This window comes from Meleagris gallopavo, chromosome 6, assembly GCF_905368555.1.
Source record: "Meleagris gallopavo chromosome 6, MGAL_WU_HG_1.1, whole genome shotgun sequence".
Classification (NCBI taxonomy): domain Eukaryota; kingdom Metazoa; phylum Chordata; class Aves; order Galliformes; family Phasianidae; genus Meleagris; species Meleagris gallopavo.
In genome coordinates this window covers 46,495,707-46,566,310 of record NC_139409.1, presented here as the reverse complement: position 1 = coordinate 46,566,310, position 70,604 = coordinate 46,495,707, and the positions used below count along the sequence as shown (strand labels likewise).

Here is a 70,604-nt window from a genome sequence, read left to right as displayed (position 1 = left end):
GCAGTTGGAAAATATTATTATTACACACCTGACTTTCTCTATGCAGTCTGTCACAGAGGTACTTTGCAAGTGAAGAACATGATCTCAAACGAGAGTGGTAGCAGGGAAGAGAATGGGACAATAACTGGCTAAGTAGCACTGAGAATAGGAACCACCTATGTGAAACAAGACTGGAAAATGTCAGGCAGTAAATGAGAAAGAAAATGAAAACATCAGAGAACAAAGAAGGAAAGAGAAGAGAAGTCATCTTGGAAAGTAACCTTAAATGTGCAAATGCAACAGAGGCCTAATCAACAAAGATTTGACTGTTTGTGTATGTTTTTAAAGGACTCCTGTGGGAGGAGAAGAGACCTGGTTCTAGAACCTGGATCCCGTGATACGCTGCTGAGATCCTCACATTTCTGAAGTGGTGCATAAAATTTCAGTCAAAATTTTCATCTCATTCAGGGGATTGAGAAGGTATCCTTCATGTGTACGTTCCCTACCACAGGATACAACAAATGTTTCTTTCTCCCAGAGTGACATCCATTCTATTTCCCACATGCAAATGAAATCTTTCACACGATAGATTTTTGCTGCCTTCTCAATTAAGTCTGGAAATCTTTTCACCCTGAAGGCTTCCACTAATTGATCCCAAAGGACTCATGGAGACCATATTGTTGGCCTTTCTTCCCCACTGTCATTATTATCATATGAAAAAGGAGAACTGCTGTCCCTTGATGCGTCAAGAAGAGGAATGAACCTAAAGAAAGCAAAGGAGTCCACACCAACGGACACAAGAAGAAAGACTGCAACTACGTTTCAAGCTTTTCTTACATTTCTCCCACTGAAATTTCTATCTCATAAAACATGGACGGGTTTCTCCCCTTTCTCTTCTCTTCAAAGATGTCCTGTCCTAATCCCTATAATTTGATCACTGTCTTTCCTGCAGTTTAGTCCTCCTGTTTCTGATCAATCCTAAATACAGCTTGGAAGTGCAAAGAGGAATTCAGACTCCATGATCCACCAAGCACCTTCTCAGAGCCAGCAGGGCTATGGCAGACATACACTTAGGACTTCAACATTTCCTTCAGAAGGAGCTGCATTTCCTTTAACTAAGGAGGTTCAGCTGAATTAAAATCATAAAGATCAAGTATGAAGATACACCTTTAAGCTCATGATTTTTACTCAGTTAACTATGGAATTATGTACATACAGAGGCACAAACTATATTTGATACCGCACACAGAATCACAGAATGGCCAGGGTTGGAAGGGACCTCAAGGTCATGAATCTCCAACCCCCTGCCACATGCAGGGCCACCAGCCTCCCCATTTAATACCAGACCAGGCTGCTCAGGGCCCCATCCAACCTGGCTTGAACACCTCAGGGGCATCCACAACCTCTCTGGGCAGCCTGTTCCAGCACTGCCTGAATATAACAAATGATTCTTCACTATTTAGCTAATTTCAACCTAATCCAGCAGTCACGCTGCATGGTAGCAAGGTGTGTTCTTGCATCCAGATGGCTCTTGTATTAAAAACCATTTAGAGCTCTGCAAAAAAGTGGAACGAAAAAGAGGACAGAAGTTCAGACCGCTGTAGCAGAACAATTCACATTGTCTCTGAAGAGCTCGCTATCACCATGTTTACTGAGACTCAGAGCGAAGGCCTGCAAATGTATGAAAATGATTTCCACAAAAGAAAACATACATACGCATCTTTTATGCAATCTGTGGAGTTTTGCCAGGAGTAAGGCGTTAGATGTGGCACACTTACCCAGTTCAGCAGCAGCAAGTCCTGTATGGCCATCCAGCTCCACAGCTCTGGTGCAGAAAGCAAGCGTGAAGTGGGTGCAGACATCTGCCTTAAGCCTTGCATAGCTTCCTGAGCATTGTAAATTGCCTTATGTTTAAATGAAAATCAAGCTGTGTGTTGTCTGCTTGGCATGGTGTTGGGTACACGTTCCAAAGGGATTTAAAGATAGCTTTGTTAAGATATGGACTGGTATACTTGTTTTGTCTACTGGGAAGAAAGTGAAACTAGTGCATGACATGAGCCGACCATTTTCTCTTATTTGGATAGTGTTTATTACAGACAACACTAGTGTTTACTGAAAATACATATGAATAACAGTAAGTAAATAAACAAATACATCACCATATATAACTCACAAAGACATTACAGCTTGTAACTGGCTGTTTCCCAACCAACAGTGAGAAGAGAAAGAGAAGGAGAGGGAGAAAGAAAAACAAGGGGAAAAAAAAAAAAAAAGGAGAGACAAAAAAAAAAAGAAAAAAGAAAAAAATAGGGGAAAAAAAGGAGGAGAGAAAAAGGAGAAAAGCAAACCAGAGAAAAGCTCGCTCCGTAGCTGAAGAGAAAGGAAAAGCTGGCTGGTACAGATCAGCATTTTTTCACTCACTTCTGGATTTTACACCTGATGACCTGGTAGAAAATCCAAGAGGCAAAAAAAGAAAAAGACATTGCTGCCCTAGAACACCCTGAAGCAGTAAAATAAAACTTTGCGGCTGTGACAGCGTAGTTTCCAGGGGAAGGGCGGCAGCTTGGAGGCAGAGGCTGGAGGCCAGCAGGAAGGAGGCGTTTGGGGAATTCCAGTGATGGGGGCACGTGGAAAATTTAGAAAACCCAGTCTTCTTTTTCTTTTTCCCCTCCTTATTTCTCCCCTTTCCCGCCGACCCCCCGGTGCCACCAAGGACCAGGCCGGGCCACCAAGATGCACTGCCCACAAAGCTGCCGCCTGCAGCCGGCAGAGGGCACAGAAAGCCCGCCCAAAGTCTGGAATCCAGAAGCACGCAATATCCCGAGTGGGAAAGGACCCACAAGGATCGGCCCGTCCAACCCCTGGCTCCACGCAGGACCACCCAAAATTCAAACCCTACGTCTGAAAACATCGTCCAAACTCTTCTTAAACTCCGGCAGCCTGGGGCTGTGACCGCCCGTGATTGGGGAGCCTGTTCTATGTTCAACACAAAAAGTCTGAAAAGAAGTTGAAAAGCTGTGTTTTCCAAGTGGCCTTTTGCTTTCAGCTGTACCCAGGTCCAGGATGAGCATTTAGATGAGAAACAAAGGTGGGATTTGTTCTTGTGTCTATGTAGCTTTGGGTCAGGTTGATATCAGGGAGAAAAGAAACCCACCAGCACCCACCAGGAATGGTGAAGCTGATTGCACCCCTCCCGCAGCATACATACGTGCTATACTAATTAGTATACTAATATAAAGACGAGACATTTGAATGAAGAAGTGGGACTTTAGACCCTGCCTGGCCAGGAAGCTCACCGACAAGCAAGTTTCTTAAAAGAAGAAACTCATTTTCCAGGAACCAGATTTTCATTCAGAACAAATGATTTTCAGATTGAAATAAAAATAATAATAAAATAAAAAGAGAAGGGGGGGGGAAGGTGAATATCACAGGTACAACAAAAACTCTTTTAGTGGGTGATAACACGTTTTTATGCTTCCTTTTGAAATTCTTAAATTGAGTGACAACTAATCTGAGGATACAAACAAATATCCTTAGTGAATACAGGATACATTGCAGATTTATCAGATATGCATGGCTCCATGGCTCTTCTTGTTCTTTAAAATCAGCCTTTTGTACTCTTGCAAAGTCAATTTTTGCTTTTTCAATTCATTGTGAAGTTATTATTTTCCCCTAATTATTCAGTCCATCAGTCAAAAACCATCCTCAAACCCACTTCTTAAGACTCAAAAGTCGAGCTGTGCAAAGAGTGACACTGACAAAAAGTCATTTTGCCATTGTCATTTATTTTGGCTGTGTAGCTGGAATAAATTATATTAGAAATAAATGTATTTGCTGGCATAGCAACAACAGCAGAAGTTATTCTACAATTCCACTTCCAAATATTAAAAAGAAATTTAAAAAAAAAAAAAAATCATCAAGACCTAACAAGAATCATAATAGTGCTTAGGAGGCTATTATCCTGAATTTTGGAGCAGTTTTATTTCACATCTTCACACAGCACCCCATGAAATTCTGGATCTCCAGAGCACGTTTTTAAACAAGCAAAGAAAAAAGTGAAATATTACAATATTCAAGTTAAATTGCAGAAGAAAAGCACCGGTCTCTTGGAGGTTGAAAAAGACGTCCTAATGCTGAAGTGAAATGTTTTAGTTTTAAAGTTAGATTTAGGGGATTGCAGCCATCCCACGCTCAAATTTAAAATGAGTTTTGTGCCTACAGCTCTGCATCTGGGTGAGCAAAGCGAAAGAGCTTGTTTTAAACGTTTTGCAGATGAAAAATAAGGCAATTCAGCAAAAATAGCTGAAATCACATTTGCAGTCTATGAACAAGCTCCCTGCTCCAGTCCTTTCCATTGCAGATACAGAGCTCTGATAGAACGTTTTATGCCTCAACTTTATCATGTTTTGAAATCATTGCTTTCTTCACTAACGTAAGTGCAGACCGTCACGTAACATTTTTCTAACTGCTTGCATTTTTATTAGACTTGCAATTTCCTCACCAGCTCAGAATGCTTCTTTTAAGTGCTGCCTTTCACAGCAACTTCACACGGAGCGAACTATTTTAAGGCGTTTGTTAATGCAACATCAGTGAAGTGTGGAACAAAACAAAAGTGAAGCCATTATTCATTTTCAGATTATTTATGTCATATTCAATGGTGGGGGAAATTTTGCAGAGCTCCGCTTCTTTTCTCAGTTTTATTCCAACAGCCTGGTACACTTATTAATTCTTATGGCTTTCATTATTTAAATGAAGATGATATACAGTTCTCCGTTTCCTTTTCTGGGGTCCTTTTTGTCTTCTCTAATTTCTCCATCTGGATGCACGCTCAGCCACGGTCATGAATCACAGATAAAGCAGAAAAATCCTTTTGTTGTTGTTCTGCATCTGAATCACTGGTTTAGCTTCAGCCACGCAAATTATTTTATGTGGACCTGCTCCAGAACCAATGAGTAAAATAACGACTAGCAGGGCACCGTAACACGAAAACTAGGAGAAACACTCATTTTGCCTTGTTTGGATATACTTCTATGTGTGATATTTAGTGTGTTCTTGAATTGGCGTCTGGTACGGCTGAAATTTGGATGCCTGGTCTGTTTTTCCTTCAGGTTACACACTTCTGGAAACCTTCTTCTTGAGCTAGCGTTGTGTTCCTTAACCATATTGCAGTTTTGTTTACGATCATACTGCGTGTGTGATTTTGTTACATATTATTTGACGTGGCTTACAGTTTCTCGTGTGATTCTAGGTTCTAAAATGTCTCCATGGTCTCCTGTTATCATACCGTACAAATTGAGTGCAAAGTTTTACGCTTGGCACATAGAGCAATTCATCTCAAAATTACATGTTATTTGCTTAATTTGGTATTTCTATTTACACTAACTCTAAATACCCACTTGGATCTTATGATCAGCTTCCAATTTATTTCTGCTGTAACATCCAGACAGTTGCTATTTATGCCCTTCTAGTTTTTCCAGTGTGTTCATTCTGGCGAGCACATCCATCTCACCACAGCTGCATTGTGGATTCACATTTCCAGAATAATACAAGCGTTAAAAATATTTTAAGTCTCAACATTTTGAAGGTCAGGTTTATGGACATGTTACTATTTGGGAAAAAAAATGGCTTTACCAAGGTTTTTCTAAAGTTTGCATTTACGAATAGTTATCATCCCTCTCCCTCATAGCTTTCTGCTAGGATTTTAAACAGAGGTCCAAACGTACAGCTAGAAGACTAAACTAGGGGGAAAATTGAACATCAGAGATCTCAGCCTCTAGGCTCCTCCATCATTAAGGAACCTGGAGTGGCTCCAGGCAGACAAGACACCTGAACACCATCTGGTCTGTTTGTATGTTTATGAACGGGGGTGGGACCAACCGGTCCCAACCCTGCTACCTGTATGCTGCCTATGGAGAGAAAAATGTGTTGTTTTTGCTGTGGGAGAAAACTGAATGTACCAAGCAGCAGCAGCTGCTGAGGAACAGGGCTGGAGGCAGCCCAAGCTGGCTGCGCTAAGGGCTTGCTCATCCTGTTCTCCTCCATGTAATTCTGCATTCCGGCTTCTCCCAGCTTCTTTTGAGGAAAGACAACTCCAGCTTATCTACTTGGGACAGGAGATTTCAGTTTTGCCTACGCGGTTGGGATGGCAGCTGTACCTTTGAGACAAGTACATAGGCTCTTGCTTTGCATAAGGAGAACTAAGCTTCTGAGAGAAGGATCCACAAAGAAAACATGTTCTGATCCACATAAACAGAGAAGAGAAATTCATCATTGCAGCTTAGATAAGTGCTCTTATTATTGAGGTAGCAAATGAAAAAGAAGTATCCATGCGTTCTCTGACAGTTCGGCCAAGCTCGTTGAAACATCAGGAGAACAAAGACACAGAGCAAAAGAAGCTTTAGAATTCTGTTTCAGGAAAGGATGATAAAACTTTTAGGTCTCTGGAAAAAAAAAAAAAAAAAAAAAAAAAAAAACACTTCCAAAATAGCAAACCCCATAGGTAACACTTCCAAAAGAGGACAGAGGGATTTAGGAGCATGGTTCTTGCTAAAATGAGTGGGAGCTGCACACCTATTTTCCCTTAGGGCTTTGAAATCTCAGCCTACAATTCTCCTTATTAGTCTTTTCCCTCATCAGGCATGTAACATGGAAAATACTTCCCTGTGACTTAAAACACAAGTAGTTGTCTGTCCTGAACTACTGGAAAACATGCCAAGTTGTCTTAAGTGCTAGGTAAGCTATGTGGTACATGCTAACTCATTTAAGAACAACTGAAAAACGTGTAAAGCCTTGTAAAGAAAATCAGGGGGCACAAGTGTTAGAGTTTTATATGTGCATACAAAAGTGCAGGATGTTCCCAGTGCTTTGTAAAATGAAAGAGCAAAGAAGGCCAAAGTCTTTAACCATCTGAAACAATCTAATCATCCTCTGGCAATGGACTGTTTGGGGTGACTATGTTAACTGAAAATGGGAGCGATTAAATAAAGTCAGGCTGATAAATCTCCTGAGTACTGCTAACTTATTTGTAGTATCACCGAAGATGAGCAGCATGACTGGTGCCTCGGGTGTAAAAGCTATGACATTCAGAGGGAAGTAACTGGAAGCCTGCCATTCCAAAGCCGTGGGTACGCATGCAAATATATCAGTGCAAATTTTACAAGCATAAATTTGCATCAAGATAAAAATTAATTCTTCTTTTGGCTACCCTGGTATGGATCTATGAGGGAGCATAGGAGTAAACTGTAGTAAATTTGTAAGCGACTGTGTATCGTGACTTTAAGATAGGAAGTGAAAGTAAAAAACTGTTCTCTCCCACATGCAGCTTTCCCACCAGAGAACAACACTGAAGACAAACAGACTGCCTTACGGAAACAAACAAACGATGACAGAACAGAAGGAGGAACGGTTTTCAGTAGGAAGACCCCTAACAAAAGGTGGCCCAATTCCAGTAGCTACAGCTAAGCATAGGCTAACTGTTTAAGAATCACAGCTCATTCCAGTTCTGTAATAACTCAAAAAGATAAAGTGGATTCTGATGATAACATATCCCCAAGTTATTTAGTATTTCATAGTTAAAATTATGGTATGTGTTGTCCATAAAGTCTGACTGGAAGGCAGCATGGGGTGTAAGTAAGTAGGTCCTGAAATCCCACAGTTTCATATTATTGCTTTCAAGACATTTTAAGATGCCTTGAGGCAGAGACCCAGGTGAAAAGCACAAGAGCAATTCTCGTTAGAGCTGACACAGGAGAATGAATAAATTGCCTCTGAAAGAGTAGATAAAAGACTTTTGACACAGGTAGACAAGGGGATTCATAGCAAGGATGCACTGTGTAGAGGAAATTCTAGGAACAACTGACTAGAAGATAAGCATCTAAACAGAGAAAAGCTGCAGCTCTTCAAGAAACTGTCACCTCCATCTCTGGGGATAAACACCATAAATTATAGATTCAGTTGCAGTCATTTACCCTTCTTTAATGCATCTCACTGCTTGAAGTCCCCTCACAACACCTGGCTGAAATAAAGCAGACAAAGTGCTGAGTCCCCTACCTGTCTGAGGGACAGTGCTTCCTATCAGCACCGTTTTTGCTAACCATCTTTCTCCAGAAACAGGAGAACACGGAGTTTTGAAGACTGGTATCAAGCCATGGAAACCTTGACCTGAAATGAGGACACGGATGCCTCTCAAAAATAACTATGCTATTCCTGGTAGGCTTTGCAGTGACAACAAAAACAAGTTGAAGTCAACTAGTAGATCAGAATAATTTAACATGGCTACTCTATTTTTAATTCAATAATAGGAAATGATCAACTAAATTAGCATAGTCTCTGTAATCAAGCCTGTTTTTAAACCTAAAAGAAAAAAAAAATTACCAGGTTTTGCTAGGTCTGTTTGCAAAGACACTTTTTATTAACAGAGCTAAAAATGCTGCAGTGGAGAATTACCACTGTCTGCACTCGGGTGAGCGAGTTATCATGCTACTCTCAAAAATAAATAAATAAACAAACCCAGCAATGACAAAAAAAAAACCTCTCTGGCAAGCATCCCCCACAGAACAGTTTTTAGATCCTCTAGTCATTACTGTGGAGATCAAGGACCAGTTACTGCAGTTTTCTTAAAGGTCTCTAAAAGCCTCATTGACCAACGCTAATATCCATGCCTGGCTTTAATAAGGATCTTAGGCATTAGACAACTGCCAAGCTCAAGTTCTTCACTGTATTTAATCCTCTTTTTTTCTTCTTGACAATAGTAAATGAAGGCTCCACCAAGTTGTCACATGGACAAATTGACTCTACAAAACACAAGGAGTCTTCAGTTACAAAGCCAGTGAAATACTTAAGCATTCATTTAACTGTAATCAATTAAGCCTACTGATTTCAGCAAGATCTTTGGCATAACTATATCTTAAACAAGAACACCATCCCTTATTCTGACCCAGGAAAAGCACCAATGCACATGTTCAACATTACATGTAAGCAAAAAGCCCCCTAGCCCGAGGTTAAGCAAAAGGCTTTTATAGCACTGAATATCCATGAGAACAGATGCTTTTTAGCTACCAAGAAGTCATAAAAATATGACACAGACAAGACATCATACGCAGTTACCAACTCAACGAGCTGTTCTCATTTGCAAATATTCCAAAAGGAAAATGGATACATCTGGCTTACCTCAGGCTGTTCTCTCCTTGCTTACATTCAGGCAGAAACCAAATTAAGGCAGCACTACAGCTGTTCATTAGGACCTCACAGCTCCTCTACTATGTCAGGTTTCCCTGTAAGTCAACAACTCCTGTGAACTAGCAAAAAAAGGCTCTACAGCTGATCTCAATTTGAGGATAAAACTGAACTGCAGGTGTATAATGGAAACCTTCGGAGCAACACAAGCTTTTTGTTAGAGCCTCTTTAAGGTATGGCTCTTGCAAAAAGCTTGAAGGCACTTCAAGAGATCGTTTGGTTGTCCTAAGGCAAGATAGGCTCTACTCGCACCTTTCTCCAGTAACGTATGCTCAACCCGCTCCTGAAGGCTTCCAGTTCCTTATCTACTCTAGGCAGTATGGTGTTTCATTATCCCTCTTCTTTGAATATCTTAGATATCTCAAGTGGCTCTCCTGTGCTTTAGTAGGTTATTTAAATAGAAATAAAATCCTACTGAATAAAAGCCTATTTAAAACCTGCGGTAGATATGGAGAATTCCTTCCTTCTTTCTTTACGTTCTATGTACAGTTGAAAACTTTATTGCATGTTTCTGTTGTTCTAACTTTTCCAGGCTAAATAGACCAAATTCATTTCAATTTTCTTCTTAGAGTCTTTTCTAGGTCTCTGTCTATTATCTTGGGAATCCTGGGAACTCCATATTTCAACTATTTAGCTGTACTCCAGTGGCCAAAATAAGCAATTTCTCTGAATATAATCACAGGGCCCTTTGAAAGAACTATTTATATAACGATATGCAAACTACAGCTATAGTTAACTACTGTACAACTAACGCTCCACGTGTTGGATTTAGGATTTAGACAAACTTTTGCAACCTTCTGAATTTTGTGTGGAAAAATCTGTTGTTTGTTCCACTGCACTTAGTGTCACAGTTAGAGGGAAAAGAACAAAGGCAGAGAGCTTTGGCTAAATAAGAATGATATATCAAAACACCCAATATTTTAATGAAAGAAACTGAATATCCACACATTTGCACTTCTGTACAACTTTGTGATATATATATATATAATTTTAAGCTGTTTACAAATAACATTTAATGCTTCAAATATTACATAATGTTGATATTATATTTCTAGCAGAAATAAATATATTGCACTTAAAAAGAAACTTTTCATTAGATGTTGCTTCATAGTTTATGTTCATAACTTCTTTTTCCATAAAAAGATTTCCCCCTACCCCACCCCGTACACACAAACACACACTTCAGTACATGGTGAATGTGCTCACGCAATGCATTATAAACAACAAAGTCAACACAGCAAACAGCAGAACTGTGGTACATTCTGTTAAAGAGATTACATCCAGTTTTTACCTTCCTTCTTTTTAAAACAAATCTTTCCTCATGTTTCTGAAGGTACAATTGGAAAAAAAAGAAAAAGAAAAAGAAAAAAAAAAAAAAGTTGTTTAAATGTGCTAAAGGTAAAATACAGCAAACTGTATTTTTTGTCCTTAAAGTATTATAAGAAGTTAATTCAAAGTTTACTTAAATCACTGCTTAGTTTCTTTTAGAAAGATAAAGGAAAAGAAGTTGTTATTTTATAAACTAAAGGCTATATTTGGGGACAGTTTATCACAGAGTTAATACATAAATCTTCTGGCCAGCAAGTAAATAGTACAGAAACCACATCTTCTGCAGCAGAACGCGGTCTGTAAGGAACGGTGAGAAAAACATCTCAGCAAAATGAAACATAATCCTGCAGTGAGTGAACATCACCCCCTGCAGATGATGAGCATAAGCTCTGAGGCCAAGACTTCCTTCCAGATAAGGAGCCCAAAGTGTTGCACTCATCTCACCGTCTCTCTACCCCTTACCCAGGAAGGAATTACCACAGCTTCATTACCTTCCAATTTTGGAAAGCTCCCCATGTTTTTGCAATATTTTTCATTGATATTTCTGTTTCTTTATAGCACACACGTGCATACAGAGGATGTAGTGTTTAGTCAAGTTGCCAGCCCAGACTTTTTTCAATTTAGAAGAGGTTCATTTTCAAATACCAGTTAATGTTTGTTGGATGTTGGAAGCTGCACCATCTTCACATGAATACATGTTCATACATTGTCACAACCTTCAGCTGCATGTGTTTATCATTTATCCAAGAATAAAGCCTTCTGGGGAAAATTTTTCCATTGTATTTTTTAGGCTGCACTACAATGGTGTTAGTTATCATACTGCACACTATAGCTGAACTCACAAAGAAGCATTTCCATTAAAAACTGCACCTCTATCCACTCAGTGTGTGCCTGTTTGCCTGTTTCTATCTGGAGAGTACCCTGAAACCAGCCGGACTGAATTTTTATTTTTGAGAGTTCCTCGGGCCATGTAAACCAGCACCACAAAACAAAGAGCCAAATTTCTAGCTCCAAAACTAAAAAAAAAAAATAAATAAATACATATAGAAACATATTTATGTCAGTTCTGTTAGTCTTGGGATGCTTTTGTTGGATAAAAGACCTAAGGCTGTTAACTGTCTTTGAATAAAAGGGTAATCCAGAAAACACCCAAAAGTACTTTTAACACTTTGGAAGGTAATCTTATCGTGCTTTTTGAAAAGCACATTCAGGCATGTTCTCTCCACCCTTCTTCAATAAAACAATAATTAAAAAAAAAAAAACACTAAGCAGCACCAGTTTGCTCAGCCAAGATAGCTCATAAAGATGAAGAGCACTTCTCATGGGATATAAAATGTGAATTATATTGGAAAATAAACTCTAGATTACATTTGGCATTCCTAGAACATCTACCAGCAACAGATGTTCTATCCTGAAAGTGATAGAATTGTGACAGCAGTACAGCAACTCTTTCAGTAAATTACTGACTTATTTTGAAAGTAGTACAATTTGAAGCAAAACAATTTTCTTCTTTAACCAATTAATTACATTGCATTTACACTGATGTCCTTTCAGTTATGCATTCAGTGCTGAAGCTGATTAATAGCTGTTTTTCAGTCTGTTCTGCAAAGTTCCTGCATTGCTGCTATCATAACCACCATCCATGCAGACAGACTTTGTTTCTAGGAAAGAATGTAAATATGAATGAAATCCTGTCTTGCTTACAGTCAAGAAATTTACCACTAAAGAGGAGCAGGAATTTCATCTTGGAATCGCTCTCCTGCTGCCACGGGAGGGTAAGAAGAAATTGGGTGGAGAGAAGGTCCTGAGCCTTGACCTGACTGGAAAAATCAGGCTGTGGATTTGACAGGTAATTCTGCAGAAACCTTTCTTGGTCATCTTCAAAGTAAATCTCATCACAGAAAATTTGGAAGGTGTTGGCCTTACCCTGTTTTTATACAGGGGAAATCTACTGCCACCTTTTTCAGGTATGCAAAACATTTTACTTATAATGAAAAGCATTTGTCTTTCATTTGATATTTTTGTAAATTATGTCAAAATCTAGTTTCATTCCTTCAAGAAGAACCTGGAGCATTTTCTCTGAAGCAGTATCAGGGGAATTTTTACATGCCAAATATTGGTATTTTTAGAACTGAGATTGGAGAAGGGCTAAAAATTGTACTGTTCATTTCTCCAAATTTGACTGACAAAGGAAGGACAGGTCGATGTGTGGGCAACCTTTAGATGACTTGAACAGCTTGCCTAAAACAATCTACCTGTTGCAAACTTATTTCTGAAGCCAAGAGAAAGCTGCCTTCCTACTTGACCACTTTCTAGCGTGAGTATCAGAATTAAAGCTACTGGTTTGATTTCTGGACCTAACCATATTCACTGCAGCTTCAGACAAGTTAATGGAGCTGCAAAAGGAAATAGATAGGAGAAACAGAACTTCCCCACAGGCCATAGTGAACTTCACCACAGGACCTTCATACAGCTGTGCATATATATATATATATATATATATGTATTTTTTTTTTTTACAGAAGTCAAGCAGTTGAAGAAGAGACATTAAAGTTTCCTTTCTTTCTAAATCTCCCCTGGAATTTTTATGCATGTAGAATCGGATATTTACTTAAAGAGACTGCAAATAGAAGTTTGGTTTCATTCATGTGCAGAGCACAAAAGTTGCAGATTTTCCCAGGTCATTTTTTATTAGCATGCCCAACAATGAGTAAAGGGAAATTAGGATGATACTGCAAATGACTACGGTGATTGTAATGGCTAATTTGCAAGATCTTAAATTCAGCTACTGGAAAATACGTAGATGGTCTTTATCTTTCAATGTATGCACTGGCCTGTAATAGAAGCTGGGAAAAGTCTGGGATGTTGTCACTGCTGCCTGTGACCAACCTGGTAGGATGAGGCACTGGGACAACAAGAGAAGCTGGTGACTTGCCCTGCACTTCACTCAGTGTACTGCACTGTACTTCTCATTTTATGTCGTCAACATCCATTGGTCAAGAGTAGAGGAGAATAGTGCCAAAATGTCTTTCTATCTGTTCCAGCTCTACACTAATCTTTTATTATATAAGATTGAATTGCAAGTCCTTTTTTAACTAATAGATGTTACCGCCTACAACTTGGATGCAACAACACGCAGAAAATCTGTGTTGACTTATTTACAAGCAGAAAACCAGCATCACACCAGTTCTCTTTTCAACAGTGCAAAGGATTCATGCTAGCTCTCTGCAGAGGTCATTTTTTCCTATGAATTCACAGATCCTCTGTTGCATCAAACACAACGTACTAGAAAAAGTGGGCAGTATTTTCAATGAGAGCTCTTCTCACTAACTAAATAAGGCAGATGTGAATTAAAAAAAAAAAATTATAGCAAATCTCGTCAATGATATTTTCCCAAGGAAACTGGGACTTGAAAAACTCAAAAGTACAACTCTTGTGTCCTGGACAAACAGCTTGTCTAGCAACACCTATGACCATACCCAAGAAAATAGAAAAAGTAGAAAGATACTCCAAGATACTGTTATTTCTGTATGAATCTACTGATTATAGTTTGATCTAGAGTCTAGATATAGACTGATCTAACCTGAAATTCTGTTAAATAATGGTACTCATTTGCAGCTGGACACATGGCAAGCACAGCAGCAAACAGTAGCTTTGGCTTAAAAATTTAGTGTCTTGAGTTTCTAAGTTTAAAAGCGACACATTTTCTAAAACTCAGTGTTTTCCTTCATATCTTAATGGACTGCTAAATTGCTTCTCCTAGGATATGAGACAAGCAGAACAGAATACATCATTACTGCTACCAGTCTGTAACACAGTTCTTCTCAGAACTGTTGTTTTGTGAAAGAAACAAAGAAAGATAAAAGAAAGAAAGAAATACTTGCTAATCATTTTCTCTATGAGATTATAGTAGCAATTATGAAATACTGCTCTTGGTGAGTATAAGCCAGACTTTTAAAAAGGACAGTGGCCTTCTCCACTTTGTCCCATTCCCAGCAAATGCACGCTGAGATAGCCTAAAACATGCTCAAAGTTACAGTGATACAATTTTCTGTTTAGATGCTCATTAGTCACAAGAAGAGGTGAGGATGAATAAGAGTATTGCCTTTTTCAGAATCCTTCTGGCATACAGAAAAAGACTTACACACAATTAATTTGTACACTGCTGCATAAACATAGTCTCTGTCCATGAGGCATAACGAACCTTTGGAACAACCTGCACATGACCAGAAATCCTGGGAACTCTGGGATCTGTTTTGACTGTGTTACACATAGGTCTGTGAGCAGCTCCAAGCTGCATGCTCTCTTCTTGTGATCCCTCAATGGAGGAATCAATCTCCACAATGCCTTTTCTTAGCTGGTTTGAGTTCAGCAGTCTCCCACCACAGGCCTTTTGAGAAGGTCCCTTGTATTTTTTCTTACCAAGCTTGCACATTTAAAATCTTATGTTTCTGTCATCTTACATCAGTCATACAAATGGTGTCATCACTGCGGAGGAGTGACGCAGTCCCTGGATGGCTGCATAAGGACCCTGCTGAAAATAATGGTGGTACCTTGGCATGTGGAAAGAAGGGAAAGTGGGGCCAGTACCTTGCATGGAGCTGGCTATCGCAGAGGGCGTAAGAGGCATTCCCAAGCGGCTGTACGGAGGCAAGGATCCTTGGATTGGATGAGGAATAGGTGTAGCAATGGATGCAGTGCTGGTACCCAGGGCACTCAAGGACTGGGGATGCTGAAATCCGGGAAAGCTGGTTGAAGAGGATACCCAGGAACTGAGGGACAGGTTATCAGATGTTGTAAAAGCTGATCCTGCAAATGAAGAGAAAGAACGCCTGACGCTTGCACTGCAATACACAAAGCTGGTAGAACAGCAAAAAGAGGAAAATAATTTTTCACAGTAAGGCTGAATTATACTTATGAGTTGCCACTGGAAAAACTTCCCAAATTCTTCTATCTCTTCATCGCATCTTTCATTATGTTGTAATTTGCCAGCTAGTCTCCTTTATCCCTAAATCTTAGACAAACTTAAGTTACGGTAAGCTGGTTGCAGTTGGTTTGAACAGTAAAATCGTTTTTACACACTGGACATTTTTTGTATGAGACACTTGCAGTGCTGCCATGAACAAACACTGACACACCTGCTGCAACGTGGAATCACCCTGCATCAGATCCCTGTGGTGAAAACACGCTTGTAGCTTTTTTACAACAGTCTCAGTAGATCTGATTAAATTCTTCTAAAATTTCAGTCTGGTAAAAGCACGAGAAAATATCATTTGCATTACAAGTTTTTGGGTTTTGTTTTGTTAGTTTTATTGGCTCTTTTTTTTTTTTCATTTAACACCAGGAAAGCATGTCAGCATGCTTTCAACAGCATGTCAAGATGCAGATCTTTTCACTCAAATTTACGTTTTCCAAAAAGCTCTAAAATGTCAAAACATTCTTCTTATTTTTCCAACTGTGTATAGTGCTCTAAGGAACAGCAGCAATACTGAATTATATTGAGATGCTGTTTTTTAGTACATAAAAATATGATAAACTTATTCCCAAGATAAATATCTACTTTTAATCCAGTGAATGTGGTTTCTTTGGTATTTTTTTCCATCTGAAGAGTTCCAAAAATTTCTGTTTACATAAATTTTCCCTCTCTAAATCTTTTTCTCCAAAAGTGGCAGAATCTTATTTGACAGGTTTTTTTTTTTTTTTTTTTTTTTGGGGGGGGGGGGGAATCAATGGATAGTTTATGTTGATAATTATACACAGTCATTTTCAAATAATCTGATGAAGATATCGCCCCTCACTTCTGCAGTTCTTCTCAGCAGCTGGTTATCATCAGATGTCTGGCTTCTAGAGATGGGGGGATAAAACAAAATCCTATAAATACACTCTTAATTTTATTCCTATTCAAACAAAAGTTCAACTTCTGTCCCTTCTGTATTTTATTTCTTGTCCAACTGCATCCATTGAGAAAATGTTTCTTACTTTAAAAGCAAATGTACTGGCAATTTTTTTTTTTTTTTTTTTTTTTTTTTTTGCCAGAACATAATTTCAAGCCAGTAATGCAAAATGTCCAGAGAAGAATTTTTGCAGTTGTTATTACAGGCATTAGTTTCATAAATCTGGTTTTTAGAAGACAGGTTCATCCGAACAGTAAAATGAAGACATATAAAGACATCCTTTTTTTTTTTAATATGTCTGTCTAGCAGTCATGGTCATGTACTCAAAACCGTAGCAAAGAACAACAGAAAGAAAAGACATAATACTATGATAATAATAATAATAATAAACAAATCTAATCAGAGATATTCTCAAATCAGAAAGAGTGCTGCTTTTGATTAATTCCTTCTCTGCCTAATGGAACAAGTGAAACGGCGCAGTAAGAGGAAGCAGAAATTGTGTCCATTCAGCAATAGGAATGGACTTGAACCAGATCCTGAACCCACCACAGAACCAAATCCTAACTGCTGGGAAATTAGGGTCCAGAGCCAAACTGTACAGATAACGACAGGCTCACAGGCCAGAGCAAAACCCTTTACAAATCAAGGAGTATCTGAGCATTATTGCACTAGTGGGAAAGCTGGCTGTAAATCCGGATTTGAGCAGAAGTTGTACATCTGGCTCTGGTTCAGGTGGCTACCATCAACCCCGAGTCTGAATGCTGGAGTACAGGCACCCAGACACTGCGCACTGAGGAGTTTTAATTTGATTTATTTCATATCTATTAATTCCTTTGGAAACAGACTCTCTGTGATAAACATACTACTGAAGGCTACCCATTTCTATCTTTAGGCAGCTGAAATGGGCTGAGATGAGGAGGCTCTGGATGAGTGTTGAAGTTACTAGAAATATATCGCAGGGATAAACTTTCTTCTTTCTACACAGAACGAAGTATATGATTACTTTGATTACTTCTCCTGAGAAACATCCAGAAATACCCATTTCTCCTCCAACTACAATGGTCCCCAACTGCAATTTAGTGTTCCAAGAAGTCTCACACATCACATCTGCTGTCACCAAATGTTTTCCAATAACCCTACGGTGAGATTCTTACACATACCACCCAGCAGCACGCTGGGTGTGTATTTAGCTGTCAGTTCTCACGTATGTGGAAGAACACACCTCCATTTTGTGTGCCAGCTCGTTTTAAACTGCATCAGAAGAAATAAAAGTGTCTGAGGAGTTTCAATGAAATAATTATTTCTCTATATGTCTTGGAGGACTTTTTATTTTTTAAAGATACCAGACCTAAACAAAGAGTGAAGGCAGCACAAGTTAATTGTTTGTAAAGGCAGCGTGTGTAACTGTTCTGGTGGCCCCAGAAGAGTTGGGTCCTAGCATATGGCTCCCACATTAGAGAAAAGTTGGTTGCCACAACTCATCATCTTCATCACATATATGTCCTGTTGCAAGCAAATGCAGAAGCGTGCCCTGCATATATTTTACACAAAAAATAAATTTTAGTAAATTGTTCTATCCTCTTGTTATACCTTCCTTCACAATTCTCTTCAGAATGGGTCTGACTGCTAGCTCTCACACTAATACTCACCTTTCTCACTCTATCAGTCTGAAAGAAATACATCAGCCAGGGGAGAAACATAGATCTTGGCGGGAAGGTGCCTTGCCTTTTGTCAAGTGAAAAATTTATGCTATTCTCAACAATAAGTATCCTAGGATCTAAGGAGACATAACACAAGGTAGTCCCCCAGAAGAATTTGCAAGGATGGCATCGTACCAGCTAAGGAGTTACTCTAGGAACTCCATAATCTATGGAACTACTCTCAGAATAGATGTGTGTGAACACACCCAACTAATCACATTTTGTTGAAAGCGAGTTGTAGTTAAAAATAAGTGTGTTTTCCCTGCACAAGTCTAAATAGTTTATGCCCAGAAATAATGCTCTTATCTTAGCAACGCTGTATGAAGTTAGAGGACAAGACAAGGGCACTGCCAGTCAGAAGGCAAATAGAACTGCCTTACCTCAAGTGGCTGTTGCATATCAGACAGGTCACAAAGTCAACGTGCAAAGCACACTGTAGCACAAGTTTATGCTAGTCAGCAGTATGGATCTATTTCCAGTGGCAAATTATGGCAGATGCAATTTGTCCAGCAAGTAACCCCACAAAGAACAGTTTCATGTTACTACTACTTTTGTGACTGCTAAAGCAGACAAACCTGAAGTATGTGAGGTGAAACGCCTAAGCAGTAAGGACACATTTTAGAAATTACTAGACAAATAATTAAATGTCAGTTCTCCAGGCAGCTATGGACTTCTCTTCCTGTAGAGGCAAAGCAAGCTAACCACAGGCTGGCAGCAAAGGACACATCTGCATGGTACTTTACAGCTGATGCTGAGCCACAGCTTTTAAGTTCTACAAAGGGATGGTTATCTGAGATGGCGCTCAGCACCACAGCAATGAAGTTGTCTGTTTTTCAGCTGTCTTGAAATGGAAACAGCAATAATTTTCTTCTGATGGCAGTTTAGATATATATGCATTTCTAGAGCTGTCTCCTCAGTGAGCCTCCCACTCCAATCCATAGGCATATGAATGTCCAATAGAGCAATATGGGAACAAGTATTCTTTGTGGATTTATAGCAGAGACAGACACCAGAGAAGTGCTTCAGAGTACCACAGCACTGGCCGTGATCCTCCTTTTCTTAAGCAGTTTACCTCATGAGCAGATTTTCCTACCTCTGCTTTGCGTTGCCTGACTGTCATCTCCCAGATCCTCTTCTCCACCATAGGTTCGAATTGGGGATCGGGCATAGGAATGCTTTTGGATAAGGCTCTCCACACTTTCTCTGTGAAAGGAAACCACGTACTACATCAATAACATCCTAAACAGCTTCTTATCTTTTTCACAGGATAACCCAAGTCGTCAGCCTCTGTTTGGCAGCAGAAGTTTAACCCTTGGAATATGAAAATAATTTGTTAGGTTAAAAACAGTGAACATGCTGTCTTTTTCCTGCCCAAATTACACCTTTCTCACTCAAACTCTCCAAAACAATTTACCAAAAAGATTACCTCACAGCACGTTGCTGGAAACACCATACTTGGCCTGTGGTGTTTTAACATTGCTGATCACCTCTTACTGCATGGTGCTGCTTCTTCAGCAGCCAAACTAGAGTAAGCTTCTTGCTACAATACCTGAGGAAGGTCTCAGACAGCAAATACAAGAGCAGAACTCCTTACTAGTGTGAAAATGCAAGCAATAAAACCTGTGCCTTGGAGCTGTTAACGCTCAGTGACCAGTCCAGGTTCAAACACACATGACTCAGTTCCTTTCAAACAAGTTTTTGTGTCACGTGCAGCCACTTCATCTGGCATCCTCTGTTTTTCTGAAATTAGGGGCACGAGAAAGATCTATAGAGACAGCTAACCTCTTAACATGTGCTCTCCATACCAGGGCTCAGGCCAATTTGCAGCAGGAAGTCTGCAGACACTACAGATCTCGTGCAGCATCTATTCTGGGAGGGTAGAAGTGTCTGCCAGGCCCATGCCTTGCCAATGGCACAACACACTGAATTCACCCACACAATTTTTTAAATAGAAGGAAGGCATATCTGCCTGATAAGCCATAGCAGTTTGTAGGGAAGATCCAACCACATACCCAGCATGCTTCCGTGTAAGTAGGTGGCATTCTACCAAAGATGAATCTAACCTAGGCACATTTTCAAAACGTGTCTGACTTCTGTTCCCATTTGAGAAATTTAAGTAGTGACAGCCGCTTAAAACTGCTGCTCCATGAAGATTTTGTTGAACTCACCGCTTATTTGTTCATATTTCTTAATGCCCTTCGCTATGAGAGAGTAGCTGTTGCAGAAATTCCAAGAAAAAACATTTTCTAAGTAACAGGGTAAATCACAATGGCACATGTTTTTCTCTCCTGCAAAAAGCTCATTATAGTCATTTTGTCCTTGGTCTCTCACTGGTATCATTACTTATGCTAGTCTCTTTGGAAAAAATATAAATAAAAAGTGGATCTTATCAAAATGATTTACTTGTGTCAGGACTGGAAGGGGACTGAAAGCAATGGCAGTTCCTACATAGAGGATGATATAATTAAATTACTGCCTTTTAAGTGATTGAAAACAGTAGGCATATCGGGGCTATCTCAAAGAAGATTTTACAAAGAAAAAGACAGATGGTATTGTTTACATTATGTACCAAATGCCTCTTGAATTTTTTTTTTTTTAGTACAATGTGAAGTGCAACGAATTTTACTTAACTAAACAGACTATCTCAAATGAATACAGAATTAACAAATAACAAATTAGACCAGTGTTTTCTAATTGATTTAGATACCGGTCTATGTATTCAGAACCAATTACTAATCTCTAAAGGTCTGAAAAATAACTGTAATTCGGGTGATTGCCTGTATTGTCTCTATTGACTTCATTTCTAGTAAGGGTCTGCTTATAATGACAGGCATTCCCGCAATATTTGGATGCAATGGAAAGACTGCATACTCTAGTTTAAGTGCAGTGGGCCAAGTTCATCTCTAACCTCATTGGATCAGTTGGGGGATAAATTCACCCCAATAAATTTATGTTTCAATTACCTACAGGGATTTAGAGTTAAATCAAATGCCCATGATTATTACAGACTAAATTTTTTCCAGATGGGTCTGCATGCTAGACAGAGAATTCTATTATTCTATACGGTTGTCTTCTTTTAAAGGAAAGAGATGACTTCTTAGTGAACCCAGATTTGTAAAGTCTGAAAACAAAGAAGTATATCGCTTGTTTGTTTATTTTTAATGTTGTAATGTTGCACGTATTAAGCTAAAATTTTAAAAGATTAATCTCATTTATTGGCACAAGAGGCCAGGATTTTTATGGCAGAAGGAATGGTTTGAACATACTGAATAAGGGAAAGGAATTAACTTTGCAAAAGTAGTTCCTTTTCTGCATCTGGGATTTAAAGCTCAACATTTAATGCACTTATCTAGCCTAACTATGCTGGTGATTTAAGCTATAACTTCATCACACCTAGTAATTTTTCATTTTGGACATTGAAGCTTTGATTTATATCATGGGTGCATGAGATTCACACCAGGATTTAGGTACCTGGCCCCCACAGCTTTCAAGTGGACATTCTCCTTTTGCACACACACCTGCTGGGTTTACAACTCTAAGCAGACCTAACAAAATACAAAAACATGAGCAGGAGAACACCTAGGCATGGAAAAGGAAACAAAGAGAAGCAAGAAGTGGTGTATTTTTTCCTCGCATGGAGCTTATCTCCGAGTTCCCCAATCTAGCAAAACAAGAGCTGAAATCTGCACTCAGGTTTTCCCCATCTGGCACAAGTGACCTAACGACCAAATCAAGGGATAACCTTTGCTTCTCTGTGTGTTTGAAAGGAAAGAGGTGGTGACATTTGCACGAGACTCAACTATTTCATGCTCAGAGACCACCACTCAGAGATCAAGTCTTCCCAGAAAAGAAAATGGTTGGAACTCATCTAATCTGAGGAAACATGTAAAGTTTCCCACAGAGGTTGGAAAGAGAAGATTAACCTCTTCAACTCATTTAAAACAAAGGTACTACTTGCTCTGAAGTAGATGTGTAAGAGAAAGCTAAGCTTATACAGCAGGTTTTAAGTGGCTGTGAAATCTTGTTCAGAATGCACACACACAAAAAACAACAACAACAAAAAAAAACCTGACAATGTAAATTACAGATTCCTACTTATATCGCTTTGTCAGTCTGGACCAAAAGGACTTAAACCTTAAAATCTTCCTAAGCGTTCTTTTTATGAAAGTTTGTACTGCTTAGAATGTCTAGAATATGATGCCCTGTAGAGTGGGCCAATAAAATAAACACTTTTTCAGAAGTCTCAAAATATAATAATAATATGAAAAGACTCATTTATTTAAACCTAGGGCTTTACAGTTCCCTATGGAACATCTTCAGATATTTCAAAGGATTTATGGAAATAATTTATAAGTTAATGAGCAATAAATCAGTATTTGCCATTCTGGCTCTGCTCGAAAAGAAAAGAAAAGAAAAGAAAAGAAAAGAAAAGAAAAGAAAAGAAAAGAAAAGAAAAGAAAAGAAAAGAAAAGAAAAGAAAAGAAAAGAAGTGAAATTATGAACAAAAATGAGATTTGGTGAAGATTTTTAGAGCTCTGCTTTGGTTTCTTCAGACATGATCCATGCTAATCTGCCTGAAGAGGAAAATGATTTCCAGTTGCTCCATTTTTTTTTCACCTAGGCTATTCAGTTTGTGATCCCTCATTATCTAATACTTAAGACCTAACAATTTGCATCTTTTAATGTAACTTAAAATGCTGCAGTTTCTTTTATGAGCAATAATCGTGATTTCTGAGGAACCAAAACCTATCAGCTGGATACCAGAAGGATGTGTTTTTTCTGTGTGTGTGACCTACCAACAATTTCCATTCTTCCAGAATTCTCCTCAACTCACAGTCCTTCAGGAATACTCAGAGGAGCTAATAAACAATATACAGGCATAATGTATTACTGTGATTTTAGCTATATTACATGTGCAATCGGATAACAGCAGATAACGAGCTGGAGAAGAGCAAGTTAGGAGCTGAAGGTGAAGAGAAAAGAAAATCGTGTGCCAAATGGAGAGGAAAAGAACAAGGACTTATTGGTACCAAACCCTCCAAGGAAATACTAAGGCACAATAAAAGTAAGAATAAGAGGTAATAAGGAAAAGGAGTTTAGGCTGATCCAAATGATCTGCTTTCCGACAGAAGCACGCCTTGAGCCTGGTCCTTTTAACAAGCCTGTGCTTTTTAGAAACAAAGCGAGAAAGAAACCAGTGAGTCCTGGACCAGAAATCTAAGGAAGTAAAGGACTGGGAGAAATGATCAGTTTGCATGGTTTTAGGGTACATAGGCAGGACACTTTATGCCTTGTAAATACATGCGGAGTCTTTGCCTACCTTTAGTTAGCACTGCACTTTACATACAGAGTACTCTGAAAGGGTCAAAAGTAGAGATGAAGACTTTGAACTGCCTGATGAATAATTCACTAACACTTCACACATCCAACCCAAGATCTGCCATGGTACTGGATATTCAGGGAGAGACTGCAGGAAGCATACCTGGGGAACAGCTGAGAAGCAAGGGCCTGTATAAGGGTGCTCAGTCTCTAATGCTGTCAAATCCAGATCAAAGAAGTTCTCTCTGGAGCCCGTAGAGACCCAGATCACATTGAGTAGGATCTTTAATCAAGACAAAAGAACACTCCTTCTCTGTAGATGGAAGCAGGTATTTATTTGGTGCTTTTTTTAATATTCTTTTCTGTTGCTTTTACTGTTACTCTGCTTCAGCTGTGCGTTCACAACAGCCTGCTAATTACCGTGACCCTGATCCTGAGGTGTGTGATCATGAGCTCTGCTGTATCAGTGATGGCTCACTTGGCCACAACGCCCCATAAACACAACACCCCCCATAAACACTTGCAGCACGCGCCTGAAGCCATGGATTTTTCTCAGTTTGGCACAGAGAGCACCAAGGAGATGGAGACAGGAAGTCTACCTTTTCCTTTTGGGATGAGGAGGCTAAGAGCAATATATTTGGTTTTGGCAGAAGGTGTTAGAAAATCTAATCCAGAAGGAGTTTGCTGGAGCCAGGCCAGGGTTGGTATCCATCTTAAATCCACATCATGGATTCAGAGAAGATGGAGTTGATACGATATTCAGGTACCATTCCACCACAAGCCAGGTTCAAAACCCACTGAAAACAAAATGCAAAAGTGATAAAGAGCAAGTGGTAGATCCAGGGACTCCAGACTCACATCCTCTTCAGAAGTCATTTTCTCAGTTATGTAGGGCAACATATTTCAGAGCAGAGTACAGCAACCTGTTAGCATTTTCTCTATTTGCCCTTACTATCCAAGTGATAGGTAAGCAAAATATAAGGATATCCTCAGAATCCACTCCCTATTCCTGCTGTCGTGGTTTTTTTCTTTTTCTTTATGAGAAAAGCAATGCTAAAGAAAATCTGTAAAAAATAAAAGAAGAAAACCTGACAACTATGTTTTACTTGGCCATTCCATTCAACGCAAAGAAAAATACAGAGCAGGATATAAAGTGTATGAATTATCAGTTTGCGGCCTGAATGACTTCTTTAGTTCTGCATTTCAAAGGTTTCCTTTTTTTTGTAGCTGCCAGTTAGTATGTTTGGAAGAAAGCCCAGATAACAGAAGACATCAGAAGTGAGGTGAGGTGAAGACAGATGGGATAAATGGGCTGAGAAGGCATAAAAATAAACTTGTCGGAAGTCGCACTGTAGTAGACTTCTTTTTTTTAAGGGAAAATATGACTAATTTGTCCAAGATGCAAGTGCTAAAAACAAGCCCTAAAAAAAATAAACAGAACAGAAAGAAAAAAAAAAAAAAAAGAGGAAAACAGCAGGAGGAACAAATACGTTTCTATAACAGCAGCTAGAAGTGAACAATAAAAACTGTCAGAAGCACTGTTCAGTTATCACTCAGCCTTCATGTTTCCATGGCTTATAGCTGTTACCTTATGCATGTACAAACATACAGACACAGATTAATCTGCTTGTTCCACTGGTAGATTAATATTGCAGGTTGATCTTAGAACCTAACTCAACTCCAGCAGGGTATGGACCAAATCCTCAACCAGAACAGAGCAGCACTGTTACATCACTTGTGTCAGCTGAGAACCAGGGCTCACATGAACTGAAGTATAATTTGACCCAAAATGTAGCACAGAAGCACCAAATATTTTCACTGAAAGTCAAAACTATCAGGCAAGTGTTGGATGAAAGCAATTCTACAAGAATATATGCAATTTTAAAAAAGAAGTGGAAGGAAAATTAAGTTATGGAACACCTAGTTCAAGATGATTTAAGGAGAAAGAACGAGTACATTACCAAGTGGTACTGGCATCCTCACAGTAAACATCTGATTACCAATGACAGTTATGGAATAGCTGTAACATGGAGGTGATTTAGCTTGGCTGAAGCCATGACATGGGAAAGGTAATAACTGAAGGAGGAACATGAGGATATTAAGTATACTCACTCTACATCTCTCAGCTGAAAAAAAAATGAATAAGTCTTTATACAGGGAATGAAAAAAAAATAAAAGAGAACTTATTTTTTTCTCCTCTGCCAAAAAGCATAACCACTACAAATGCATATCAAAGCTCTTTCTCTGTATCTTTTTCCCTGCAAAATATGTTTCATAGAATGGCCTGGTTGAAAAGGACCACAATGATCATCTAGTTTCAACCCCCTCCCCCCACCCCCCCGCTATGTGCAGGGTCACCAACCACCAGACAGTTTGGTGACAAAATATGGTGACAACAACAGATAAGCAGCCCCAGAAAGCTCCATTTCACCCAGTGAGTGCTACCAGTTCTTTGTGACTGTCAGGCAGAGGATGGAGAGCAGTACCGTGACACACGAGTCTGGGGAAAGCACCTTTCCCTGAGATAGAAATGGTGGATGTGATTCGACATCATCCCACCTGCTTAGCATGCACTGCTAAGTGGAAAACACTAGCAAATTAAAATATTTTATGCAACTTTGCACAAGAAGGAGGTAACAGAAAAGCAGGCCTAACTAGAAAATAAGCTAATGCTTAAAATCTTGGGAACTGAAGAGGTTTTAGCTAGCAAGGAAGGGTTTATGCTGGAGAAAAGGAAGAGTTGACTGCTAGCAGGAAGTAGAGTTGGAGGAATCAAATTTGAAGGGAATGTTTCAGATTTCAGCTATTCCAGGTGCCTAAATGTAGGCAGGTAATGCTCACTACGTATCCTAAGCCATTCAAGCCTGCTGCAAGGTCTGGAAAGGTTAATACAGAAGCTACAGATAATCAATCCAGCCCCTTGCGGCAGCAGTTGCTGGAATAACCTCAGGACATCTGCAACAGCATGAGTCACCAGGCGTTTAGGTACTGCTGTACCCAGTGTCTCTTAAGCTCAGAACATCACTTCTCCCCACATAAACAACAGCTATGGGAGAGCCCTACTCGAGCATGGACAGAGGGCAGCATTTCTGGCAGCAGGTTGGGGCCTTTCCTCTAAACCAGCAGTAACCAGTGGGAGCAGGGAGGAAGGTAGCCTCTGTAGGGTGAACAAGGAAGGGATGGGGGCAGAGACAGCTGCTGACAGCACGTTAAGTACATGGTTTGACTGCTACTTCAGTAAGACAGTACCTATTTCTGGGCATTAGCATCCATTTCACTTGCAGCCTTGTAAGGCAGTACAGTGTATCTCTACGTTTCAGACATGAAGCTCCTCAGGGGAAAATTCAGAATCTGATTACTATGCAAATCTAGCTGGTATGCTGGGTTGTGGCTCTCTTACTTCCCCTAGCCCTCAGTCCTTTTTTCTCGGTCTAGAAATCACTTGGTTGTGCAGCCAGACTTCCCCATTAGCTCCTTAAAGCAAGTCTCTATCTCCCAGAAAGGCTTGTATGTACGGGTATACTCCCTTAGTTGTCTTTAATAGTCTCAAGTTCACAACCTGAACTTGCCTATCACATGCTGGAGAAAATAGCCCAGCAGCATTCAAATCATACTTATGCTGTGTCAATTCTTGTTTGATCATTAGGTTGCAATTCAGTAGTTCAGGCAACTCACGCTCTTCAAAGTCACTCATTTCACTGGACTGTTTGCACGACACTTAACTCTAATAGTTTTATTTAACTCTTTATTTATTTTTGAAAGGCCACCTTTATCATGACTCATTTGAGTCATGACAAATTCTGAATCTGTTCTGTTCGAATTTTGGTTTTGCCTCTTTTATGAGCTTGGCAGTTTTACTTAAGCAGAAGCATAAACATACTCCCTCAAAACTTAACTGCAGAGTGAACTGCTCATAAAACTTGCATTACTTTTTGGTTTATTTGTTTCTGTTGTTGTTGTTGTTGTGTTTTTTTTTTAATTATTATTATTATTATTAAACAAAGGTTGCCATTAAAAAAGATTTCTCATCATTGGCATTACTGTGTTTGGCATTTTGTAGTCAACACCACATAACATCAAGTTACACAGTCTGGTAATTGCAGCTAAATGTTTGGTTTTTCAATCACAACCACTTCAGAAGCCTTCTTTATAATAGAAAAAATAAATAAATACCACATAAAAAGATCAGAAGGTGAGTCAGAACTTATCTAAATCTCAGTAGCCATAGATAAAGCCTGTCCTGTTGCCATAAATAGATTACCACAAGTAACGTATGGAAAGAGTTGATTGTGGAAGGAAGGAATCTCACATCCTATTGAAAATTCAATATATACCAAACGAATGGTTAAAAGCTTTGTATAGATAGCCATGAGTACTAGCAAATGGTTGTAAGGCAGTTAGACAAACAACAAAAGAAAATGTAGGAACTTGAATAGCTTTGCATTTGTAGAGCTCCTTTATCATTTTGCAAACCTAACTACTTTTACATATACTGTAACTCCAACACATATAATGCAAACAAATTTAATCCTAAAGGCATTTGCAGCTTGAATTTCCTACATAGCGATCGTAAATCTAGAATGGGAAGCTTGAAATCGTTAAAGTCACATATTTATAAGATCATATTCAATTAGGTTAAAAAAGTGCAATTTCTGTCATCATGTCATAAAAAGATGTGTTTTTCTCTCAGATCTACTATAAAGAAAAGCTCCCTATATTGTTACAGATAGGGGCTGTTTTCAATCAGTTACAAGGAGCAATCCAATTACCGGATGGTTTAGTGCAGTAACTGACTCCAGACTAATTTAATTTCTTTAGGTCTCTAAAGATCAATTGATCTGATTTGTTTCCCTCCCCAAAGGCTGTTTAGGAAAAAGCAGGCTTAAATACCTGGAAATGAAATACAAAGCTCTGTACACTTTCACACTACTTAGGTCATTCGGAAAAGCTGGAACTTGTGGCAAATTAGTGCTCTCTTGGCCCTAACATCACAGGCAGCTTTACAGGAAACCGTGCAGATCACCGCACAGCATTGCAGATTATGCATGCACACGCTGTATGCAAGCTGTCTCAGGAAGAACTGCATGGAAGACAGGTTCACAGCTTCTTGGTAAGTATTCATTTTTCAAGAGCTGGGCAAACGTGCAGTTCCACTACACAGTCTTTCCCCTGGCATAGATACACATGGTGTGTATCTACAAGTATTTTTTATCACACAGCCATCTTACCAAACGTACTACATTTCTAACTCGACCGAGTGAGAGTCACACTGCTCTATGCTGTGTATCCCCTGCATCTTGTAATGCTCACCTCATTGGATATAAGCCCGGAAACCCTTCCTGTGTCATACCTCGCATTGCTATCTCTCCTGCTTCGCATCTGATTTATTTAAGTAGTATTGCTGGTGCTAAGATGAAAGCTGTAGAACATTGGGCACTTTGAAAATGACATTCTTATGTGCCTGATTATTTAGTGCTGGAAATGAATAAAACCTTTGGTATGTCTGGACTATATCTAATAATTTAGGATATTCTCAACCTCCTATTAGCTAGCCCCCTTGTGTATCACACACTTACTGTCCTATTACTTGATAAACAGTGCAGCAGATCTTTTTTCTTAAACACCATTGTGCCCTAATCAGAGCTAAATGCTGCCATTTAAGTGAAAATAAGATCGTATCCAAACCTAGACCCTCAAATGCAGAGTTTTAACTGTATTTCAATACTTTTCCACAATCCGTTTTTGTATTTATTGTAGGTTTCACATTTGGATACCTTATCTTTCATGGCAACATTCATGCCTAGGCTAGGCTGCCTGTCTCAGGCTCTATTCTTATCAATAAACAAAAGGGCACTGTGGTTTATGCTCAGCATTTCTGACTTCGTGCCATGTGCTGTTATAATAAGATGTCCTCTGGAAAAATTCCCTTCATACCCAGCACCACGACGGTCAGTTCATCAGCACAGAGGTAACTCAGTTTTTCTTCCTGCTTATCTATTCAGGCTCTCTCAACTCTTGCAAAGCTGTGTCATTAGATGTTGCCTGTCTGTAAAACAAGGAAACTGAAATGTGAAGATCAAGCTCTCTTCTCTTCCTGCAGGTCCTTTCTTGACTATTTGCTGCATTCCTGCCTGAGCTTTGCACATTGTTTGTTTTCTAGTGCTCTGTCCAGAAACCAGACTATGCTATTCTAATTAAATTTATGTTACTTTTCTCCATTTTCATCTAAGTCCTTCACCTAGAAAGAAATTCTTAACAGCTTTGCAAGCATGCATTATTATTCACATGCTTTTTTTTGTTTTCTCAGAATTACTGTTCTTTTACCCAGCAACTTAGCAGATCACTAATGATCCAGTAGTATTAAGGTATAAGATATATCAACACTTTCCAGCCATAGATTTCTTGGGATTTACACACTTTTGCAGTACTGTAAGGAGATTTTCTAGCTATATGCTCAATAAAGCCATATTCCGTTTTGTCCCCTATGTGCACCCGTGGAAAATGAATCAGATACATCTGGATATTCCCAAATAGGAGCCTGGAGGGTTTTGGCCTCTCCCAGTTTACTTTCATGATCATATAGGAAAAATTGGATGTGCTATATCCATCTCCATCAAGTTCTCTTCCAGCCTAAAGGACACAGGCTGCTAAATTTACTTCATTTGCCAAACCATTCGACACGATATCATAAAAATGTGAAGCACTGGAGAGCTACCAAGAGATCGAAGTTTATTTCCTACTCAGCTGTGGGTTAATGCTTCTGTCCCTATGGCAGCAGTTGCTTATAATGATCTGTACACACAAAACTCCACAGTTTGCAGATAAAGCTTTCCCCTGATGAAGCCTGCAGTACAATTTTGGTGAAACAAAAATGGCATCTTTGTCGTCAGAGTGGGAGTTATGGGATTTGTCCTGATGGCAATAATTGCTGACTTCAGTGTCTGGGACTGCTGAAGTGTATTTTGGGAAGCTCTCCCCTCTCTTTTCCACTATGTGAAGCAGTGAGGAGCTATAAAGATGTTTTTCACAGGACCACTGCCCTTGTTTCCCAGTGACCCAATTCACAGCCCTCAACGGGATTAAATGGCATGATAAGAAAAAAGCTTTTCATTCTAAAGTTTTAAAACCGACTGTCTTCCCCCTTCAAGAAGCCCCATCAGGAAGATGAGTATATTGGCCCCAACTGGAACAGATGTCAAAACTCAAAACAGCTCTTTCTTCGTAAAGTTTGTAAGTATTTTTAAAGGAGGTGCAGGAGGCTTACTATATGCAACAAGATAACTTTAAAATGCACAGCTTCTCAGGAGTTGAAAGGATGCTTTTCCTACAAACTCTCCCTTCTCTTTATCTTATCTGCATGGAAAGTAAACAGAAAGTCCCCATTACCTCTCGATATCAGTGAGTCTGGAAGAGTCGCGGAATCCTTTGGCAAAAGGGTTGCTGTCAATTTTCAACTTGGTTATCTGGAAACACAGAAAAAAGCACCGCAACATGAAAACAGTGTTAAAGTATAGCAGCGTACAAAGTGTTTGCCTATCCATTCTCCTGACCTCACCACTAATTGTATCCATGTTCTTTATGTGTGTGCACAACTCCTGAGGTGCTGCAAAGCCATGTATATTATCCATACGGGAGCAGAAAGACCAAAGGGTACAGCAGGCTCAGACTTTGCATTACCCGGAGCAGGAATAACCCACCCACATGAGACATTATTGCTTCCAGACAACACAAATCAGGTAGCTTTTATCCATGAGAAAGCACAGCACCCTGTGAGCATCTGAGCCTCTCCAGTGGAGCTGCGCATCAGCTATGTCCAAACCGAGGGCAGCTGCCTGCAAACTTCAGCCCCATTTTTTTTTTTCCTTTTTTTTTTTTTTAACTGTCATGCAAACATTCTCAGCCAGATTTACCTCCCATCACACAGGGGCAGTTTAGCTGGTTTTGCATGGAAAGATGGGAAGGGAAGGGAGAGGAGGGAAGGGAAGGGAAGGGAAGGGAAGGAAGGGAAGGGAAGGGAAGGGAAGGGAAGGGAAGGGAAGGGAAGGGAAGGGAAGGGAAGGGAGGGAAGGGAAGGGAAAGGGAGGGGAGGGAAGGGAGGGAAGGGAAGGGAAGGGAAGGGAAGGGAAGGGAAGGGAAGGGAAGGGAAGGGAAGGGAGGAAGGGAGGGAGGGAAGGGAAGGGAAGGGAAGGGAGGGAAGGGAAGGGAAGGGAGGGGAAGGGAGGGGAAGGGAAGGGAAGGGAGGGAAGGGAAGGGAAGGGAAGGAGGGAAGGGAAGGGAAGGGAGGGAAGGGAAGGGAAGGGAAGGGAAGGGAAGGGGAAGGGAAGGGAGGGAAGGGAAGGGAAGGGAAGGGAAGGGAAGGGAAGGGAAGGGAGGGAAGAGGGGAAGGGAGGGAAGGGAAGGGGAAGGGAGGGAAGGGAGGGAAGGGAAGGGAAGGGAAGGGAAGGGAAGGGAAGGGAAGGGAGGGAAGGGAAGGGAAGGGAAGGGAAGGGAAGGAGGAGGGAAGGGAGGGAAGGGAAGGAGGGAAGGGAAGGGAGGGAAGGGAGAAGGGAAGGGAAGGGAAGGGAAGGAGGAAGGGAAGGGAAGGGAAGAGGGAAGGGAAGGGAAGGGAAGGGAAGGGAAGGGAAGGGAAGGGAGGAAGGGAAGGGAAGGGAAGGGAAGGGAGGGAAGGGAAGGGAAGGGAGGAAGGAAGGGAGGGAAGGGAAGGGAAGGGAAGGGAAGGGAGGGAAGGGAAGGGAAGGGAGGGAAGGGAAGGGAAGGGAAGGGAAGGGAGGGGAAGGGAAGGGAAGGGAAGGGAAGGGAAGGGAAGGGAAGGGAAGGGAAGGAAGGAAGGGAAGGGAAGGGAAGGGAAGGGAAGGGAAGGGAAGGGAAGGGAAGGGAAGGGAAGGGAAGGAGGAAGGGAAGGGAAGGGAAGGGAAGGGAAGGGAAGGAAGGGAAGGGAAGGGAAGGGAAGGGAAGGGAAGGGAAGGGAAGGGAAGGGAAGGGAAAGGTTAAAATGGTAACCCCATTAAAACAGTCAGTTGTAGAAAGCCAGATCTCTTCCCTCCCATCTTCAAATGCAGCCCTACAACTCTGTACGCTTTGTCAGCCCTTACTTTTGCCAGAGCAACCACAGATCAGGACACCCTGTGGCATCAGGGATGCCCTGAACTTTGCAGTGAAACTTCCCTGGAAGAGATGGGGGCTTCCACTGTGTTTCTGGGAATAGGAAAACACACCGTTGCCTTAGTAGTTTTCTAGCTGTTCAGTTAAATAAAGTTTGGTGAGTAACACTTGAGACAAGGACAAGGGAAAATAGCAGGACAAGGGGAAATGGTTTTAAGTTGAGGGAGGGAAGATTTAGGTTGGATGTCAGGGGGAAGTTCTTCACAGAGAGAGTGGTGAGGTGCTGGAACAGCTGCCCAGAGAGGCTGTGGATGCCCCGTCCCTGGAGGTGTTCAAGGCCAGGTTGGATGGGGCCCTGGGCAGCCTGGGCTGGTATTAAATGTGGAGGTTGGTGGCCCTGCATGTGGCAGGGCGGTTGGAGATTCATGATCCTTGAGGTCTCTTCCAACCCTGGCTATTCTGTGACAAGGTTGGAACAATCTGTGACAATCAAAACAATATTTGGATTTACCATTTATGCTAAACAGCAAGTGGGAGTTATAGTTTTTCTTGGAGCAGAGGGACAACATGGGGTCTGACCTGCAGGGTAGCAATTGCCACCAACTTCAGTTACAATTGATGAAAATCAACACTGCCTACTGAGCAGTGGTTTCAGCCTGACTTTCCTCCAAAAACAAAACAAAACAAAAAAAACAACCATGTCACAGAAGCTCCATTTTTTTTTAAAGAATGGCCCTACAGACTCAAAAAGGAAAGGGTTCTTTTCCAAATCCTTAGACAATCACATTGCCATCAAGCCCACGGTTGTTCACTGGAGGCTGGTCAAATGGCATAGGACCTCAAAGTTGGCTGATGTTCTGGGGCTGTCCTGCCTTGCAAACACACTCAGTGACAACTATCCTCAACACTAGCTTTGCAACAGCTCAGCAAGCCAGGTGCAGTGTCATCCACCTCCTGAGAAGTCTGTATGCCAGATTTGCAGCAATGCTGGGAGGAGCAGCAGGTTGGTGCCTCACGTATGGGGAACATTTTTGTGGCAGGACTTGAAAGCTACCTTGCAAAAAGACAAGCTCTAACTAGTTCGATTGACTTAGATCACTGGCACGCTGAGCCAAGTGTACTGCAGAATCATGAGGATTTCTATTCATCTCTTGAGTGTATTTTCACCAATCGTACTTCCATTTTCCTAATATTAAAAATTTGGTATGACATCACAAGAGAAACTTTTTGTATTCTCCAAAGCCAGATGAGACTCGCAATCATTTATGTCCATATTTTTCCTGAGAGACTGTCTCACAAACAATCAGAGAACATCTGCTAGAAAGCATTTTAAAATGAAATTTGACCTACAATTCAACTCTGTGGCAGTGGTTTGACTGTTTAAATAAATGCATGCCCTTTAAATCTTAAATTATGAGATAGTTTGTTGAAAGTGTAATGTATTTAGCTTTTATCTAATAACCTCCAGAAATGTAATCAACCCCTCCTTAAAACAGTTCTGAAAGAAATGGCAAAAATGAAAAAAGGCTCCATTTTCATTAGTCATAAATAAAATGACAGCATCAACCTCTAGGGGTTCCGGAGATGTTCCATTGAGAAATTTTCCAGGACTCGTTGCATCTGCTTTGGGAAGGTTAGTTTGGAAACATCTCTTATATAAATATCAACGGTAAACATAAATCTATCCTATAGAAATAAATGCCAGGTTTAGCTAGTTTAGTGCCTCCTGTGTTCTACTAGTTCCTACAGAAAGTTAAAAGGAAAAAATCTAACCAAATGTTCAAACTGTATATTTTTTGAGATTGTTGTGTGCTGAAGCTGAGTCTACAGTCAAAACATTAGATGTTGGAGCCTTAAAGCAGGATGTGGGGTCTGTCACAAGAACTAACTTAACACTGCTACTGCTGCATCCACAGCCTCATGCTGTAGCTTCATTTTGTCCATGGCATTTGGAAATGAGTTACTTTTTCTTTATATTAAGAAGCGCAGGCTTCTTTAAGAAAACAGTAGGTTCTTTCACTCTAGGATGCTGCCTGCCCACATGTTTGGACAGTACTTCTTAAATTTTTCTTAACTTGGGGGAATTAGAGATGGAAAGGGTTGTCTTTTTGAAATGCAGAAGACGTTCATCCTTTTAAATACATTTTGAATCACACTGAAGCCAACGACATATTTCTACTGACTTAAATATTAAAGCTCTACCCACTGTTAAGTAAAGCCTCTACTTTCCAATTGTTTATATACTTCCTAAAATTACTCATTAGCAATCCATTGTTTTGATCTCCTCCATTTTGTATACATTATTCACTGGCATGCAAATTGAAATCCAAACATCTGGATGTAATCTGGGCAGCCTCTGAAAAGTGTATCTCTGGGTGATTTCCTTTAGATTTGAGCCTTAAAGCTTAATCAGTCAACTTTTTAAACCCATGATGTGCAAACCAGCGTATTGCGCAGCTAACTGCTCATGGCATGAAAGATCATTTCGAATAAAAATGGTTCCTTAATTAACTATAATTAGAAAAGGACAGAATGATAATATGCAGACTGCCTTGTATAGAAAGAAAGGAGTAAAAATGAAAGCTCCTTTCATGTCATCTTTATTCCAGTGAATAATCCTAACATCCCTTTGAAGTTAGCAGAACTATCTGTGTACATAAGGATGACTTCTGAATATGAATGAAGCCAGCCAAAGCCACCACAAACATTAGAATGGAAAGGTAGGTTGTATCAGAAGTTTTCCTAGACGAGACTGGGGAAAAAAGGAATTTTTAGCAGGGTGGAATTTAACTATATCTGTGCAAATTAGCAACTATACTCACCAATTGATTCTGGTATGCTGTGACAGCAGTAAAAACTGTCTCTGGAAAGATAAACGTCCTGAACTCTTCAGATTTCAGATTTAACAAAGAAGCCGTGTGATCTTTCTTCTTAATGATGTGGACTCTTGGCTGGTACTTGTGCATGGAGTTTAAAATGATCTGCAAGAAAGAGTTACATGGCACTGTCCTGAGAGGAAGATTAACAAGACCCTTAAAGACTATAATGGAGCTGTAGAAGGAGTCAGTTCAAGAGCTGGTTTCCTCTGCCTCCCATGTTACTGGTAAGCATCCATTTTTGGAACATAAGTACCTATTCCTACAGATGAGGTGTGTTACCTACATGACGTTATTGCTTGTATGGGACCTAGTTTACAGGTTTCACCTGCAAATGTGGGTATTTAATTCTTGAAAGTGTATGACCAAGACCTAACGTTTACAAAATCATGCAGGTGCAGAATGTAGAAAGCCAAGAATCACTCCCCCCAAAAAATAAAAACCACCATTGCTAGCACAAACTGTCTGACCAAAAAATAAAACTTCCCAGATCTTTATATTGTAGCAAGCCTTTAAAGCAACCTGCATGATAGATGTTCTTCACCATAGACTACCAAAAATGGAGGGGAAACTAGTACAGAAACCCCAGATGACCAAGTTTTTCCATTTTGTCTCATTAATTCTTGTTTGTGGGCCCCCGAAATAATTCTAAACTTAACGTACCAACTAACCAATTCCAATGTTCACTGGCATCAAACAGCGATTCCCATTTGCTTGAATTACCATGGGATGGAGGCCTTTTTGGCTGCCTCTAACCACAGCATTACAATATAAGAATTAAATACAGAGTTCGGCTTGCACCAGTCCTTGTTTTGGATATAATCACAGTCACAAGACTAAATTGGCAAAGGAGTGGGTGGTTCTATTTTACAGGGGCCATAACTACACTGCAGCCAGCTCTGTACATCTGGAATAGCTAATGTGCATTCCTTGAGAAGCGTTAACTTCAGCTGAAACACAGCAGAAGCAAGGCAGTACTTCGTGCTAGCTAAGTAAATAGGAAAGGTTGCATGTCTTTGTTTTTCCTCTGAGGCCAAATATTGCTATGACATGCACTGTGACTGCAGGGGTGAGGGATGCACATGGCAGAAGTCACTCTGGGAGCCATTGTCCTTTAAAGGGTTTCATGTCAGCCCCTACCAACTCAGATCCTTTTCCAGATCGCTTCACCATTTTATCACACATACACAGTGGTCACTGACTTTGCTGCTAATATCCTCCGCACATTTCTGTCTCTCTGTAAGATTTTGTCTTACCAGCCTGGTCTCAGACTAGGCAGCTGGGAAGAGACATTTGAAAAGACAGTGTGGAGATGGTGTGAGCTTACCAAGGGCTCAGCCCATGGACCATGGTCTGTCATGGCCGCAATATCCAGGCTCCAGCACCGCGTCTGAGCAGCAGCTGAGTAAGAGGAGGAGCAGGCCGTGACACAGCAGCCCCACACATTCCCCTTCCCCTCATTCCTCTATGACCATCAGTCATGACAAAGAAACTCTGTTTCCCAAACAACACCACGTCATTCTTTATGAGAGCTTTCCAAATCCAAAAGCACACAAGTAACAACCTCTGCCACCATTTTCTACACCACACATTCCCCCCAGAGACAAATCAGGCCCAAAACAACCGAATGCAGCCAGGAACTGACAGGAGACCCCTGGCCAATGTGAAGGGCCCTTGTTAGAGTCTCTGCATGCAGTGCTCCGCCTGCATCCCCACACAGGCTGCCCCCACTGGAGACTGCACAAAGGTACCACCTTAATGCATATCGTTGGGTGTCATAGAAACAACCTGGAGGAAATGGCTGCATTGAGTGCTTACTGGTCATTCAGCATGAGCACAGGTCCCCGGCCATCCCATCTGCCCCCGTGCTGACACCTCAGGTGTGGAGGTGGCCAAAACAGGTTCTTTTAGGATTAGCAGAGGACAGATGGGCCTTGTGGGCAACTGGCTTCCACCAATGGCAGGCCAGTCACCAGAGGCAATCTGGATGCCAGATGCAAAATCCTTAGAATTTGGGAACTGTGCTGGGAATTCACCTTCTACATTAGCTCAGGAAGAGTTGCTGGGCAAGGTTTGCTTTTTAAAAGCCTATAGGTTCCTAACTTCTGCCAGGTTAAGTTTAAGAAACACCTGGGCGTAACCGCCTGTGGCTGTTCTGAAATCCCAGCTTTCACAGTTGCCTGTGTTCACACCTCCATGTTTGCTTTTGCAAACATTCATCTGTTTAAGTTTTGCTATCATAAATGCCAGAAAAGCTATTATGATAATGTATACACTCATGATTCACCTCACCATAAACCAGAAATAATACCACCACAACTGAGTGCTACCAAAAGTTCCAGGAAAGACAGCCAGTGTGAAAAACATCACCAGAAATCTGAAAAATGTCGTGCTCATCAGCGTAAGCAGAAAGAAAGAGGAATTACTTGCTCCGCTGCAGAAATCCAGAGGCGAGAGACATTTCCTTTCTCTGGTAAGGATATCTGCAAGTGTTTCCATGGTGCAAACTGTATGTCATGCACACAGAGATAAGACTTCTGCTTGATGCTTGGGGAGAAAATGTACATAGCTATGGGGTTATGTGTGCTGCTGAAGATACACAGCAGCAACACTTGCCAACTCCAGAAGTCTCAGAATAAGAGAAAACAAACAAATGGTAAGGCAAACAAATGCCTCTCTTTTCTTCAGATTCCTTTTCAGGAAACGAACCACTCTACAAATAAAACACCGCAATTACCTTCACAACCAAAACTGTCTTCTGGATGATGGAGAAAGCAAGCCGCTAGAACAAATTGAAATTAGGCTGGTTCTAACTGCTGTACCCATAACTAGTATTTAAAGACAGGTTTTAGGTCATTAAAGCTTCCTCGGGAAGTGACATGCCTCATCAAACGTAATTAACATTATAGCAGGACAATTAAAAAGATCTCATCAGCAAAGCACATCTCTTTCAAACAGAAAGGCACATTTTGAGATGCATTTCCATTCCTCCCTTGTCTTGGACCTCAGCAGCCCCATTCACCACGCCACAGCAAACATCCTTTACAGGCTTCAGAGGAAGAATTTGCTCCTTCATTCTATAGAGCATCCAGACATGATATTTACACAGCTTCATAAGGCAGCACATAAAACCTGACACCCTCATTTGGGACATAAAACATGGCAAAACACTAAAAAGGGAGTGCTCCATGATAGCATATCTGTCACACAAATCTCAACACAGGATCAAGCCTTCCAGGCTTATTCTTAACCCAATGTGCAAAACTTTCCATTAACTTCAGCCATCCGAAGCCTTCGTGTAAAGAAAGCGTTCCACCTCCGCCACTTGGAAAGTGAATCAGTGGCCACACCTCACCCGCTGCAGGCCATGTTCCCCTGCTGCCTGCCTGCAAAATACTGACATCTTGCTCTGTTATGTATCCCTATTCCCGACAGCTTCGCAGACCGACTTCTTTTTTATACTCATCTGGGCTTCTGGGAACTGCACCGCTCCTAACTAGTGTGCGATGCACTGCTGCAAGCCCTTTATTAGAGGCACACATGGCCCCTGTTATGATGAAAAATGCTTCTTTTTAAATGCGCACATATACTGCTCTATCATCACTCGGTGAAAGAGCCCACAAATCTTCAGTCGTGCCCTTCTACAGGCTATGAAATAAGAGGGGGGAAAAAAGACAGCCTCTGCTAGTCCCTCTGCTAGGAAGAGAGCAGTGCTGAGAACTGGATTCAAGAAAAATATATCCACACATAGAGCTTAACAAAGAACAACACATAGGCATCTAGCTGAGCATTTTTTTAAAGAAGCTATTTTTTGGTTGCTTGTTTCTAGAAGGATTTTTAAATGCAAATGACTGTGGTTCAATTTTTAGGTCCTGAAATGATCACAAATCTCTCAGATGAGAATTATTAACACCAAGTGCAGCTCAGGTGATCGGCTACCACCTCAGACAGCCTGCAAAAGCAACAAGTAGCACTTTGTGGGGGCCTTGCTGACACCATGGACACCCCTGTTGCTCTGCTTTACCAGTCAGTTACCTCCTAGCACGTGTCAGAGCTCAAAATGAGCCCCTCATCCTGACAGCTCATTTACTGACCCTGCATTTAGACTTTTTCCTTTTAACTCCCCATTCTCAGCCAATAAACCCATCCACTGTGTTCCAGCTAGGTCTCATGACACCAGGCTGGTACCAACAAGACCAAATTTCTTTTGGGGCCAGTTTTCTCCGGAGCGCCAAGTGAATGCTGTGGTACACTGACTTTCAGGCATCCCACAATTATTTCAAGAGCTGTTGAAGCACATTTCATAATCCCATATCCCTTATTGTGGTGTCTCTTCTGCCAACCCTACGCCCAATCTGTGTCGAGTCTGGAGGTAAAAGAGTTCTTGTGGAAGAACCCAACCCTAAGAGACGGCCTGCAATGAGACGCATCTTCCAAGCACACAGGGACAAGCCTGCAAGCCAGTGTGGGTGGCTAAGCCTGCTGCCAAGTCACAGCATGGCAAAGGCAAGAGCACAGCACAAAGCTCAGTCCTCCCTTCTCTCCCTCACTGAAACGCTCAGCTCCACCCCAAGTGTTTCCCCATCCCCAATGGATGCGGTGGCAGAGCACTGTTTCCCCAGGTGCTTTCCCCCAAGAAGGGTTACTCACGTGGCCATGCTGATCCAGCTCGTTGTTTGTGAGCTTCACTTTCTCGAACGACACCATCTGCTTCAGCAACTGCTCACCTGTGAACGGGGAGTCGGGGTGCACGTACAGCCTAAAAGACACAGGGAAGAGGCCTCTGTGTGAAAACTCGACTCAAATAGGTACCATCTCCATAGGAAAATGCAAAGCAAGATTTTGCTTTCAAGATGTGGCATGGTTTCACAGCAGTAGGTTTCCTGAGAGCTCTGGGCAATACGGATCTGCTAGTACAGCAAGTATGTGATCTGCCCAAATGAATGAATGCCATTAATGAAAGGCAGCAAAGCAGATGCCTGAAGTTGTTTAGTTCCCAGGAACATAATGAAGAATTCTGTGACCAAGTGCTAGATTGCTCCCTGGCCATAGCTATTATTTTATCTAGTTATCTAAAATGGAGACATTAACTAACGGTCACTGTTGCTTCTTTTCCCAAATGAAAAATTGATCGTCTTTCCCCACAGCTGTACTAACAAGCACTTAAAATAACAATGACTACAGCTCCAAGAGAAAAAACACAGTGTCATTAGAGAGATAATGGGGGAATGCAGATAAAAATGCATTTTTCTTTATATGCAACATTAAGCCGTGATAATGATTTTAACCTGCATTCGATCACACGTTGGCTGTGGTGACGTGTGTTTATAAGAGGTTGAGGGCTGCGGTCCAGGACAGTGGTCTGACATGAAAGAAATTAATTGCAACTCTGTAATTAACAGCCCACAACTTAGGAAATTAAGCAGAAGAAAAGGAAGTAAGGACGACATGTAGATAGAATGATATATACATTATGACTGGACTCAGTGCAAGTGCCGGGCTATTTAAAAACAATGATTTTATACGAATAATACATGGATAAAAATGATTTAACTTGAAAGTGCTTTTGAGATAGCAAATTAAGGGCTGAATTAGGGCTTCGGCCAGTGCAAACCAGGCTGGTTCTGCTGCTGTCGGTGCGCGTTATCACTTGCAGATGGCCTGGCTCTCTACAGACAGTGTTTTTGGCCACACCGAGATTCCTCCTATCACACAGGGCTGAGATGCTGGCCGACAGAGAGAATTTGTTTGCTTGTTTTTTTTTCATTGAGCCATGGTTCTGGTTAAGCAAAAGAAGAAAGAAAACCCTCAAAACGATGAGGCTTAACTGCTTGAGGAACCATGCAGGTCCCTAATCAACAAACAGCTGAGCTAAAGCCCCCTGAGGCACCGCTCTGCTGCTCCAAGGGGAAAGAGATATGATCGTGGGCTCACTGTTTTGCCAACAGAATCCACAAGGCACAGTCCTGCTTGTGAAACTGAAGCTTTACTGGCACATCTCGCTCCAGGCGGGCAGGATGTTTTCCTTCTCTTGATCCACAGCACCGCTTGGCTGGTGCAGCTGCACCCATGGGAGGGATGCTGTGCCAGCAAGCCCAACACACAGGGTCCTCCCTGCTCCCAGCTGTAGAGCAAAGCTCATGAGGCCATAACCTAAGATCTTTTATGAAAATCCACTTTGCTTCCCTGTATAAAACAGGCAAAATGTGAATTTTTGAAGCCTCAAATTACAGAAGGCAAAGAAAAAACAATCCTGACCGTATCGCTTCCAGCCCCTCCATCTTTGCAGCCAGTCTCATGATTTTTTTGGAGCCTGACTCCTAATTTTGCATGTCTGGATAGCTAATGCTGTTTACTGTGATCACAGAGCATCAAGCTCAGCAAGGTTTGGCTAATTGGGACCAAAAAGCCAAACTATTTCAAATATGCACTTGGGGAGCGAGTCAGGATCTTTGTGTGCCTACAAGCCGAGCACCATTGTTTTATGCCATACGCACTTAATGGCTGGCACAGCACTCATGCTGTGAACAAGTTAGCAACGAGCTAGCAAGGAAGAAGCAGAAGGACTGGCACCCGAATAGTGGTTAGACACACGTGTAATAAACCTGGCTTTTCCATGCTGATGCACCGCATGCCTCCAGTTCCGCTGCACGCGTGGTTCCACCTGGCTGACCGCACCTCCCTGCACACTTCTCCTGCAGCCCAGCCCTGCAGCAGAGGCTCAGAGCTCAATGCATTGCCCTCTGAGGCAGGGAAAGCTGATGTGAGTGGATTAGAGAAATAAACGCGTGCATTCCTGCACTGCACACAAAACAGAGCTGCGTGAGCTCTGCTGCCCACGGCCGGATGCGGGGATCGTTCGCCCGAGCTCACTGTAGCTTCAGGAGCCTTATTTGGTTGTGAATTTGCTCCACGGTGTTTCATGATACAGCCCAGGTTTGCGTACGGTTTCCTTCTCGCATAGTTGGGAGTGCTGCAGTGCTCTGCTTCTGTTTAGCTTAGCAGCTGTTCTGGTCCTACAAGCCCTAAAACTTCTACACATGTTGCTTTTAATTACATTTGTGTCCCAAACAGATAATTTTCAAAGTACAGTGCCTTTAAAAAGTTTTCTCCGTAAGCGTGCAAACACTACAATTCCATTAAATAAATGATGATGGACAGCTTACTGCAGCCAAATAAAATATGTAGATGGAAGAGTGTGGGATGGAGGGGGGATGAGAGAAAAGAACTTTATAAGTGAAAGAAAGGGGATGAAAAAGAAGAGGGGCAAACAAATGTACATGCTGAAACTTATGAAACTGATGATTCTTTCTCACAGCCTCAGCAATTTGGAAGAACAAACATGAAGGAATTCTATTTCCAGATAGCAGCCTAGCAGATTGACAAAGGACTCTCTGAAAAGTAGTTATATTCAAGTGTTCATTGCAGCACAAACTTGTCTGACAGCAGGAAGGCAGGGATATTACTGCTTCTTGCAGCAAGTTCCCTGAAGGGCTCATCTTTCAGAGGGAATCACAGCGTACTGTTCAGTTCTGAGGAAGGCTGGCTTAGCGCTGAAAGTTAGTTTTATAATAAGAAAGAGCAGAGCAACTCACGGGTTTGATTCCACAAAGCCTTAGAGGCATAAGGGGACTCCTGAGCAATCCTCAGGTTGCAGTGGTACCCACACGGATATGGGACCTGCTCAGGTGAGGAGAGACACAGCCGTGTGCCTAGGGAGGAGGGGGTGTGAGAGAGTGCTGCTGGAAGGGCTACTCTTATCAGAGCAGGAGCAGATCCATTCAGGATGGGAATGGTGCTGCTTTCTGCTTGAGCAGGATGGAGGCCTCCTACCTCAAAAGTTGTACCAGCACTCTGCCAACAGCATCGGTAATGCAAACAGCAGCACGCTCCACCTCTTGCAAAGCTTTCCTTACCAAATAATTAAAAGCAGAAAGTGCATGTACATGGCACCGTGCATACAAAGGAGAGGGAACCTGTGTCTGCCATCAGTCTGTTGGCTGAACATCCCGAAAACGAAATGAGATGTGCAGCAGAGGTACACGTTTGTACAGAGGAGCACTGACCCAACAGGAACCTTACCAGACAGTGGTAATTAATGTTAAATTCCAGCAAGGTTTGACCCCAGCCCTATAGCAGCTAGCAGGAGAGGAGTTGCTCATTATTTCAAAGGATCGGTCTCTTATCTTATACTCTTGTGAATATTTCCCCATTGAACCAGTTGATGTGCGGATCAGCAGCCTATGTCAGGGTACCCCAAAAGCAAATGCTAAAGGGAGAAGCCTGCCCTGAAACTATTTCTGTCCTTCCCCTATTTTTTCTTTCGATGCTGACTGCTTTGGGGCAGGACCCGTGTATTTTCCGTGGGGTTTGATCAGTGCCCATTACAGTACCCCAAATGAAGCCCTCTGACGCCAACCGCGCTGCAGGAAGGAGCTTTTGGCCACGAAAACAAAGCTGCCATAACTCCTGGGTTACTGCTTTAATAACAGCTTCTCCCTGCACGCCTCCTGCGTACTTCCCCGAGCCGCCTTCAGAGATGAGCAGTCAGCAGGATTTCAGCGGAGCTGCTCCGACGAGGAAATCTCTCAGCCTTCGGTCCTCAAACAAACCCATCAAAACAAAGCGCTGCCACTCCTTCCTTCACTCCTAATGTCTCTCTCTCTCTAATAAGCAAGATCTCAGCCCCGGGCTAAGGCACCTGGTGCTGCCCGCCATGCCTGCATGGAGCCAGGCGCTACCCCTGTACAGCCGCAGCTCCGGCTGAGCAGCGCCGGTCGCGTTGTGGTCCCGTGCCGTGCAGGGGATGTGCCACAGAACTGCTGCACTCTGCCCGGAGCCGTGGCTTCCCCGTGCCGGGAATGAGCCGTATTCATCAACAGCAGTAAGGGAATGCTCATAGAGATTCGTTTCCTACAGCATTTTGCTTCTGTATGGAAGGGGTGTTGGTGCGGAGAAAATAGCTTCGTTTGTCGGTGGGTTTTGGTTTGGTTTTGTCCCCTAAAGTCTCAAGATCTGCCACAGATCCTCAGTAAGAAACCCTCTGTGCCGTAGGACTGACCCAAGCTTCACTCGTTGCGTAAGGGACAACTAAAGGCAAGAGTGGTCAGTAAGCACTGGACACGTTTTTAAGGAATAACGTCATGTTAAGCATAAGCAGTGCTGCACTGTAACGTGGCATCTCTGCCGGATTTGGATAGCATTAAATTATAAGGTCAGATATAGTGGGGAGGGTAGAACAAACCCAGGGACAAAGCAATGGGTTTTTGAAATTTTTTTCTGATCTGAATTGAGGTAAACTTCATTTAAAAATACATATAGACATAAAAGAGCCTTCAGCCAGCAGCTTCCTTTAGAAATGCACATATATACGCAAGAGCCTTTGGCCAAACCCCGTTCAGCCTCGAACACTCGGTATAAATCGGCCCTCAAGCAAAGATCTGAGGCCCCACTCCACATCACAGAAATTAATCAGAGTTCTGAGATCGAGTTTGTCGGGCACGGACTCGAGCTCTCAGAGCGCTGTTTGCAAACGGCATCAAAGATTAACAGCAGGTATTTCAGGAAGGGGGAAGGATGGGGAGGGGGGGGGAATAAATAAATAAAGGGAAGAGAAGGGAAGAAATCCAGCTGCAGAGCCCACAAACCTTGCTGGGAGTGGAGGGTCAGCTTTCCCAGCCACCAGCCAGGAGGAGCGGTGGTAGGCATATCTGTATCTCTTATTGTCCACCGGAACGATATCCATCAGCACGATGTACTTGGCTTCAGGATCCACCCCCGAAAAAGAAACCCTGATCGTGGGAAACATTCTCCTGGAAGAGAGGAAAGCAGGAAATAAATATGGGGACAGAATGAAGTGATTCAGAAAAGCTGCTACAAAGGAAATTTCTATTCAAACCTCCTAGAAAAAAAATAAAATAAAATGAAAGCATCTACCAATATTGCTACAGCGTGACAGAAATTGCATCCTGTGCACCTCTACAATATGCACAGAAGTGCTGCTTGAAGTTAAACGATTTCTTTAAAGCAACAGGAGAAATGGCGAAAGTGAGAAAGTAAAGGAGACAACGATTATTGCCTGGTTATTAACAGCACGCTGTGCTTCCAGAAAATCGTTGCACCAAAGAAATACAGATACAAATGTATTTTTAATGAGATACATGCTGGAGGTAGAGAAATAACGCAGCACTTAATTCAGCAAACATGCCCACCGATCTTAGATGCATTCCTACAATATTTCTGAGAGGCATTTTGAGAATTCAGCTCTCCCTTTGGCATTAACATGTTGACAAATTTCAGTTTTTCACTGTAAGCTTTTTGCCGTAGACCAGAAACAGCTTTTAACAACTTTCAACAGATTTTTTTTTTTTTAATGAGCTTCAAATTCCAGATTTTATACATCCGTTGAGGTTATTTTTTTAATAGATACTGGCAGAGCCGTTCCTTAGAGAAACAGTCAGCAAACTGCGTTCCGAACGAGTCACTTCGGGACCAACCCCGAGCAGACGCTCGGCTCCCCCGCGCAGCCAAACCAACACAAAAACGTCCCTGGAAAAACGGTTTGAGGCGACAGCAAAGCCTGGAGTCCTTCTGCGCGGTATTTACAAACGAGAGCGGGGATAATCCCCGCTTTCCATGCCGGCACAGCCCCGCACTCAAGCCGGGATCCCGGCGCAGCTGCGTGCGGGCAGCTCCGGGCACAACCAAAGCTCCATCGCACCGCACGGCTCTCCCCTTGCGCACCCCGCGCAGCGCAGCTCGCACCGTACGCGGGCTGCTCCCACTCCTATCCGCGCTGCGCTCCCGGGTCACAGCCGGCTGGGACTTCTTTCATCTCTATTTCCTCCCCCACGCCCTTTATTTTTTAAATTTCTCTTTTTCTTGTTTTCACCACTCCCTCCCTCCCTCCCCCCACCCCCGACGCTGCTGTCGGGCCGCCGCCAGCCGTACCTGCCGGACTTGGTGATGATCATCTCCGTACCCAGCTCGTGAAACTTGTCCCACAGCTCCTTGGTCTCCAGGCTGCAGGAGATTTTGGCCATCTCCTCGCTGGGGATGATGGGGGTGGTGGGGATGAGGGGCTCGGTACACAGGGCCGAGGGGCTGCCGCTGAAGTCCCCGTGGGGCTCCAGGCCGGACAAATCGCTCAGAGGCTGCGCGCAGGAGGACTTCTCAACGAATTGCTCTGCGGGGTTCGGGGGAAAGGAGACAGAGAGGGGACGTTGAGCCGGGGCGGGCTGCCGGCAAAAAGACCTTTCCAAAAAGGAGGCATTTCTCGTTCGGTCGGACCCCTCCTTCCAGCGCTCCCGCAGAGCCGCGCTGCTCCTCCGGCTGGTGATTTGAGCTAGAATATGGAGAGGCTGGCTCCAGCCCTTCATCCACCCCAAAACAGGGGAAGGATGCCCGGAGCCGACCCCAGCTGTGGGGCGCGGCGGCTGAGGGCTGCCTCGGGGAGAGACTGGAAAGAGGATTTCCCCCAAATCTCCGGGTAATAGAAGCCGGGATACAGACAGTCGTTTCGCTTAGATTTCTAAGTGAATGGCGTGGGGAAATGGGTTAAAAAAAATTGGAAAAACAAACGTTTCTACAAATAAAATAAAATAATAGTAATCATAAAGAAAGAGAGAGAGAGAGAGAGAGAGAGAAATAGCCAACCTTAGCCCGCTTAAATGTGCCCAACAGGCGCAGTGTGACACAGCCGGCCTGCACCGTGCCTCAGTAAAGAAATAAAGTTCGCGATGGATCCCCGAAATACCCGGGCGTGGGGGGAACGCACAGAGAGCGGTCCTTCCCGGCCTCCCAGCCCAACGTTCACGTCGGGCAGTGGCCCTGCGAGCGCGATGCTGATTTCTAGTAGAGCTCTGCGCTTTCTTGGATACGCGCAAGAAACGCAAAGCGCACAGATCGGAGAGGGGGGTGCAGGCGTCTTTTTAATATCCTTCAGGAACGGAATGCGGGCGATCGAAAAGAAACCAAATCGCTCACCCGAAGGTCACCCGGAATCGCCAGAAACACCCCCAACCTCCGGCCCGGGTGCCGCAGGCTGACGCTGCCGCTCGGAGCCCGCAGCGAGCGCTGGGAGCGAGGGGCTGCGGGGCTGCGGGCAGTTTTGTCCTCCCCTGTGTACCCCGGGGCTTCTTTTCTTTGAGAACCATGGGTGATTCGCTTTGCATATTTAAGCGCCTTATGTCGCAGCAAAAGAGAGAAACGCTGCTACCTCGGGGCGTGAGATTATTCTACGAATACCAAAACCCGAAAAAGAAACAGCGGAATGAAACCCGGAGGAACCCACGAAAGGGGTTACGCTCCGAGTAGCCTCTCCCGAAAGCGGCGAAAAAAGACAGAAGCGGCTTTGGCGGAGCGATTCTGCGCGGGGAGCCGGGGAAAGGCAGAGCCGGGCCGGAGCGTGGGCCGGGTCCCGTTCACCCACCGCCCCGCCGCCCACCTGCGCTCGCCGCCCGTCCACCCGCTCTCACCCAGCGGCTTGATGGTGCTTTCGGCGGCCTCCTTGTCCTTGGAGCTGCCGCTCGACATCAGGGCGGCGATGGAGAAGGCGTTGGCCCGCGACGAGAGCTGCGGCTTCGGGGGCGGTGTGTACTCCATGGCGAGCCCCGCCGGGGCGGCTCGGCTCCGCTATTCTCCGCTTCGTCCCGTCCCGTCCCGTCCCGTCCCGTCGCAGCGGCTCTCTGCAGCCGGGTCCGCGCTCTCCCCCGCCTTAACGCGCGGCCGCCGAGATGCTATCGGCCGGCGGCCAATCGGCGGCGGGACACGTCAAGGGCCCCGGGCTCGGCGCGGCCGCGGAGGAGGGGGCGGAGGCGGGAGGAGGAGGAGGATGGAGCAGGAGGAGGATGCGGGAGGAGGAAGAGGAGGAGGAGGAGGAGGAGGGGTGGGCAGGGGGCGGCCGCCCCCGCGCTCCTTCCGCGGGCGCTGAGCTCCCCCGGGCCGCTCCGCTCTCGGCGTCGGTCTTCCCGTAGCGGAATCCCCCGTCCCGCGGAGTCCCAGCGCGGCCCCAGCCCCGCACCGGGTGCTGCTGGTGGAGCGCGCAGAGCGAGGAGATCCAGGAGAGTCACAGTTGAGGGCTGCTCTGGGGCGGCGATGGGAACGGACTCGTGCTCCCTTCAGCTCTCAGAATCACAGGGACACAGAACCACAGAATGTTCCGAGTTGGAAGGGGCCCACAAGGACCGTGGAGCCCAAATCCCAGCTCCGCACAGCACCACAGCACCATGTGAGCATTTGTCCGTAAATAAAGAAGATTGTGACTGAAGTCCTTCGAATAAAATAAACAGAACGGCTTTGTTCCCCGAAACGACTCAAGGGCAGGCACGAATTTGTCGCTAAGTTCCACCTTCTAAACTCAAAACGGGGTCCGAGAGTGCTGCAGTGGTGGCAGCGCGCTGCTGGGATCGCAGAAGAGCACCCGCGGAGCTGCCCTTGTATCAGTGGAACTCCCTCAATGCATATATACACACTACGTGACAAATGCGTATTCAGTACAAAAGTAAAATTTAAAAAAAAAAAAAATGTACAGAGGAGATCTCGCTTTGCCTCGTAGGAGATCCGGCGGCAGCTCTTTGGGCCGCCACCCGCACGGATGGGGCGAACGGAGAGCCCAGCGCCTACCGCACGGCAGCAGCGGCACTGCCGCCCGGCCGCTCCGCTCCGCTCCAGGGCAGCGGGGCAACAAAGCGCCCGGCCCGGCGGGGGCTGCCGTGCAGGTGCGGCGCTGCCCGTGGCTCACGGTGCGGGTCTGACCCGGCCCTCCCCGCGCCTTCCTGCGGAGCCGGGGCCGGGACCCCGCCGGAACAACGCGCGTCGTGCGCAGAGCGGGGCTTCGTTTTGTTTCAAACGGGGTCCTTCCCCGAGAGAGAGAGAGCGAGAAAGTGGATCTGCGAACTGGGCAAGGTTTCTCTCCGTCCGGCGAGAACCTTTAATTTTTTCGGTTTTGATGAGGATGAGGGAACGAGGCCCGTCTGTCCCCCCACTCCCCGGGGCAACGAACGGGGGTCCGGCTTGGGACGTCCCACCCGGGCCTGGCGGAGACGCGCGTTGGGATCCCCGGGGCTGAGGATGTCAGGCTGGTGGTGCCCGCTGCCCCCCGATCCCCGGAGATGTCACTGCTCTTTGCCGCTGTCCCCCTTCGCAGCACCGCTTCGCCCGAGCGGGACGGAGCGTTTCGCCTTCTGCGAACCCGTTTGAACGAAATCCGTCAGTGCTGCAAAGCGCACGAAACGCGCACCGCAGCTCTTTCTGTTTGGCACACCCAGGGGCTTGCCGCTGGCGTCCCTCTGGCACGGCAGAGTTATTTCATTATACTTCCCCCCCGAGCTTAAAAAACACTTCCATCTCCCCCTTCCCTCCCCGCCCCATTACACGAAGACCCCTCGCTGCCTTTTGCCGTGGAAAACACGGCCGCCACCAAGAGAGGCGGCCGATTCGATATCTCCCCGATGCAAATCCAATGCTGCGAAGAGAAAGGCTCTATGAATACCCGAGGGCTGGCAATGAGATTAGAACCCAATTGCAGGCGGATAATGTGCTAAAAGCTTTCCCGTTTCGTGTAACTCCACGACGAAAATTATTCGCACATCGCAGGCGGCGGACGGGAGCGGCTTTGTGTGCGCGGGGCGGGCACGGACACACACACACACACGGACACGGACACACGGACACGGACACACACGGACACGGACACACACGGACACACCCGTGGTCTCCCAGGTGGGAGGACCCCACCAAAACGCTCCTCACCCCGACCCCGACCCACGCAACAGACCCGCTCCCGGGTCAGCCCTCGCTCCTAACGAGACAGACGACACTCTCTCAAAGAGTGAAACCTCCGTCCGTGTGCAGCTCCCGTCGATTTCAGGTCGGGTTGAAGCAGTCTCCGCGCACCGAACGGACGCGCACCCGGCGTTGCCCTCGCAGCGTTCCGCCGCCGTAACCCGAAGCACCGGTTCAGGGGGCACGGACACCCTTGTTTAATTCAATTCGTGATCGCTTCGCGTTGTGACAGCCGCCAGGAACGGCTGCAAACCCTTTATCCCGGCCCGGGCTCGGCAGCACCCACGCTGTGCCCGCGGGATCCGCATTTCCCCCGGCCCCGCACCGCTCCCGCCCCTCCCGGCGAAGGGCTCCAAAAGAACTCAATGCACCGCATTTTATGTGCGCCGTCCCAGCTGTTTCGGGGGCAGGGAGCGGGCTTTGGTGTTCTTTGAGAGGATGATCGCGTGATTTGTTTGTACAAAATAAAGCGTTTTCCATTTCTTGACACAAAAAAAAGCATTGAGAAATGTTCTTCAAAATTACAAAACGTGGCTCGCTCACTTAGCGGATGGGAATAGAATTCAAATGGGAATAGAACTCAAAGTGAAGAAAAAAAAAAAAAAACAAAACCACAACTATATATGTAACTATAGCTACATCTATCTGTCCATCTACGGATATATCCGTCCGTTCATCCGTATGCACATAGCTGCGCCCTACAGCCGAGCTTGCCCGGCGATACTCCCTCTCTTCGTTACGTTCCGCGGAGCGCAGCCCGAGGGTCCCTGCACACTGAAACCGCCCCTTCGCCCCATCGTTTTCCTGCAAAACAGACAGCACTCCTGCATTTCAGAGCTCATCTTAAAGACGTAAAAAAAGGGCAGCTCCCCCTACTCCGGCCGTGGCTCAATCCTGCGGCGGAGCTGGGGCGAGCCGGCAACGGGCTGCTGCGCGCTGCGGAGGGATGCGGGGTTGCCCAAGCGATGCTCCAACGCTCCCAACAACGAGCGGTTCTTTGGGCTTGTTCTTGTTTTCTGCTAACAGCAACAGGTATTTGATGGGAAACTTGGGAATTATCCTTTTCAAGCTATTGGCTATTTCGTATTTTCATAATGTCAGATTTTCGTCCTTTCGTATTTTCATAGCTTCGTATCTTCGTATTTAATTTTAAACTTAAGAATTATTTAATAAACACTTTAAAACTGTATTACATGATGGGCATATAAAAATTTTGTTTAGTTTGCATTTTTTTTAATAAATTGTATATTTAAAATACATTAACAAGCAACATGTTGCCAATTAAAAGCATCCAGATTGGTGCCATCTCAAGGAGCGTGTTTTCTCAGAACATGCTCAGAACAGTGCTCAGAACCACTCTTGTGATGGTCCCATGCACACTCAGAGAAGAGGCAGTTTTTCTCCCCTGGCTTCTGCAGGCCATGGATTGGTTGGTGAATGTCAGTGCTGAGAGTGACGGCGATACGAAAATAGGAATAGCGGGAAGTGTGGGGAAGGACAGAAACCTCAAGAACTAAGAAAAACAGCATCTGGCCAATGCTAAGACTTCTTTTTTTCTTTTTTTCTTTTTTTTTTTTTTCCCCTTCTAAATAGAAGTGTCTCTGGTTTTAGGTCTTCAGCTCGCGAGGTGCTGGGTGTTGCTTACTTCATCCAGATTTATGGCTCCTCAACGCTTCTTTTGCTGTGTCCCAAGTTCCGTCCCAAAATATCTAAAGCTGAGAACCTAAAATTAGAGCCTGCCTCTGAAACTGCTGACCCCTGCACATTTTCCCTCTGCAAACGCACAGCAGCAGGAGCACACCCAAAGACAACGGGTTTTGCTTCGAGGGCTGCAGTAGAAGGAATTAAGAAAAGACTATCGGCCATTTCTTGAAAACTTTCTGGTTTTTACACAGTGATGCACTACGCTCACTTTGTGTCCCGGATCTCATCTGGGAAAAGCAAAAGAAAATGTTTGTTAGTTTCCAAAATATAAAGAGCGAGAAAGCAGAGAGATGCAGGGAGCAGCCCCATCTGCTGCCTGAAGCACCACTGCAGCCCAGCACAGAGGGCACGGCCAGAGCACAGTCAGGCACAGCTGGTGTGATTCCACGTGGAGACACGAGGAGAGCATTCCTGCAGCACTGCGAGAGGCAGCACAATATGCGGAGCTGCAATGGGGTGTTCTGGCATGAAAATGATTTTGTTTAAAGTGTGCAGAGCTAAGGCCTGCTGTTTCAAAAGTATTCGGGATTAGGGCTTGGAAAACATATTTCAGTACCCATAACATACTGCTGATTTATCTGGCTGAGCTTGTTGGGTGAAACAGGGCTTATTTAGAATAAGCTGGTCGTAAATAATGCTGGGGGAAAGCAGTTCCCAAGTTTGTGCAGCTCTCTGCACAAGCTCTGCTGGCAGCTTGGCACCCGCACCGTTTTCATTTCAACGGTGTGAAGACAAGTGTACAAGCTGTGTGCTTCCTGCCCCCACTGCCAGCCCTGCAACACAGCCCAGCCTGCTCCCATCGCTTCCATCAGAGCACGGAAACCAGCCCACCTGGAACCACAGCTGTAACACATTCCCAAAAGCCAGTCTGATCACTGCTGGCGTGCAGAGGTGAAAATCCAGCCCTGCTCACATTAACAGTTCGCTTAGTGTGGATAGAGGAGGAACACAAACCACCAGTCCAATGGGTTTTTGAGACTTGGTGGTGGTAACGCAATATTTGTGGTCTATACGAAAGCTCTTAGCAAGAACGAAAATGAGACTTCTGGGTGACGTTGAAACTAACACAACAATTATAATGGTTTATATGTAGTATACATATGAATGTGGGTTTTGTTAAGGAGGGATATGTGTAGCCTTGTGGTGCCTGAACTTGTTAGTTGGAAGTCTGTCTTATCAATGAGGAAGCACTGGCCTCAAGTCTTTTCATGGAATGCAAATTGAGGCTTGGTTTTTGCTGAAATACAGAGATTTGCCACATTTGACAAAATTGTGACTGATGTTGCATTTATGTAATACATGAATGAAGCAAAAGTAACTCGGTGGATAGAATCATGGCTTACTAGGCATAACCAATACATACAACCATAATTTATAGAAGCGTATGTAAGTTGGATATTTTAGGGATCAAATCAATAGGAAGGATAAAGACGTGAAAGTAGCTCTTGTCCACCAAAAGAAAGAGATCATTTCTCACAAATCAGAGATATGAGAGAAATCAGGATTGCTAGACTCACTTTGGGACTCTGTTGCACAGGGATGGCACTGCATTATCTGCCCAGCACTCTCTTTTAGAGCTGTGGAGCAGAAGGAATTCCTCTCATGCAAGGCAATAGGAGAGACAAAGACCATCCCTGAGCCCCCATTGATATCCCTGCCTCCAAGCAAACTGCAAGCATTCCTGTGCTCTCATATCACCCGTCCCAGCCAAATCCCAGCACTACAGAGCTGGTGGTCAGCAGCAGCAAGAGCAGCCCTGACCTCCACTCAGTCAGTTACATTCTCTGTCTGCCAGTCAAGAGAGCACAGTGTGTACTTTCACCATCACTGCTCCTGTGCTAAGTGTGGCCCAGGGACTCCCTGCTCTGACTCCACAGTTTCCTCTGAAATGTAGAGTCAGGCATTTTCTCTTTTTTTTTTTTTCTTTTTTCTCTACTCTTGAAGAGAAGAGAATCACAGAAAGATGGAGGGATTGATGAAAATCACCACAATGCCACGCACTGTAATGCCACCTGTATGTGGAAATCAAAGTAAAAATTATTTGTCAAATCATAGATCTCTTTCATTAATTGTTTTCCTTTAATGGAAATTATTGTTTAAACTATATCAACATAATACATCTCAAGTTAAAAACTTAGTTTATGTTGTCGCTTTTCAGCAAGGTAAGGATGTGACCAAGAACTAAGGTGTAGCACAAGCTGGTATGGCCAAGTGTTGTTCAGAAAACCAAGGCACAACTCCTCTTATATACAAATCCTCACATTCCTCCTTCTTTTGAAGAAGTCCTTGAGCAGGTATGGAGCACAGAACTTTGTTTTACATCTTCCAGCGTGAAACGCAGCAGCCAAAGCATAATGCAAGAAAAAACTATTTTGGTATCTCTTTCTTTTTGGAAACAGGAGCACAATGAATGCAAGCACTAAGGCAAACCTGCTCTTGAAACACTTGGATGTAAGTGATTCTATGGAAAGCACTATTTATGTAGTACACAAAATACTGGAGCTGTTCTCCACGATTAGCATGGATAGCCTAAAAATGCCCAGAATAAATGAAACTTGAGAGAAAAATTCCCTTTAGCATACCAGAATAAATTAGGAGGATTTACTAAGCAGAGAGCAAAACCGAGACTGGCACTGGAAGAAAGATAACAGCATAAAGTAGGTTTGCAACAGTAGGGGAGAGCTGGAGCAGAATTCAGTGCACATTTTGAAACAGGTATGTTATATCTAAAAGGGAAATAGAGGATAAATTCTGAAAAAGAAAAAAAAGGAAGAGGGAAGGGGAGGGGAAGGGGAGTTAGATATATTTGGACTTCACAATGGAAAAATAATTAAGACCAATGATTGAGAGCAAGGAGGCTTGGTGCTAGGTCCCAGGGCTGGAACCACGTGCTGAGATAACAGCTTCTTGACACAGGGAGCTTCTATGGCCATCCCAGTGGTTTTGTGTTTCCACCCCTCGTTGGCAGTGCTGTGCTTACTTTTGATCCACGCGAGATGGGACCAGAAAATGAGTGGGATTTAAGCTTGGTTGAAGCCCAGGATTGCAACTGCTCCCGTGCTTCTGCTCATTGCCAAAAACGCATACAGTGCCACCGGCTGATCAATGAGGGCTTTGTATCAGAAGTGCCATACAGAGAGCTGGAATTAGCACTGCTCACCAACTGGGATCTTCAGAAGACAAATGATCTGTGGGCTCTGGCCAAGCTTTCACACAGAAGAAGATAGAGTCTCTTCCTAAAGCCGGTGTGGGTGCTCCCTACAAGCTGATGACACTCTCATATTCAATCAGGTCAGATTTAAGAGAGCTTTTAAAATATTTTTGTTATCAAAGCAGCTAAAACTTGAACCCTTTCTGAGTTCATTTCACAAGGCACTGAGCCTTCTGCACTGATGTGTTTCTGAAGACTGGGAAGTGCATTTATACTTTTAACATGCACTCAGGTTTTCAGCGAAAGAAATGCCATATGAAATCAGTCACTTAATATTTGCAACCCGCGTGGCAGCCTTTTCTTCAGTTTGACAGAGGAGATTATGCCCACAAATAAACATTCCCAATAGTATATTTGGGCTCTTACCACGTGGCATCTGTCAAACAACTTGCCATCAGCTTTCTAAAATTGACAGTTTCAGTGGATTTCTGCTAAACGCTGAAAAATAGTTTTTCTGACCTCTTCTCCATTGAAGATTCAGACACCAGCTGAGGCAGCTGTCCAGTTTGCAGCATGATATAAGAGGAGAGGAATTAACCGAATGGCAATTGAATTTGGAAATGTCTTTAGAGAAGCCACTGACTGCTGCAAGAAAAGGAGTATTACTTAGTTCTGCTGTCACGAAAATGGATGACACGTGCTAATCTACACTGACTGATTCCTCTCTAATGTGTGACCTCAGCACCGGGAGACTGAATGGGAACAGCTTGCGCTCACATGCAACACAATGGTCACCTTCATTTTGCTGAGATTCTCCATTAGAACCTGAACATATTCAGCTTTAAATAATGCGTAGCCTTGGTATTTCCTCATCTCTAAACTATACTCTTTTATCTAAAAATTTGTGTCTGTTACGGGATGGCGCATTCAATATCGATGACAGTGGAATTATGGTAGTGGTGCACACGTGCCCCATTGATAGCAGTGTAGATAGTGAAGATAGGGGCTGGAGAAGCAGACACTGCAGAGCAGAATCTCTTCTGTACCCCTCTCCTACCCTTTAATTTTTTGTTGTTTTCCCCTCTTTTTTCAGAAGAATGCATGTTGTGAAAGCTGCACCATGCTGAATGCTGGAGAACTAATTGCCACGTGAGAGAGTTTGACAGCAGGTTGGGGACAAAAAGACAGGACCTTAGGAGTGTATCTGAGACATAAATGTGAGCTTCATGGGTACAGGGATGGAGAAGAGAGGTCATACATGCAGCTGTGGAAAGGAAGGGTTAGCCCTTGTGAAAGCCATCTTTCTCTTTCCCGTCTTTCTCTAAGCAAAACAGTCCAGTTGACTAAAAATGACTGCACAGATCATCTAAAATGACTGTATAGATCATCTGAGTGCTACTTCACAGCCATCACTGGAAGCCTCCAGTCCTTGACATCTGTAACTTACTTTTGCTTCTCATTTTCCTATTTAAATTTACTTTATTTTTGAAAAGAAAAAACAATTATTTCTTCTATGACATTTCAGGTCCCTCTTGGAGCACGTAAGCTTTGGGGCAAAGCTGAAACATCCCCACTTTCAATCTCATCTCCAGAGACGTTAATAATAGGTGATCATCCTTCAGTGCTCTTCCCATGGCATGTTATAGAATCATAGGACAGCTTGGGTTGGAAGGGAACTCAAAGACCATCTAGGCCCAGCCCCCTTGCTGTGGGCAGGGTTGACCACCATTAGGGCAAGCACTGGATCAGGACACCCAGGGGCACATCCAGCCTCTCCCTGAACACCTCCAGGGACAGGGCACAACCCCTCTGGGCAGCCTGTGCCAGCATCTCATCACCCTCTCACTGTATTATGTACTTAGGCAGCCATTTAGCTGGAGCTTTGCTAACACCCTGGCGAGTGGAGCTCTGCTGTCCACCAGAAGCACGACATACATACATGCCCTAGCAAAGACAGGGTCATTTCAGCAGCTAGCAATATTTCTGGACTGATTCTTAGTATCTTAAAATAACCTTTCCTCAGAGCTATAAATCAAGCGGGAAGGACTGCAACACTTCTGCAGCCAAATGGACAGTGAATTACACAAATAAGCTGTCCATAACTCCATCACATTTTTTTTCACCGACCCATACAGCTGACACCAGAAGTTGTGGTTATTTGCTGCTTGGTGTACCCAGGTCCTTGCAGCACATCCATTGCTTCTGCCCCTGAGCCTCTCTGTGAATTGATAGAGTGCACGTGGAACTTTCATGTTATTGCCTGTCTCTGATGAGGAGGAGGCAGCATGAGAAAACGTGGGTACTGCTCCTGGGGGAGGAAGGGACATGAGAGGAATAACAGAACTCATAAAGCTTGAGGACAACGATGCAGGCTTTTCCTGTGGAAGGAAAGACTTCATAGTTGGCTCTGCATATGGAACCCAGATTTTACAAAAGCTGGGTTCCCTTCTTCAGAAGAAAGACAGAAACCAGACTTACGGTCTGTTGAGCAGACTGTATGAGTGTGTCACAAGGACACCACACCATCTCAGACATGGCCAGGTGTCATCCTGTGCAAGAGGGTGATGGGGAGCACCTAGCAGGCTGCGGCCATCCAACAGCCAGGTTTTGGAAGAGCTTTAAACTATTACTGTTAGATGAGATAATAACACATGCAATGCAGCTACCATCAATTTCTCCTTCACTAGTATGATTCACTTCTTATTTTTTCAAACTGGAGCTTGCAACAGATGAAATCATTGCATAAACCCCTATAATCAAAGCAAAGAAGAACACGCCAGATCTCACTGAATTCTCTGTGTAGGGAGATTAGCTCCACTTCCTGGGCTCAAGGAACAAGCCTGCTGATACCAGCATCCTCCATACTGGAGGAGCAGGCTGCTGCCCCATGACACAAAGATACATGCAGAGTGAGCAAATTTCAGTACAACTTCTTCAGAGCATGTCTTGAAGGGGCATAAAAAAGAAATACTTTGCCTAAGCAGCAGGATCAGTGAAAGCAGGTCACACACGGATTTATGGCTGTTGATAAACTTTTCTGTGTCAATAACTCTTCCATAAAGAATCTCTATCTCCTATATTAGGTTTCCTGCATTCACAAAACACGCAATCATTTAATATCATTAACATCCTGTCCTTACATTCACATTTATTTGAAAAAGGCCATGTAGTTCAGACAGATTTCTGGAAGAGGAGCAGACAGGCAGAATAGTTTCAGCTTTGTTTCCTCAGTAAGCCGGCTTTAAAAAAAAACAGGCAAAAAACATATTTCCTTCATGGTAATATCACAGCCACCAAGCATATCTGCTTTGTGTTATATAAACAAATACGGGCTTTGGGGTCACAAGCCCCGGGAGAGGCATGGAGATGTTTTCCTAGCAGCCCATGTGCTCAGTGTGGAAGATGAGGATCCCGCATGTGACTCATTGAAATAGACCTCCCCAAATAAAAGAGGTACTGAAAGAAAATTGCATAATGTCCCTGTCAGATGGATGCAGAAAACAGCAAAAAGCAAAAGACCCCTTGGGCAGACTGAGTGCAGAAATTCTGACTGGTATTTCCCCATCGTTTCATGTGCTATAGTTCTGGGGAGAAAAAAAAGGCAGCGTTAATGAGGTAAGAACGCAATACTCCGGGAGCTTGTCCTGCTTTTTGCAGCTTGACCAGCATCTGGTTAAAAAAAGAAAAAAAAAAAGAAAAAAAAAAGATAATGAAATACTGTGGATGTGGGAATATTTTGCCTTTGGCAACAGTGAAGAAACCCATATAACTTATCTAATATGTCAGCAGATTGTTAGGAGCCAACGTGACCCCGGTTGGGTGGGTACCGCATCTATGCAGAAGTATAATGGTACGGAGAGGAACATAATGAGAACCAGGCCGAGCTGCAGCATGGCTCACATGGAGAAAGGCTTTCTTTGCAGTCACTGCTATGTGTCAAGGAAGTGGAGCCTTCTGTGAGTCAGCAGCAGCAGCACCAGTGCTCCCACAGAGGGACACTGAAGAAATGGCTAACAGATCTGAATCAAAGCTGCGAAGGCTGGAAATAAGCTATTGTAGCATATGAAACCTTCCATGAGAATGTCAGGAAGGCTTTACTTGCTCTCTGTTTTCATAGAAAGTTTTGGATTATTTGGGAATGAAATCTGCTCCTTTTTCTCCTCAAGAAGTCCTCAGAGCTTTGTGGAGCAGCAAATGCTGTAACACAGTGCAGGAAGGGAGGGAGCAGAGAAGTAAAGATGGCTTGGGACTACTGGTCTGTTAATTCAGGTACTGCCTGCAGGACAAGGGGAACTTGTAGGAAAAGCACCAGGGAACCAGGTATGAGTTCATTGCATGACACACCTCTTTGAAGAGTAACATACAACTATGTTACTTCCCCTGCTCCTCAGTTCTTGTTCAGGGCTAATTATGCGAAAGATCTGGCACTGCAGCCATCTCTATACAACTGTACTTTCATGGTAGTGGATTTTAGAAGAGAGATTTCAGTTATGTCAGTAGTAGCCCCAATCCTGACAACTCCATTGCACTGACAAAGCACCAGTAAGGAGAAAAGTGAGTAGGAAAGGGGATTAGAGCTGCAGGCTGACTAGACTTTAGTACTGCACATACTTTGCATATCAACCAGTATCTTCAGCCAGCTCAAGAAGGCAACAGAGTGCATCGGGCCAATAGTACAACTTTCACACAATTCTTCCTTTAATGACTCATTAATACAGATTCTGAGAGATGGTGCTGGTATTAGCCAGCTCATTCCACAGAACTCTGCTGGAAGCAAGTGTAAGCTTTATGGCTGAGTTAAGGGTATTAGGCAAGCGTTCATGTAAGAAGGGCAGCAGGGTAAATATCATTCATGAGCCCGAGGAGCAACAAAGCTCATCTTCCTACTGCTTGAACAAACAGTACTTCCCAGTCTCTTAAATCAAATAAGGTTCTTGGCTAGGTCTGAGCATAACCAAAATACACATCCTCAGGATGCAAAAGCTGATCATTGCTCGGCTGGGGGCACACAGATAATGACAGCAGCCATACAGGAGTAGGTAGGCATTCCTGAGGAGTCCACGAGAGAAGGATCTGGGGATTTCTAGCACCAGCAGAACACAGTGAAACTCAGCTGAGCTCAGACCACACAGCTGGCCATTGACATCTGCAGAAAGCTGTAGCTGCCAAATCTCTTTCTTGGGACAGATCTGGGGGAAGTGCTTCACTTGTTTGTTAGAAGCATCTCCCCTACTCAGCAGGTAAGCTGCAAGAGCCAGAGTACAAAGCTGAGAGCCTACAAGCACACACCATGGGGACAAGGGGAGATAGCAAAAAGCAAAACAAGTCCTTTATCCCACAGCCCTCTTCAGAGAAAGTGTGCCACCAAGTGTCTGCTAACACACAGCTGCTGAAAGTACCGCACATTTCATGTCAGTTAATTAATGCATAGAGAACCTGCATGAAAGAAGCAGAGTGCTCATTTAATTACCAGAGAGACCCAGCAAACACGTGGCGTTGCATCCATATCACTCTGAATACTGGGAGGTCATTCTCACATCCCAGAGAGAGAGGGACAAACAAAGAGCTTGATTGCAGGCTCAGTTCCTGGACACTCTGCTTGGGTGCAATAGTGTTTCTCAAGAATATGTCCTTAACTTCAGTTGCAGAAGGCAATGCTCCTGCATTAACCATAATAACAATAAACAATGATGAAAAGGCCTGCGATACTACTTCCCAGCGGTACAACTTGTGAGCTTAGGAAATAAGGAAAATTACTATGATAGTCTGGAAAAAACTACATGGGTTAGAGCCAGTATTGTCTTCTAGAGGAAGGACGCCATGGTAGGATGTATGCTTACTTCTCATGAGGCTCAGAGCAGCGCTGCATCGATCAGAAAACAGCAATGATCTTTCACAGTACGCAGCCAAAAGAGCTACCTGAATACAAAGGTGTTCTATTGCCATGCCAGGAGCCCTCATCTGGAGACACAGCCAACAGAGCAGGGTACTTTGCAGGAGCAAAGCAGTTTGGCAGCCCCTAGGGAAGGAGCAGAGTTTCTATCTGATGAGACAGTGATAGCTGTGACAGCGAAACCAAGGCACACTGCAGGTTGACTACTGCAACACAGCAAGCAATCTTTGCTGGGATCTGCAGTGAAACCAGCGCTGAGGGATGTGCTGTGACATGTCATCATCATGAAGACCCAGCATGTACGCTGACAGAACTCCTACTGCAGTGGAAGTGGTCTGTTTTTTTTTTCTCCTTTACTTACTAAATAAATGCAAACCCTATGCAGAGTATTTTGCAGCCCACTTTCCAGTGAGGTTTAAAATTTACTGCACCAGCAAACAAGGACATAGCTGAGTGCTTAAACCAATACAGCTAAACACCCATTCCAGCACCTGAACTGTGTTTGCATTACTAAAATATCTTTGGTGTTTAGACAAGTACCACCACAGTACTGGTCCCAAAGATCTTTCTGAATAATCGGGAGTGAGGATCTACTCCTTAATATTGATCTGAATGAAATTTTCAAGCAGATTAATTAAACCACATTCAATCTTCATGTGAACTCTTGTTAAAACCAAGGTTGCTTTTATTTGATCTCATTTGCTCCACTTCCAAAGTAAACAGAACCATAATAAAAGACAAATTGAACTAGGAGTTTGACTCAAGAATTGAAATGGAGCTTAGCTAATAAAATATACACTTTTCATTCGTTCAGTTGCTTTTTCCATCTGTCCCCATGTAGACAAGCCATTAAGCTTCACAAGCTTTGGTCTTCTCTTCCACTCACAGATTGAATCTATCATGGTCACAACTTCACCTCAAGTTTGAGCCAGTACGTAGACACTATAGCAAAATTAAAGCAATCAAAGCTTTACTTTGCTTTGCTTTACTTTGCTACATATTTTGTCTCGCAGACTGCATGAGACAGAGACAGTTTGGTTCACAAAGCAACTTTAAAAAAAAAAAAGTCAGATGCAGAATCTCTCAAACAGCACAATTCTCTGGGATTAGGAGACTGTCACTCAGCTTTCATCTCTCATTTTTCCCTTTGCTCATTTTTCCAACTAAACAAGAAGTGTTATTAAATCGAGAGGATTAGCAACAAGATCAATGCTATTTTTTGGTGCATTTTTCAAGGAAAGAAGCACCCCGCAATTACTTGCAAAGCAAGCGATAGTGAAGATGAAGATGGTGCAGGAATGGACACGCACACAAAGCTTAGGGCTGAAGCTGAGCTCCTGTTGCTTACACAAGCCCTTCAGACAGGCTACCTGTTCTCAACCTAATTTTGGTATTATGGTAGGGAGAGAAGTCTCTTGGTATGAGATCTGACAGGCATGTGTTCTTGAGGAAGTGGAGGGGAAGCCCTCCGTTCATATGACTAATTAGACTGGCTTCATGCTGGGTTGCTCTTTTTTGATGCTGATCCCTGTACTAATTGTCAGTTTGTTCCTCGGGAAAGCAAGGTTGAGTTCAAATGGTGCAGTGCCTTGTTCCCGGTTAGCTTTCCTGACCTGAAACTGATGCGAGTTGACAAGCAGCAGACTCGGAGAGCGCGCAGCTCATTCCGCTCGCAGAGCGCACGTCTTGGAGCCCAGTCACAAGAGGAAACGGGAGCACAATTAGCAGGGAGCAGTCACCACTCAAATAAAGTGGCGGCTGGACCCTGAAGCGGCAAAAAGAGGGATTTGAAGAGAAAGAGGCAGGATGATGGATGAGTAGCTGGTCCTGTTTGAGACCTCACAGCCCACTCGTAGAAGTGGAGGTGGTTTCATTTTTGACCAGATCTCTGCTCTGACTTTTTTGCTCTGCTTTTCTTTTGGTTAAATCTGCAACAATTTAAGACCAAGCTACCACAGCTGAGCCGGTCGCTTCCCACCAGCTGCCTTTTTCTTTCTGAGGCTGTTTTAGCTCTGATCAGGCTTTCATGGTAGGAGAGGAGGGGGTAGAGGGGGAGCATTTAATCAAATCTGACATTCAGGAGCTCAATCCTGCAAGGTACTGAGCTCATTGACCTCAGTCCACCAAAACAATATACATAGGACTTCAAAGGGGATACTCACATGCTTAAAGTTAAGCAGATGTCTAAGTGGTGTACTGGATCTGGGCCAGAGAAAGCAGGGCCATCCAAAAAGCTAAGGCGCTCCAGCACACTCAGGTCTGCAAAACACCACCTTTATCGGCTCCCCGTGCAGCTCCAGAGCAGGTGTTACCATGCAGCAGGGATTGAGATGAAAGGGGCCCACGAGCTGAGCTGCACAGGCAGAAGAGAACTGGCAGATTTCTGGGCAGCACTCCCCATCCCGATCCTTGCGCTCTCCTGTGCTGTTCCTGATCTAGCATGAAATGAGGCAGCCAAATGCTCCATTCTCATCACAAGTCCTACAATTTTAATTTACAACTGAGGCATGACAACTCCACAGAAGAGGGGAGAAAAAGATTTGAATTGATGTTTGGGCTTTCTTCCCCTCTTTGTGACGCTTTTAATTTCAGTAAGAGTTCAGGAGTGCGAGGTCGTAGCTTTCTGATTTCAGTGGAAGACAGCTTGGAAATTTCTTTGTGCATGAGAACATCCTCAGAACACGACTTGAAAAAGTTGGCACTGTGCAACGCAAACAGGCTTTCCTCCATGCTGTGTGCAGTCCTCCGGGGGAGACAGTAAAGTTTTCAGATGAACAAAGACACTTCAGGTCTGATTTCAGACATGGTCTTAGTAGGACTTCAGCTATCCAGTGCACCTTGGAAGTAAAGAAAGAGCAAAGACGACCCAAACTTTTGATGCTATCAACCAAAAAAAAAAAAAAAAAAAACCAAACCAAACAAAAAAAACCAACCACACTAAAACCCTATCAACCAAGCAACGAACTCCAAAGAAAACACTAAGATCTGCCCAGCTCTCACATTTTTGTCCAGTGTTCGTCAGTTAAATATGTTCCACACAAGCACATATGCATACAACCACATATCTCCCTGTTCATATTTTGCAGCACAGAACTTGGATAACTGAAAAGCTTATTTCTGAAGACAGCACAGAAAATATTTCTGTCCATCTTGGTACATGGAGATACAAGTAGGAGGGATACAGATAAAATATTTCAAACTCTGAAAAAAAAATAATTCTGGAGGCATTGAATCAGCTGGACAAGAGGTAGGCAATTACCAAAGATCTGTGAAAATCCAACCTTCGAAATGTCTTTGAGATAGGCAGGGAACACGTACTAATCACTACAGTATGGCCAATGTCAGCTTTCTGATAAAAGTCACTACTAAACTTTAAGTGTTTGGGGCTTTACACTGCACGCCATGTAATTTTCAGATTTTCTTTCAAGATATGTCATTTTTTAAATGTTCACATTTAGGATATTCTCCCATCTTCAGTAAGAATTTCAAGTAAGAGTGTGCTTCACAAACAGGCAGGAGATATCAGAGAAAGTTGAAAACAGAGAAAAGTGAGAGTGTTCAGGCAAGCAGAATATTATCATGGGTCCAGTCTGATTTAAGAATTATGACAGAGGTAGAGGCTAACATAAATTAACAAAATATATAAAAACACGTGTTCTTAATACTTTTCCAGAACAATTCAAAAGCATTTACCAGTGTGGGTAAGAAAGTGACTAGCTACTCCAGTCCAACTTTTACTAAAAGTTAAAGGATCAGAAAGAAGAGAGGAAAAAGAGGACATTACATTTATTGGTGTCACAAAATAAAATCTTCTCACTCTCTCAACTTTTGCAGATTCTCTTGAACTGCAGATTCTTCCAGCCTTACAAGAAGCACGTAGATTAAGGGCTGCCATTTAACAGACCATTCTTTTTTTCTCTGCCATCACTAGCCCTGTTGTAGATGGCTGCCTAGTCTGGAACTGACAAATAGTGAAAGAATACAAGCCTGCACTCGGGTCAAAGACCTCCCTCCAAAGCCTGTTGCAGGGAGCCTTCATGCAGCCTTAAGTAAAGCACCTCTCCTTTTCCTTTTAAATACAGAAGGAAGTATTTCTGCTGTTGCTGATGTTTGTTTTCTTCTCCCAGTTTCCTGAAGCTGTTTTAAGAGTCGGTGGTAAAGTTCTACCCATCTGCAAAAGAATAGCTATTTGCATCCTGTTCCTATATGTTTGGAAAACGTTCAGACAGCAGCACTGAGCATTGAGAAGTAAAGCTGACTTGAGTACAGCCGCCCTTGTATGGTTGTAAAAACTCCTGATGCATCAAGCACTCAAACACACACACACACACACACACACACACACACACACACACACACAGGCAAAAAATCAGAATGCTGGATGCTACCATCCTCCTATGCTGGAGTTCCTATATCTGTGATTACAATTCTCTATGCTGAGATGGTGTGGTATTTTATTTTTTGTCCTCTTCCTCTTTCACAGGCATCAAACAAAACAAGACGAGGGGAAATAAAATGCAATTCTGATGCCAATTTACGATGAACTGTTTGGGTCCTATCATTAGGGCTGCGTCAGAATGCATTCATCATACAAAGTTTCCTGAAGATCATTGCAGAAGAAATGTTTTTTATGTTGTTACATGAGAAGCAGACCATCTAAACCAAAATAATAAAAAAAAAAAGAAGAGTGGTGTATCTCAGCTGCAATCAGAGGACATTTGCAAATACCTATTTAAAGAGATCTCGTGAAAATACATTCTTGATATTCCAGAGATCATCTGTCCAAAAAGTTGATTTCTCAACGTGACAATAACAAACTCAAGCACAACAACAGGGACAGAATATTAGGGTGGTAAAGCCTCCAACCTTCATTTTTTCAATTCCAGCCTGCCTGTGCAGGGAGGAGACAGCAGTGTGTGGCATAACTTCTGACCAAGGTACAAGGTCACTGAAAGCAAAAACATACCACTTGGTGAAATAGAAGTTTAGACTACATAGTAGGTGACATTGTTGACACTTGACCACGTGAAGGAAACTTTCATCACCCGATCGCTTTTTACCAGATGTTCACAAGTACACACACCCAAAGCCTCAATCTCTTGTCTGCTGGAAGAAATTTGTGCCGTTTCCCTTTGTTCATTAGTACATTAGGATCCTATTTGGATGAGGTTTATAGGAACATTTCAACATGTAACAGCTCCCCTTGTAGACAGCTGGGAGTGAATACTTGAAAATCTACTCATCAGATGTAATCGCTGGGGAGGGAGGGAAGGAGACAAGGAGAGTTGGCCAAGCAGACTGCTACTGAAACTATTATTGAAAGGTTATTGCAACACATATCGAGCAGGGCCAGAAAAGCGAGCTGGGTGGGAGGACTGTGGGTACCTTGGGTAAATGGTGACGAAAAGTTGTAGTTCTGAGAAAAAGAACAGAAAGCTCTGAATAGGAACTGTCTGGGGAAGGGACTTGAAGAATGGGTGCGATGTGTTGGAAAAGTGTCAGAAATTGGAAGTACTGAGGAAGTCCTTGAACTCTAGGACAGGAGGACTGAGAAGTGGAATATTGTGAGTCGCCATCATCCAGCTTCTCATGCTAAGTCAGGAGGAGATGGGATTATCTTTAGCTAGACATAAGCAGACCCTCATTAGGAGTCCAGGACACACAGAATTGTTCAATTATTTTCTAGTTTTGGACTGTTATGGCACTCACTCTAATAAGCTGGAAATATCCCAGCCTTTCCAGTCTATCTTGGTCATAGGGTAGACATATCAGAATTTTCTAGACAGTTTCAGGTATCTTTCATGCTACGCTCTCTCCCCTATAAAAAAAAAAATAAAAAATAAAAGCTTTTTTTCCCCTTATCCAAGAAATTCTAACACTAACTCAGCTGATGCATGTGCTCCAGCTATGGCAAAGCAACAGCCTGCACAAGTCCAAGGGAAGACACCAATCCACCCACTCCATTTATTCATTCTCCCCTCTGTGCCAATTAGTCTTAGCTACTGCTCGGGAGTTTTGGCTTAGTCAGAGAAGTCCGGGCAGTTCCAAATACAAGCATGATGCAGCAGTAGAAAGCTATTTATTGGAAGCATCCAAAGTCAGATCACAGAAGTAAAATTGCTGCTAATAAATGAGCACAACTTCCTCAGAGGCCATAGTTTATCCTGAAGTGCACGTAATTAGAAAATATTATAATTTCACTTTTAATTTTGTAGCAGAACATGATGAATAATAAAAAAAAATCACGTGTAAATCATGTATGTGAATGAAAGTAAAAAGCATATATTTAACTTATGAGCTAATCAGATAAAGAAACTGTATATGGCTAATCAAGCAGCAGTACCATAATATTTTCTATGTCAAATTGGAGATGTTTAAATACTTCTCATCTTAAAAGAGGTTAATCTTCCCCCCACCCAATCATGGTTACTGCAAATTGAAATGTGGGCTATGAATGGATTTCTATAATTAAATTATTTCAAAATGATGCAAAGGCCTGTTGGTGGTCTCTGTGTAAGAATCTCAACAAAGAACACTTCCTGAAAGTTAACTTTTATTTTAACAAATGGATCTTAAAGAAAGTTTGACTATACTGCATCGAAGAATAATTAATCAATAATTAATCTGAAAACAGTACTGGATGTTATTAGATCAATTTATATTTTGGGCTATTTTTTCCATTCAGCTTGCAGTTTGTTTCTTTTCCTCAGTCCTTCCGCAACTCTAGGCTAAGCCAAGTAGACTACAACTGGCTACAGAGACCGTGCTGGTAGAGGGGCACCTTTGTGGGAGAGGAGAACAAGACTTATCTCCTCTGTGTCTTGCTGTTGTGTTGACCACACAAGAATCAAGAGGGGAGTAGGTTTCCTAGCCTTGGCCTCTCCTGTAACTCCAAGCTAGTGAAGGAATCTCCGAGTGGCAGAGATTTGTTCACTCTCCACCGTTAAACCAAGCACTACAGTTTTATGTGAGTTTCTGTACGACAGGGGCCAAATGAGTCAAAGGGTCCAAATGAACTCTCCTGCAAAAAAACTCATTTGAGGTACAACTTGCTACACACCTTTTGTATACATTGCTGCCCCACAGAAGCAACAAATTGAGAACAAGTATTTATTAAATATCATTTATGGTGGGGCCATGTAAGAAAAAAAAAGATTTATTTACACAGGTAGGTGGGACATTTCATTTGCTTTAACGCAAGAGCTAAGTTTCAGAAGCTTTTAAATAGTCTTTCTCCCAAAGATAGAGTGCCAGGAAGCAGATTATTTTTAGTACACGTGCTCCTGAAAATAATGCCTCCTATTTTATTATGTTGGTCTGTGGTGTCAGAGATGGATATTGGTGGTGTGGCAGTAGGGGCTGAATCTATATTCCATTATATTTTGTTGCTGTGTGACAGACGGCAGCAGAGGGGAGCTCTGACAAAATGGTGTTGACATGGAGGTGCGTATGAAGGAAAGACGTGGAATTGAGTTCCTCAGAGCAAGAAAAATGGCACCCAAGCAACCCCAGAGGCACCAAAGTAAATTATCCAACTGTAACCTCACAGGCAAAGGAAGAGAAGCACTTCCCACACAAATAGATAAATTCTGGGACTGGTTGTCACAGAAGGCTGTGACTAAGAAAACACGTTCAGAGAAGAATTAGGAAAATCCACACAGGATATATCCTATGAATGTCAAAGAAGCAGTAACCCTTAAAACATTCATGTTCATAAGTCAGGAAGGGATACCTCAAAAATGATCCCTCTTTCTTTCCAGCTAGCTTGTAGCTGCTGCATACAAGTTTACATGCATATTCCAGTCTGATACACCATAGCAGATCTCATGCTCCTAGGAGCCCCCAAAAATTTTATATCTCTTATTCACCAATATATTTTCCCCTCTTCTTTACTGCCTCCTTACTGTTTAAACATAAAAAGTTATAAAAGCCTGTTGATAGCATCTTGCTGTAATAGTTGCATTTACTGAACACGCGAATAGTAGACATGAAACTGACTGCAAAGAAAGCCACCATTCAAAACTAGGTTTGTGGTAAAAATCTATCCATTGTGTATCAATGCAGCCACTGTCCTTTACAGTTTTTGTTTGTCGTTGTCTATTTTGGTAATCCTGTCTGAGAATAATTTAATCCTACTAGTAGCTTTAGACTTTAATAATTAATATTTTTTTTAATTAAGTATTAGAATTATAAACAAGACCAAAACTCAACAATAATGTATTTTAAGAGTATCTTCATTAGAATTTCTTTCAGAAAAAAAAAAAAGAAAAGAAAAGAAGAAAAAAAAAAAAAACACATCCTGCAAAATATATAACAAAGAATGTGGAAAAGAAAAAGGCCAGCTGCCACCAACACCCTGACTACAAGACAAAGGCACATCAAAAGGAACAGTTTTATCATCATACTAAAGTTCTAACGTAAAGGTCCAGAAAAACAACCTTCCAGTTATTGGCAAGCTCTTCTTAAACCTCACCGCTACACTCAGCTCACTGTAATTAATGGGAGTCTACGTTAAAACATACAGCATCAACTTGAGTTTTTGCCAGCATTTCTCAGGAGTGCAGGATAGCCCGATAACCACAGCCATAAAAGCCATAACCTCACTGCCTGCAGGCACCCTGGGTGATAAAAGAACAACGCAACACCAGCTAGATAAAACACATACCAGAGAGGTATGTGCTCACAGTCATCCTTGGAGATGCTTTGCACAGATGTTTATATTATCACAGTACGTAGACACAGGTTGCATACAAGAAGCATAAATACACCATTCCTTGTAATTTTTAGCTTTAGAAGGAAACCAGAGGTACCTGAGGTCCAGCAGGCAGCTACTCACCCTCACAGAACTCTCCAACACAAGAAGGTCTTCATTACATTCCCTTATCTAGAAGAGCTGCAGCACTGCAGGTGTTCAGTATTTTCATTAGTGGCAAAGGAGAAAGCTCTTTGTCATCTAGAACCGGGTTACTTGGATGGTAAACTGGTCAAGATGCAGGCTGCTCAGTGCCTCTTGGAGAAGCCTCACCAGTGGTGCCTACATCTCAGTAGAAATGAAGACTGTGTTTCTCATAGCTTTTCTGGTTTCTTAGCAGGCTGCTATGAATCACATAACAACCTCCACTTAAGACTGATGTAAAAAGATCACCTGGTTCAGCCTTCTATAGACGATCTGTTCAGGTGAGGTTACCCAGCTCCCTGTCTACTTGTGTCTTGAGGCCACCAACATGCAATGATTAGGGCCTGGGACCTGGGTACACGTTTCAGCTGAGTACAGCTCAGTTAAACTGACTATGAGTCTTCAATAGGCATTAATTTAGTAACTTGTCTTCAAGCTTTACACTTCAGAAGTTGCACATCCACAGAGATAAGCTATTTTGTAATTGCCACAAACAAAGAGTTTATATAAGCCAATATGCTACATGATACCTTCTTAGCAACCAGTTCAACACCAGCTGTTCTCACTTCATTTAATTAAAGCTTCTTAAAGAGGTATCTAGAGACAGCTGAGAAAGGTACTTCTACTCTATACTTCTCCAGATGGTTTTTGTGATTTTTATGAGAATTCTTCCCAATAGCATCAGCATATTTTTGAAGATAAATATGTAAATAAATACAGCAGTTTTGCTTGAGAAATGAAAA

At 43.1% G+C, this 70,604-nt stretch overlaps 1 protein-coding gene across 2 annotated transcripts; it reads right to left on the bottom strand.

Moving 5' to 3' along the window:
* Nucleotides 1-10,109: 10,109 nt before the first annotated feature.
* On the bottom strand, nt 10,110-48,201 carry TBX20 (T-box transcription factor 20). Of its 2 annotated transcripts, XM_085226603.1 has the most exons (9): nt 47,910-48,199; nt 46,384-46,618; nt 45,081-45,245; nt 40,084-40,192; nt 35,380-35,538; nt 30,842-30,918; nt 19,230-19,339; nt 15,133-15,351; nt 10,110-10,540 (listed from the first exon to the last, which is right to left on the bottom strand). In XM_085226603.1, the coding sequence occupies exons 1-9, from the start codon at nt 48,034-48,036 to the stop codon at nt 10,533-10,535; spliced, it is 1,209 nt and encodes a 402-aa protein (XP_085082729.1). In that variant the 5' UTR covers nt 48,037-48,199; the 3' UTR covers nt 10,110-10,532. The 2 variants fall into 2 exon arrangements, with proteins under 2 accessions (XP_085082729.1, XP_085082728.1); XM_085226602.1 differs by having other exon boundaries at nt 10,110-15,351; nt 47,910-48,201.
* Between the last annotated feature and the right edge of the window lie 22,403 nt (nt 48,202-70,604).

What these genes read in the sequence shown, in the direction of transcription:
- TBX20 (XM_085226602.1), bottom strand. Translation starts at nt 48,036, where the DNA reads ATGGAGTACACACCGCCCCCGAAGCCGCAGCTCTCGTCGCGGGCCAAC. An exon ending in ATCATCACCAAGTCCGGCAG is followed by an intron (nt 45,246 to 46,383) that starts GTACGGCTGGCG and finishes CCTCTCTTCCAG; the next exon opens with GAGAATGTTTCCCACGATCA. An exon ending in TCAGGCAACGCAAAGCAGAG is followed by an intron (nt 15,352 to 19,229) that starts GTAGGAAAATCT and finishes CTTCATTTGCAG; the next exon opens with GATCAGCTTTTACAACATCT.